General features: G+C 38.0%; 8 protein-coding genes, 1 long non-coding RNA gene and 1 other non-coding gene across 13 annotated transcripts in view; 3 read left to right on the top strand and 7 right to left on the bottom strand.

The window, feature by feature from the left end:
* The window catches only part of LOC131313714 (anthocyanidin reductase ((2S)-flavan-3-ol-forming)), a 3,758-nt gene extending 699 nt beyond the window's left edge, over window positions 1–3,059 (bottom strand). Inside the window, exons 1-5 of the mRNA XM_058342174.1 lie at window positions 2,640–3,059; window positions 1,097–1,263; window positions 518–718; window positions 248–407; window positions 1–152 (exon numbers count right to left, since the gene is read on the bottom strand). The exon at window positions 1–152 is cut by the window's left edge and continues 62 nt beyond it. Of these exons, the coding sequence (XP_058198157.1) occupies window positions 1–152; window positions 248–407; window positions 518–718; window positions 1,097–1,263; window positions 2,640–2,754 (795 nt within the window). The 5' untranslated portion in view covers window positions 2,755–3,059. The remainder of the gene's footprint in view (window positions 153–247; window positions 408–517; window positions 719–1,096; window positions 1,264–2,639) is intronic.
* Window positions 3,060–24,797: 21,738 nt separating this feature from the next.
* LOC131312300 (uncharacterized) lies at window positions 24,798–27,060 on the bottom strand. Its single transcript, XM_058339963.1, has 2 exons — window positions 26,168–27,060; window positions 24,798–25,636 (listed from the first exon to the last, which is right to left on the bottom strand). The coding sequence occupies exons 1-2, from the start codon at window positions 26,793–26,795 to the stop codon at window positions 24,990–24,992; spliced, it is 1,275 nt and encodes a 424-aa protein (XP_058195946.1). The 5' UTR covers window positions 26,796–27,060; the 3' UTR covers window positions 24,798–24,989.
* Window positions 27,061–30,413: 3,353 nt separating this feature from the next.
* LOC131312303 (protein DESIGUAL 2-like) lies at window positions 30,414–31,485 on the top strand. Its single transcript, XM_058339965.1, has 3 exons — window positions 30,414–30,546; window positions 30,628–30,833; window positions 31,067–31,485. The coding sequence occupies exons 1-3, from the start codon at window positions 30,421–30,423 to the stop codon at window positions 31,278–31,280; spliced, it is 546 nt and encodes a 181-aa protein (XP_058195948.1). The 5' UTR covers window positions 30,414–30,420; the 3' UTR covers window positions 31,281–31,485.
* Window positions 30,692–35,928, bottom strand: LOC131312302 (probable transcription factor At4g00390). The gene is made up of 2 exons (XM_058339964.1): window positions 34,592–35,928; window positions 30,692–30,830 (listed from the first exon to the last, which is right to left on the bottom strand). Exon 1 carries the CDS (start codon window positions 35,793–35,795, stop codon window positions 34,608–34,610), a length of 1,188 nt encoding a protein of 395 aa, XP_058195947.1. The 5' UTR covers window positions 35,796–35,928; the 3' UTR covers window positions 30,692–30,830; window positions 34,592–34,607.
* Window positions 35,929–42,065: 6,137 nt separating this feature from the next.
* On the top strand, window positions 42,066–44,521 carry LOC131313736 (transcription factor bHLH115-like). 2 transcript variants are annotated; one of them, XM_058342220.1, is made up of 5 exons: window positions 42,066–42,403; window positions 43,001–43,063; window positions 43,323–43,400; window positions 43,509–43,671; window positions 44,097–44,521. In XM_058342220.1, exons 1-5 carry the CDS (start codon window positions 42,261–42,263, stop codon window positions 44,361–44,363), a joined length of 714 nt encoding a protein of 237 aa, XP_058198203.1. In that variant the 5' UTR covers window positions 42,066–42,260; the 3' UTR covers window positions 44,364–44,521. The 2 variants fall into 2 exon arrangements, with proteins under 2 accessions (XP_058198203.1, XP_058198204.1); XM_058342221.1 differs by lacking the exon at window positions 43,001–43,063 and having other exon boundaries at window positions 42,080–42,403.
* Window positions 43,102–44,090, bottom strand: LOC131313737 (uncharacterized). Its single transcript, XR_009196293.1, has 2 exons — window positions 43,876–44,090; window positions 43,102–43,843 (listed from the first exon to the last, which is right to left on the bottom strand). It is a non-coding gene; the product is annotated as an uncharacterized LOC131313737 (long non-coding RNA).
* A 652-nt stretch (window positions 44,522–45,173) lies between the features above and the next one.
* On the bottom strand, window positions 45,174–55,430 carry LOC131314387 (sulfite exporter TauE/SafE family protein 5-like). The gene is made up of 4 exons (XM_058342981.1): window positions 54,280–55,430; window positions 46,112–46,246; window positions 45,841–45,972; window positions 45,174–45,721 (listed from the first exon to the last, which is right to left on the bottom strand). Exons 1-4 carry the CDS (start codon window positions 55,150–55,152, stop codon window positions 45,413–45,415), a joined length of 1,449 nt encoding a protein of 482 aa, XP_058198964.1. The 5' UTR covers window positions 55,153–55,430; the 3' UTR covers window positions 45,174–45,412.
* Window positions 55,431–57,908: 2,478 nt separating this feature from the next.
* Window positions 57,909–57,980, top strand: TRNAH-GUG (transfer RNA histidin (anticodon GUG)). Its single transcript has one exon. It is a non-coding gene; the product is annotated as a tRNA-His (tRNA).
* A 2,143-nt stretch (window positions 57,981–60,123) lies between these two features.
* LOC131313380 (cysteine-rich receptor-like protein kinase 10) lies at window positions 60,124–64,429 on the bottom strand. Its single transcript, XM_058341669.1, has 6 exons — window positions 62,583–64,429; window positions 61,782–62,068; window positions 61,495–61,705; window positions 61,055–61,292; window positions 60,796–60,946; window positions 60,124–60,688 (listed from the first exon to the last, which is right to left on the bottom strand). The coding sequence occupies exons 1-6, from the start codon at window positions 63,352–63,354 to the stop codon at window positions 60,380–60,382; spliced, it is 1,968 nt and encodes a 655-aa protein (XP_058197652.1). The 5' UTR covers window positions 63,355–64,429; the 3' UTR covers window positions 60,124–60,379.
* Window positions 64,430–69,274: 4,845 nt separating this feature from the next.
* Window positions 69,275–70,171, bottom strand: part of LOC131313378 (cysteine-rich receptor-like protein kinase 10) — a 7,130-nt gene continuing 6,233 nt past the window's right edge. For all 3 annotated transcript variants that reach the window (XM_058341666.1, XM_058341667.1, XM_058341668.1), the window contains one exon: window positions 69,275–69,845. In XM_058341666.1, the coding sequence (XP_058197649.1) occupies window positions 69,519–69,845 (327 nt within the window). In that variant the 3' untranslated portion in view covers window positions 69,275–69,518. The remainder of the gene's footprint in view (window positions 69,846–70,171) is intronic.

Below are 70,171 nucleotides of genomic sequence, written 5' to 3'. Positions count from 1 at the left end.
GGTATTGACAACACAGCAATTATAACGACCAGAAGCCGATTCTTTCTCGGCCACGAATATATGGGCACGACAAACATCTTCGACATGGGTTATGGAGATAGACCCTGAAACCATTTGCATACCTTTCAACGCATTTATAAGGAACTCAGTCCCTGCAGAACATTGAAATCCAATAGCGGCGGTTAAGAGTCTGATATTATGAATTTAACCCTTTAATTAAGACACGTTGAAGTTATTGCCAAATTACCTGTGATCAAGGACATGGCAAGACCAATACTACTAGGAACGTCTACTGTGGGAGAAGGACCAGCCATAAGAGAAGGGATGACAGTAACAAGATCAATGTTGTTCTCTTCAGCAAATTTCCAAGCTGTTTTCTCCGCTAGGGTCTTTGATACAGGATAACCCTGCAACGCCAATAAATTTCATTGTAGATCCTTCGGGAAATGAGATAAATATCTTTCTAGAAAATCTGAAGATTAGAAAAACAAAGGGAAATTTGAGAGTTCGTAGTTACCCAAGTGGGTGGCTTTGCAGAAGACAAAAATTCGACATCGGTCCAGTGACTCTCGTCGACGACTATACCAGTCCCATTGAGCTGATTGATCGATACAGCAGCTGCTGACGATGTCAAAATGACACGCTTGACTGTCCCTGCTTTGGCACAGGCTTTTAAAACATTGAGCACTCCTTGGATTGCTGGCTTTATCATGTCATTCTGGATTCAAAATTCATTACAGATAACTCGTTGAAAAGCAGTGGGTATTTCTGAAATTATAAGATCTTAATAAAGTTCTTTTTTTGCTAGACTAAAAATGAGGTCAAGGAGGTGACCAAGCAAGCCTCCCTAGGCATGACCATATTAACTCTAGACCTGCGGCAGGCCCCTAAAGGGACCAAAGAGCCATAGCTTCTACCACCCCACCAAGGGCTAGTGGAGCATGGTCGTATTTGTAGAAAGGCAAAGTTCGAGTGGGCATCAATCATGCGACTCGAACCTCGGACCTCTTGACCACCTAAACCACTTGGGAGTAAGCCATGAACCACACTAGGCTACCACCCCTGGTGGTTTAATAACATTTTAATCATAAAATACCTCTGGATCTTCTGAAGCAAAGTTGACTGGGGTTGCAACATGGAAGACCAGGTCACAACCTGCTATTGGGGCATCAAAGCTCTCTGCATCAGTAAGGTCTGCTTTGAATATTTTTAAGCTGCCCAGACTCTCAAATGCTACAAGGTGGGAGACCTTTTTGTGATTGTCTGCACCCAGAAGAAAACACATGCATATCAGAGTGGAACACTTCACTGCAGTTTAAGGTTTTCATGAGGGTTACATCGTTGGTTGTTTCCCATGTGCAAGCGGTTTCGTCGTTGGGTTAGAGGCTTCTAGCAACACTTAGATCTAGCCATTGGATCATGTGAGCACCTTGCCTATACTAGTGTTCCGATGCATTTTTGGCCATCAGATAACATGAAATTCCAAGAAATGAGAATATTTTCACGTGATCCAATGGCCTAAAATGCTCCTGAAACACGGTACAGACACTAGAAGCTAATTATATTGTGGCTGCTTTCCCTTCTTTTGTAATCACCATTACAACTAATTAATTGTCCACGCTTTCCAAATGTCATGTTGACGTTGTGTATACTCCTGCCTAAAGGCATACTAGTTTCAGTAGAGATTCTGTTTTTTATCCATCAAACTGTACAATCCTGAGAAATTTTCCCCAAAGAGTGCTTATAAATAAAAGTCCATGGGCAGATTTCAGCTTCTTGTTTTGGGGCCACACCTCAATGAATTTTGTCGATTTTTCCTGGTAATTCGAAAAAGAACAAAATCAACTCCAGTTACCAGAGAATCCTGTTCAACAATTTGTGGCTCTTCCGGAGCGCACTTTAACGATCGAACCGTTCATTTTTTTAGAGCTCGTCGAAAACAACATACTACCATATAACAGTATATCCATTGATATGTTTTCAGAAAACATTTATATAAATTCCGATTGACATGGGTTCCGCAAAGAGAGAATTGACTAGAGAGGAGCTTGATCTTGTTCAAATTATCTACACATTTTTGGGTAAAGGTTTGGACTTTGGAGTTCATAGCATTTACGGGGTAAAAATTGGGTGAGTTTTTTCACGAATGCTATTTTCTAGTGTCAGCTGAGGAGAGAAATGCAAAATGCCAGATATGCAGACGATGTATGCAAATAAAAAGAAACATAAGGGCAGTGCGAAAATCAATTCCCCAAATACAAATGGTACACACAACTTCACAACTTTAAAACATAGCCTCGGACACAACTGTACTCGGGTTGTGTTTTTTTTTATCACGTGTTCGGATCATAAGATGCACATGGATCCACAAGCATAAAAAAACACAAGGGCAGTGCAAAAATCAATTCTCCAATAGAAACGGTACACAGAACTTTAAAACATGAATTCGGACACAAATATACTCGGGTTTTTTTTTTTTTTTTTAAATCAAGCGTTCGGGTCGTAAGATGCACATGGATTCACAAGCATCAAATGGTTTCGAACACGTTTGTATCCGGGGTTGTGTTCCAGAAGTCATCCTCCACTTGAAACGGTCCAACGGAGGAAAGAGAGGAGGAGGAGAGGGAGAGATGACTAACCGGGGTCCCTGACAGTGGTGTTGACGGCGTAGCCTTTCTCAAGCAACATCTTGATGAGCGTCGCCGCCACGTATCCGCTGCCACCGATAACGCAAGCCGTCTTGGAAGCTGCCATTGTTTTTTCGCTCTTCACACTACAGGCAAGAATTGGGATGAAAGAAGAGGGATTTTTCTTGACCCTAACCCACGACCTAAAACATCTGTTTATGAGTACGTGTTTTTATAGAGGAGAACATGCTACTCCTATTGTTAAGTTTCATCTAATCGGTGAATTTGGAGGAAGAAGAAGAAGAAGGTAAGCACGTGATTTCCACTTCTCACCAACGACGACTCGGAGCGTTTTGATTACCTGATTTTTGGGTTCCACTGCTGGCAAAGATATTGCTTTACAAAAATGATACTCCGTACTAAGCTTCACACACACTACTATGCGTAGGCTCTACATATATATATGAGAGATTGTATAAGTTGTTGTATTTGGATTGTTGCATGAGTAGCATTGTTGATTACTACTTTAACATAGAGATGATTTTCACGAGAAATTTTTGGGTGCCCGAGTAGCACATTCGGACCGTCCATTTTGATCTTGTATGGCTCAGACTTGGAGAGAGAGAGAGAGTGTGTGTGTGTGTGTGTGTGTGTGTGTCGTGGGTGAGAGGAGAGAGGGTTTCCATTTGAGCCGTCTGACACACTTTTGAACAGCTCGGATGGGCAGCTTTGGCACCACGTCGGCACGGCCAGGTGGTACCCACGCAGCACCCAAAAATTTCTCGATTTTCACTCTCCTTTTTACTATCCATGCCCTTTTGTTTTTTTATCTTAATCCACGTGAATTTACAATATTAGAAAAATTGCAAGATAGTAAATTTATGTAGATTGTAAAATTGGGAGTGTGAAATTCACTCTCCTTACTTCAATACAAAGTTGCAAAGACAGTTGTGTTACAGGTACATGTACATACATTCATAGTGTACATAAGCATTTTAAGCCCGTCTCGGGTCCTACAAGGTCCTAGAAAAATTATCTAAACCTCTTATTTCATTCAAAACAATTTGTAAACGCCTTTACCTATGTCCGATGCCTTTTGAAGCAAACTAAGCCCCGTTCCAGAACAGGAAATAAGTCTTTATTTTTTAAGAAGATAATTTCAAGTTAAAAAATAATAGGCTTACTAAAATTTAAAAATATGCAATATATATATTGTTTGAAAGATTTCGATGATATTTTTTATACAGTGCAAAAAAAATCAAAAATTTATTTTGTATTTACATTATTTTTGAGTTTGAAAATGTGAAATAAGTATTTTTTTTTTTTAAGAAGATGTTCTAGAACCCACCCTAAGATGTTTTGTAAATGCTTTTACCATGTTTATATTCTGAAGCAAAGTTGGATGTTTGGTAATTGCCTTTTCAAACATTTGAAAAAGTTCATTTTTTACAAGGAACCAAAACGAACAATTTTGAACAAAATGAACGACTCAAGTCATTTTTGTAGGATTCGAGACGCATCCAAAATGCGTTTGTACGCAATATGTGTACATGAATGTACATATATGTTTTGTAAACGTCTTTACTGATATCGGATTGAGTTGATTTTTTACAGAAACCGTAACAAACTATTTTGAACAAAATGAGCGGCTCGAATCATTTTTCTAGAATTCGAGACTATAACGCCCTGATTTTCAAACACATTAATTAAATTATTTTTAATTGATTTAATAATTCATAAAACTGATTTAAGAAGTAAAATTTTATTAAAACAGAGTTTAGTAGCAAAAATCTCAAATACTAAATTCAAAACTATTTAATTGTCTTACAACTCAACAAAAATAAAACAGGGTTTGACAAATATGATAACACTTTTGGAAATTTAAATAACATTACTCTCCAAATTAACAGAGCTTCTAAGGGTAAGACATCCAAGGCTCGACAAACTCCCCTTCCTCAGCTGGGAGGTCCTCACCCTGGTACTGATCATCTTGTAGAGGATTCTGTTCTTCGATCTCTTAATTACCTGGCATGAAACGCCAGTCCAACGGCACTATAATGAGTTTTGAAACTCAGTAGATAAATTCTGATCAAAAAAAAAAAAAAAAAAACTCAGTAGATAAATCTTACACATTAACCCTTACTCTACAAATAATCACATTTATAATAAAATAAGGTAAGAATCGAAGAGCACAAAACTTATTTCATCATATAACCATCAACTTAAGTAAATTTTCAGAATCTCAACTTCTATAATCATTCCAACACCGCAATATTCACCACATTCCAAACTCAAAATTTCACTGGACATACTTTATAGGTCCTGCTAAGCTACCCTCAACATCTCGAGGTCCTAGTAGGCTACTCACACAATTTTAGGTCCATTAGGCTGCCCTCAAGGTCCTGCTAGGTTACCCTCAATACCTGAGGTCCCGCTAGGCTACCCCTGAGGTCCTGCTTGGTCACCCCCACAATTCTAGGTCTATCAGGCTGCCCTCAAAGTCCTACTAGGCTACTCTCAATACCTAAGGTCCCGCCAGGCTACCCCTGAGGTCCTGCTTGATCACTCCCACAATTCTAGGTCTATCAGGCTGCCTTTAAGGTCCTGCTAGGCTACCCTCAATACATGAGGTCCTGCCAAGCTACCCCTGAGATCCTGCTTGGCCACCATAGCTACACCGGGTCTTTCAAGCTGCCCTCAAGGTCCTATTAGGCTATCCCCAATCACACGTGATCCTGTCAGGCTACCCTCGAGGTCCTGCTAAGCCCACAACCTTTCATCTGTTCCCTTTTTCCGTTAACAAGAACAATGTCCACATAATTTCTCTTAGCCCATAAGTCATCCAATATCCCTAATGTCCTTTCTACGTTCTCGGTTAAATCAACAAAGCAATATTTTAAACGACGAGTAAACAGATCATACTATCACCACATATATAGGATAATTGAACCACCGTAGGTCACCTCCAGTGAGCTTAAGTCCAAACTAATCTCACAACAATTTCAATATGTTTCAATACCAGAGTAATTGCAAGTGGATCAATAATAATAAGAGTTGATGAAGAGTCAATGAAACATAACATTACTGATAGTTCAAAAGACAAAAGAATTTCACATATAGCATTCGGATTTGTCCGTGTGACTTTCGGGTTTCATTAAAATTTCGCACATAAGTTGATTTTAGTCAATTTTCATAATTTGTCGTTTTAGAATTATTTCGTAACCCAAAGGGCCAGTTTAGTAACTTAACAAATCTTAGCGATTGTCTTGTAATATTTAACCTTAAGGTAAAATGTGTAGTTTTACTAAGTTAAAATCTTACTAGCCGATATCTCCTAATTGTTTTATTAATCTAAAGTGTCACCTTAAACTATTCACCCAAACACCATCTAGTTTTATTAATCTAAATTACTGAAGTAGTCAATTAAGTATCACTAAAATGACATACATTTTTATTAACTAAAATAATGAATCATTTAAACTTCACACTTTTTTTTACTAATCTGACAATATATTGATATAGTTTTGTTAGTGAAATATAAACTTTACTAGCGAAACAAGTAAAATTAATTATCTAGAACATCCGAATAATAGCTTAATCAAGTAGCTCCAAAAATCTTATATTTGTTTAAACTTCTTTACACTTCTAAATATACTAACCAATTAATTCGTGTCTTACCATACTACTTTTATCATATACTCATGTAGATCAGTATGTAGGAAACTTAAACATTCAAGCACATTACCAAAATATCATGCAATAACAATTGTAAGGCCTAGATTAAATGTACATCATTAAATTTAATCACATCAATATTACCCGAATGTGTGGTAACTAGTAACTAAACAGTTTGTTAATAAGGTGGTCGCTGTAAGGCCACGACTCACGGACGCGAGGTACCAACTGGGTTGAATAGTTTTCGATAGTTTCGGATTCTCTTTACATGGGTTTAATTTGAGCCGCAAATATACTACTCCCTCCGTCCCTTATTTATAGTCCGGTATTCCATTTTGGGCTGTCCCTTAATAAATGTCCATTTTGTAAAGTTAGTTGGTAAAAGTTGGTGAATTGTCTATTTTGTCCCTAAAAGTAAATTCCATTTTAAAAAATAAGTGAGTAAAAGTGTAATGATGATGGGTAAGTAGGAAAAGTGGAGGAAAAAGTTGATGTGAAAGGTATAATGATGATGTCTTTTTAATAAATTGGAATTACGAAGCAGGACACTTAAAAAGGGACGGAGCTCCGTCCCCTTATTATAGTCCAGTATTTCATTTTGGGCTGTCCCTTAATAAGTGTCCATTTGATAAAGTTAGTGGGTAAAAGTTGGTACATTGTCTATTTTGTCCCTAAAAGTAGATTCCATTTTGAAAAGTTAGTGAGTAAAAATTGTAATGATAATGGGTAAGTAGGAAAAGTGGAGGAAAAAATTGATGTGAAAGGTATAATGATGATATTTTTTTAATAAGTTGGAGTTACGAAGTAAGACATTTAAAAAGGGACGGAAGAAGTATTTAATATACGTAGAGTCAAGGGGTAATGAGATATTTACCTTGATCCTTGGAGTTCAAGCTAGGGTGGATAAAAATGGTGTTTTCGGAAGTGGAGCTTGGTGGCGGCAACGGTACGTGCGGTGTTCTTTTTCTTCCTCTTTTCTTCTTTTCCAGTCACTCTTCTCTCCCTCTCGGAAAATTAGAAGAACAACAAACAAACAAAAAGAAAACGAAAAAAAAATAAACAACAACCTATTAATGGAGTACTGCTATTGGTACCGACGGTACCGTAGGGAAAATGTACCGACGGCCACCGGACGGCCGTCTCCAGCCACCGGACGACCGATCCGAGCCGTCCAAAAATTTTAAAAAACAAAACCGAGTGGGCCTACACAAGAATCAATGGCATCCGAGGTGTGTAGGGTATTTGATCCGAGCACCCCTTTTTCGTCTATATATGTATATACGTGTATATACACGAAAAAGGGGTGCTCGGATCAAGTACCCTACACACCTCGGATGCCATTGATTCTCGCGTAGGCCCACTCGGTTTTATTTTTTAAAATTTTTGGACGGCTCGGATCGGCCGTCCGGTGGCCGGAGATGGCCGTCCGGTGGCCGTCGGTACATTTTCCCTATGGTACCGTCGGTACCAATAGGATTTTCGCTATTAATGCTCTCTCTCTCGGCAAAAATAAGAAAAAAGAAAAGAAGAAGAAGATAGTGGAGGATGATGGTAATGATATCTCTCTCTTCTTCTCTCTGCCGAAGGGAAAAAAAAAAAGGGAATAGGGAAGAGAATAATGGGTAGTTAATATAAAGGAGGGGTGGAGTATATTGAGGGAGTGGTGGAGGAAGGTGGGAGAGTTATTGTTTCTCTCTTTCCTCTCTCTAGCCGAATAAATGGGGGATTGGGTGGGGTTGGTTTTTGTTAGATAAAGATAAGAAGAGTTAATTTAGACTTCTAATCTTTGTATCCTTATCATCCTAAAAAAATTCGAAGTTTATCTCTTATAACCCTATTTATCTTGAAGGGGGTTATATATATAAACACACTTATAATAAAATTTAAAATGTTATATAGGAAATTCAAAGTAACGATTAAATAACTGGTTACAATAATTAAATCGATTAGTCTAATTTAATTAGTGAGTCTTAATAAAACATTGCAAATTTTAAAAAAAATTTAGGGCCAAAATTAGGATCGTTACAGAGACTGGTCCAAAATGCGTATGTAAGTAGTGTATCTACATGAATGTATGTACAAATAGACTTACTGACTAAAAAACTCTGGACCGAAAGTTCTACCATGTACCCCGATGTATTTTCTATTGTTAGATGCCTATTTTGGTCTAATAAGTTAAATGGTTTATTTTTTGTTTTTATTAAAAAAATCGTATTTATTAGTTTTTCGTCATTTTTTTTTTTTGTAGATTATTGCTTCGTCATGACGAGATAAATCTAAAAAGTAAAAAATTATTATCGAAACCCAATTTTTTTTAATAACGACAAAAATAACTTAATAAGCCAATTTTATCGTCTTTATTCAAAAAAAAATTGTGTTTCAATTGTAATTTTTACTGTTTAGATTCCTTTCGTTATGACAAAGTAATAATTCACAAAAAAAAATCGACGAAAAACTAACAAATGCAAAAAAAATGAATAAGGAAAAAAAAAGAAGCCATTTGACTTGATTTAATAATTGCAAATGTCCAAAATTAGAGGTAAAGAGAAATATGGTAAAAAAGATTTGAACTCGTCATGGTGGGTACTCGATCAATTCGAGCAGTCACACCCCTATCTGTTGCGAAAATAATTTTTTGCTTTCTTTTCTTCTAACTATATATTGAATTTTTATCTTAAAATTTCACACTGTGTATTTTGCAAAATACACTGAAACAATGATAATTTTAGCTTACAGAAAAAGTGGAATGTGAAAATCTATCTTCATGTCTGATTATCTTATGGGGATTAAATCGGAAGGGAGATGAGTTCATCCGAGTGCAAAAACTTCCATCCAAAGTCCAAACCAAGGCGAAAACGTCACATCGCCCCCTCATCCGCCCAGATGAGTCAGGGGGTGTTCGGACAAATAAGCCAAAATGGCTTATTTTTTGTCCTTATTCAAATTTTTTTCGTATCACTTGGCTTATTGTCATTTTTTTGGGGATTATTGCATCTTCACGACAAGAGGAATCTAAAAAGTAAAAAAATTTGACCGAAATCCAATTTTTTTTGAATAAAGACGAAAGTAAATCAATAAGCCAATTTTTTCGTCTTTATTCAAAAAAAATTGGATTTCGGTCAAATTTTTTTACTTTTTAGATTCCTCTTGTCGTGAGGGTGCAATAATTCTCCAAAAAATGACAATAAGCCAAGTGATATGAAAAAAATTTGAATAAGGACAAAAAATAAGCCACTGTGGCTTATTTGTCCGAACGGGCCCTCAATTGGGCCAAAGTTGCAGCTTTACATTAGAAAAGTCCAAAAGGGTGAAAAAAATAAAATTAGAATTTATTCTTCCTATTATACTTTCACACAAAAATTTGTACTTTCACACAAAAATTTGTTGCAAAATTTATTATTACTATGCACATATTATTTATACACTTTAGCAAAATTCGAATTATAATTCAAAATCTATAATCTACTGTGCAAAATCCACAAACTAAAAAAATAACTTCCAGACACCTGTCCAACTTTGTTTGTTTATTTTCTTATGTTCATCTTATCAATTGGATCGAGAAAAACATATTTTTACTAACTTCAACAAAACCACTTTTCCATTGTTGTAATTTATTTTTGAGAGTACAATATTATTTGTTGATCATATTAAAGGCACGACAATAAAGAATAAGCCAATAAAATAGGGCAGATGAATAATTGCTTTTTGGGTTCCATTAATACATCTTTATTGTCATGAGGGCAACCTGTAGCGATTTTGTATCATAAATGGTAAATCGCTTAATAACTTCTCCTTTCTCCTTTAAATTGTGGCTATCGGTTATTGCTTAAATATTAACTACTGCAACCAGTTTGGAGATTAAAAAAAAAAACGCGGGGGGCACGTGACCCCCCTCCTATGCTTCCTTTGCATCTCCGTCCCTAAACGCAAGCATGTAAAAAGAATGTCAAAGAAGTTTTTTGGCATCTTTAGCTAAATGTTAATGAATCTATAGTCCATCAATAGCAGTGGGTGTATGCTATTTAGTTCAAGGTGCACAGGGTCTAAGGCTCCGTTCCGCAACGCAAAAAAAAAAATTTTATTTTTTAAAAAGGTAATTTCAAGCTAAAAAATTATGGACTTATTGAAATCTAAAAATATGCAATATGGATCTTGTATGAAAGATCTCATCGAGGTCTTTTATACGGTGAAAAAAAAATTGAAATTTTATTTTTCATTTACATTATTTTTTAATTTAAAAATGTGAAATAAACTACTTATTTTTTAAAAAATTTTCTGGAACGGAGCCTAAATAGGTCTATTCTCTAAATTAAAGATACACAACTAACAATGAAAACTATTCAACTCAAGTACTAACACTTTAATGGCTCGTTTAGTAGAGGTTGTTAAAAATTTTGGAGGAAAGAAGTGGATATAATAAGAGGAGAATAAAGAGGGGATATGAAATGACGGAAAAGATATCTGCACCGATCGGTACCATATCGACGGCCACACAGGGCCCACTACGGGTCTTGCATGAAAAATTCGCTCTGTTCAATAATTTTAAAAAAAATCGAGTGGGCACCACGAAGAATCAATTCAATCCAATATTTTTAGGTGCTCGATCCAATCTTTTCATTTTTTATCCAATTTTTCCATTTTTCAAAAATTAGAAGATTGGATCGAACACAAATTGGCAAAAATATGAAGATTGGATCGAACACCTACACATGTTAGATTGAGCTGATTTTTTTGCGATGCCCACTAGATTTTTATTAAAATTATTTAACGGCTTGAATTTTTCGTGTGGTACCCGTAATGGGCCTCACGTGGCCGTTGGTACCCATCCGTATGGGTACCCGTCGGCCCCTTTAGCTTTTCTGATTTTAAAAAGAAAAATGGATTAAAAGTTACTTGGTTTGTTTGATTTTTGTTGGTGGAGAATATAAGGGGTTGGAGAAAAATTAGATGATTGAATCGAGTATTTATATGTATCTAATTGAGCTGATTTTTAATGGTAGCGCTTGAAAAAATATTTTAAATTTAATGACGATTTGGATCGTTCGTATGAGACCTGTAATGGACCTCACACCACAATCTACGTCACACCACAATCTGTGCACATTTGTTGTGTGGTTATTATTTCTGTTCTCTTACACACACAATGATCATTTCTGTGCCCATTTGTTGTGTGGGTATCATTTCAATATAGCCGATGAGCGACGTACTTCAAGAATCTCGTTGGCGATGCTGTTGAAGTCAAGATCTGCGTTCGACATCAGTTTACATCGTGCTCCGGTGGGCTACGATAAATCTCTCTTCGGTGGACGACGTTAACGAGGTTAACGTCGTTCTCTACATCTTCCCGGTCCAATGTCCGTCTCTCTCTCTCTCTCTCTCTTTAATGAATGGTGGTAGGCAGATAAGACAGAGTGTGGGGCCAACCGGCCAAGGGTTGTTTGGTAAACTGGTAGGCGAATAAGATTTGGACAGGATATGGATAGCCCAGGAAAATCAAATCCGGAGTAACATGAACCAAGCGAACAATGGGATAACTGATTTGAAAATTTGGTTTGAAAACTTAACGAGTTTTAAAAATGAATTCCAGTCTAACTTGTTAGAATTCTGATCAAACTACATATTCACTGGCTCGCCTTTAGTAGTTTGAAGATTCATTTCTGCTTCATTTACATCATGCATTGATCTTACGATATTTTAACGACCACAACACGAACTAAATTACTCAAATTCACATCGTTATTCATTTATCAACCCTGCTTGGTTATGGTGTGCCTCTTGATGGAATATAAAGAAAGTTCCTATGCTTCACATCCTCCCATGTTACCCCACCATGCAGGAATGCTAACTGGTGTGTTGATTGACTATAACAATAGACTAACCATCTATTGTTATATATTATTGTCAATAGACTTAGTTATGTTTGTGTTCCTCCAAAAACAGATAATAACAAATATTAATTATTATTAGATTACGGGAGTATTTTATAACATATACTATTATTATTAGGTATTGATCTTCTTCCTTTTTCTTTCTGTAGGGAGTCCTATTGGTTTAATTTTGTGTAGAGGGGAAAAGACGCCCTATTAGTTTGATCAAAAAGCGTTGATTTAAAAAAAAAAAAAATCGATTACAAAAATGTCATAGTTTTATGTCTTCAAGTAAGTGTCCTATTAAACCCAGTTTTTTTAGACACTTTCAACCGCCCTATCAAATTACCAAAAAATAATTAAAAACGTTAAATTTGGGGTCAATGCTGACTATCACAATAGGGAGAATTTAATGGGGCACTTTGGTAGGTGCTCCCTCATTAATAACTTGACAAGCCAGTGTTGAAAAAAGGCCCTTTCAAAAGTGTCTCTAAATCCCCATTTTGTTGTAGTAATTATTAGATTACGGGTGTGTTTTACTAACTAAAATAAATACTTATTTTTCAAATAAATATTTATTTTTTGAATTAAGAGTGATATATTATGAGAGAATAACATGTCGCATAAGATAAAAAATAAGTACTTAAAAAATAAGAATCTTAGCAGAAGCAATAGGCCGTCTAGAACATGAGATGAAGCTTTAAAAAGCTGAATTATTTGTCTTTGTTCAAATGTGGAAAACATTTGAATAAAGAGACCAGAAGAACAATTATCCAACTTTTTTATTAAGTCAAACTGGACCTCTTTTTTTTACGTGAAATGTTGGGCCTGTACTTTAATAAAACTACGGGTACACTATTTGGCGTACATGAAATGCACACCGTATTGGGTGCGATCTTTCTTGGGATTCTATTAAAATAATCGGAGTCGCTTAATTTGTTTAAAATAATTTTTTAAGAATTTGTGTAAAAAATCAGCTGAATCGAATATCGAAAAAGGGCTTGATCAGTTCTTTATTCAATTATCATTTGTGTAAGATGTCTCTTAGATGGGTTTTGCAGAATGCGGTGTGCAAAAGCTATATTCCAAATGGTGTACCCATAGAAGGGCTATTTAAAGAAAATAAATGATTCTCACGCTTTTCTTTTTGCAATTCACAATCCATCATTACTTTAAACAATAAGAAAATAATAGGTGACTTTCACACTCTTACTTCTTCTTCTTTTTTAACTACACTCCCTTTTTTGTTTTTTTATGATTTGAATTTGCAATGTTGTCATTTCACGTGTGATATCGTATACAAATGAAACGTTAATTTTGTAAAACTCACATCACAAAAGGACAAAAAAGGATTATGATTATATATATATATATATATATATATATATATATATATATATATATATATATATATATATATATATATATAAAAGGGGTGTGAAAATCAATTACGTGGCTGGGTCCAAGGCGGCAACTCCGATGACATCTACAGTGACCAGAGTTTTATTTTTCCGTTTTTTATTTTCTGTTTTATCTTGTTTACCTCCTTTAATAGAGTTCTTTGTTCCCTGTGTGGAACTTTCTTTACCCTTTGTGGGTATTGCTTCACCCCTTTGTGGATAGATTTCTTCTGTACTAGTGGATCTCCAGCCGAATCACATGAATAACCCGATAATCGTGGGTTTGTTTCCATCTATGGACTCCAGAAAAATTACGTACAGAAAAATTATTAGCTAGGCACTTGAAATGTGTTTTGGTTTGGATGAATACTCACCTAACAATCCAAGTTAGAGGTGACGGATGGTCTTTAATTATAAGGTATGGTAAGACCCTAGGACAGGAACAAAACAAAGGAAATTTATAGGGTTTCCAAAGGTTATGTGTGTGGTACGTACTAGTATTTGGATACATATGATATGAGAGACAAGGAGGGGGGTTGTTGGGCATATAACTTTATAGATGGTGCATCACGTGCCGTAGCCCTTGCACTTTTAGGTAGAGTTGTCTACTGCATGTGAGTAGTAGGCAGGTGACTCAAATAGTACTCAATAGAGCATTATTAAGATCAAGTATGTACGCCAATGGTTAGCTAAAATAACTCTTTAAAATTCTCATTTGTAAAATGGAAAACAAACGATCGCGGAATTCTCTGGTGCTCTGAACTTTTCGTCATGAACAAAACGGGTGGGAATTTAGATCTGTTTCCGTCATTTTAGTTGAAAACATGTGCATCGATCAAGTAATTGGTCGACGCTTTTGGGTTCAAGTGTTGATGCACAATCAGATCTTGGAAGGTGAGGCGAGAGAAGAAGAGGCTTGCATCAGAGAGAGATATATTTGTTTATTTTTTCCTTTGCTACAGTGCGTAGCTTCTTTTGGAGAGCTCCAATAGCCTTTTGTAAAATTCTTATGCTGATAGCTAGGTTGGTGCAACCACAATTTATAGAAAATTTGACCTATAAGTGTGATATAGAGGAGCTGGTGTACATTAGTACTACAAAAAACTTATAGCTAGACTGGTGAGAAATTTTGTCCACACAGACGATTTTGTGCACAGATTTCAATGTAAAAGTTAGATGATTAGATAGAGCACAAATGATTCGAGTCGTTCATTAAATGTAAAATATTTTTTCAAGGGCACATGCAAAAAATTAACTCAATTCGATAGTTATAAGTGCTCAATCCAATCATCTAACTTTTCATTATCCTGAAATCTGAAAGAAAAGTGAAATGATTGGATAGAGCATATATAGGTATCGAATTGAGTTGATTTTTCTCAAGGACCTTCTAAATTTTTTTTTTACATTTAATGAACGGCTTGAATCGTTTGTGTGGGACTCGTGGTGGGCCCCATAGTGAAATTTGTGCACAAATCATCTGTGTGGATAGCAGCGTTCTGAAAAATAAATTAGTAAAACGTTAACCATGTTATTAATTTGTAATTACTATACCACCTTAAGGCACAAATCTTTTTTCCTCTTATGCTAATGAAAAAGGGTGAGTTAAACTGAACCAGTGCAATGACCATGATCAACTAAAGAACCCACCCAACCTAGAATGTTCAAACTTAAGTCATAGACATCCTAGCCAAGGAGGAAATATTAATCTTTCACCACGTCGGGCGTTCCATCACCAGTCTTCCACTGAAATGCAAGTTAAATAAGAGCTCCCTTCCTCAACCATCTGGTTTCACATATCGACCTCAAGACTAGGAGAAGAGCAATCTTATGTTCGTTGTTCTAAGCACCAAGAATGCACAAATTATTCAAAACAAAAAAAAAGGGGTAAACATAAAAAAAAAAAGTAATCTCAAGTATCGACCTCAAGACTCGTAGGAGATGGGCAACCTTATGAAAAACAAGAAGAAGAAGAGGTAAATTACACTAGTGCAACTTGAATAAAGTATTTCTCAAATAACACTTAAACCTCCTTTATTTGAAAGTATCACTTATGTTCCGTTTCGTTAAAAGAAATAAGTACTTGTATTTTAAATAAGTATTTATTTTTTAAATTAAAAGTGATATATTATGAAAGAATGATGTGTCTCGTAAAACAGAAAATAAATATTTAAAAAATAAGAATCTTAATGAAATGGACCCTTAACCACTCTCGTTAGCTAAAAAAGGTTTTCATTGTGATCCAATTACTATGAACAATGCTACACATATTGACCAAGCCATACCGATGGTGTATCGACAGGCTTGCGGGGCCTATTTCGAATCCCACGCTGATGATTCGTGCTGTTCAATAATTTTAATAAAAAATTGAGTGGGACCTACTAAAATCAGCTCAATCTAATATGTATAGGTGTTCGATCTAATTTTCTATTTTTTATTCAAATTTCAGCTTGAATCATCGGTGGAGGATCTGTAATAGGTCCACGCAAGTTCGTGGATACACCGTGGTGTGGTGTGGTTTTGGTCGGCACGTGTAGTCTTTTCGTTTCTGTCACTTCACTCAACAACGTTAGCAGCAGAATCACACCACACAGGTAACACGGCCCATTTTAGTAAAAAGACTACACACCGTTGACCACCATCCACCGTCAGTCGATCCTTATCCACTCCTTTCCTGCGCTGAATTTTACAGTATTGCCAAGAGAGTGGATCTCTAGGTTGGATATTTAATTACTAGTATATGACCCTTACTCTTATATTTGAACTCTAATAAATGTGAAAAAATTTTAAATAAAGATAAAATTAAAAAAAAAATCCTGAAAGTTGTTATTGGAACAAGGTCTAAAGGAGACAATGTGACTTTCAGCCCATTTAGTTGTATTTTTTGACTTTCATGGAGGAGGTCTGGGGTTCGAGTTTATAGAGAGACGTCGAACTCCCTTTGTTTTTAACTTACTAATTCACCGCTAACCCCCAACTCATGAATTGGCAAAAAAAAAAAACAAAGGAGTTCAATAATGCAGAATCTATCAAGTGTTAGTTTTATTGAAGGACCTTTAAATCCAAAAAATAAAAAAAAACCTTTCGTGTAGTTCTATAATTTTCCTGTACACATTATAGTTGTGAAATTGAATCCTTTCTAGTAGCCTCAAAGAAGCTTTGTTTTATTTTTTTATAATTCAAGTGTTCGATCTAGCTTATGCATAACTCGGCAATGTGGAGTCCTAGCGATAGGCGGTGGCGAGGTTGGAGGTTCTTTGTATGGTTGCTGGTCTCCAACGCTTTTTCTTGCGCCTCTAGCGGATTTTTCCTTATGTTGCCGATGAATATCAATGTGTATCTTCCAATCAGTCGTCCGTGAGGTTTCCTCTTGCAAGGTCTGGAGGTGTTGGTGTGGTGGCAGGCTGGCAGCCGATGAATACCAGTTTTGAGTGTAGGATTGATCAAATCAGGGCTTTCGAGTTTTTCTTGCAGGTTTTTGGAGGTGGTGGGTTGCTCGGGGATGTGGTGGGTGGCGGTAGCAGATGCTTGATTTAGATGGTTAGGGTTAGGTTTGGGCTTTTGGGGTTGGGCTCAGTAAGTGTTTGTATGAGCTTTTCCTTTCTGCCCACTGGGTATTTTAGGACTTTGTCCCATTAATTTTTTTTTTCCATCTAACCTTTGGTTGGATATTTCTTCCCCTCTTCTCCAACTTTATGTATCATTAATCAAGTTTTTTTGAATGAACTTTTTGCCTATCAAAAACAACAAAAAAATCTTGGGCCCAATTTCACCGCCACTTGTAGAGAGCTCAATTAAACCCAGAGCAAAACTTGAAGAAGCTTTAATTTTGGTCTAGCCTATAGCTTTCTTTTATAGAAGCCAAATAGTCACTACTCTATTTAAAGTGTCTACAGCCTTCGAGTATCTTCGAGTAACCAAATGAACCTTATTACTCCCTCCGTCCCTTTTTTATAGGCATGTATTCCATTTTGGGCTGTCCCTTAATAAGTGTCCATTTTGTAAAGTTAGTGGGTAAAAGTTGGTGCATTGTCTATTTTATCCCTAAAAGTAGATTTCTTTTTGAAAAGTAAGTGAGTAAAAGTGTAATGATGATGGGTAAGTAGGGAAAGTGGAGGAAAAAGTTGATGTGAAAGGTATAATGATGATGTTTTTTTAATAAGTTGGAATTACGAAGCAGGACACTTAAAAAGGGACGGAGGGAGTACTTCTTAGTGAAAATGGCTACTCAAACATGCACTTTCTTCTTCTTTTTTTAGATTATACAATGGCTCTTTATAGCTAGGCATTTTGCTTGTGCGCAACCTCACTGGCAACATTTACCCAGTCTCTGGGAAGCACGGGCAAATGGTATGGACTATAGAGAGTCAATTTTACCCAAATTCATTGTACAACGTACAAATTCAGCCGTGAAATCCCCCGCTTCCCCGACAAATGTTTTTTTAGTCGACAAGTTTAGTATATACCCGACTAAATTGTAAGCCGCCCATAATTTCCCCACCACTGCCTGCGAAAATCCTGGATTGGTGCGACATTTTAGCCGACTAAAATTTAGTCGGTAAAATATGTATTTTGGCCAACCAAAAATGGTTAGTTGGCGATTTTCTTATGTTTAGCTGACAATAATAATTTAGCCGGTGTTTGGTTTGTATTTGCCGAATAACTCTTTTTAAGTCGGGAATAATATTCTTTTTAGTTCGGGAATTTTAGTTGGGAATTTGCCGACTAACATGTGGCAAATTGATCACCTTCAAATAAACACACGGTAAATTGGTTACACTGCACACTGAATATATTGGCAAACGTGGTAAATTTAATATGTTCATAATGAGACATTGAAAATTGGTTACATTGCGCACTGAATATATCAACAAACAGTAAATTTATTACATTATCTCACCCATGACAAGTACAATACTTACCATGACAAATTATGAAAATCCAAAACGGACCCGAACAAAATCTATCATAACAAGTTTGGTCAGGATTAGGAACTGGAAATTTTCTTGGGCTTTGTAGGCAAGGTATGGTGTGGCAGCTCATTGGGTCGAATCTAGTCATCTTACAGGACTGCTCACATTGAATTGGGTTGGATGCCCCCACTTCGAGTCTTTCCTACATTTTGTCTTCTAATTGGATTTCTCCTTTGTAGTCTTCTTGGGTATAGTTTGTTGAGATCAAAAAATAAAGTTTCTTATTAAGATCAAAAAATAAAAACCATGGGTTTCCCGAGATTCGAACCCACCTCGATTCCTTCAACCATATTCATAGTAATTTCATCTGCTATTTCACTTTCCTTTTTTCTATCCTCCGAACTTGTTCGCTTTATCGAGTTAACCTCGCCACACATTGCAGCCGGTAGAAAAAAAATTCATCAAATCATCTATTTATCTATTCTATAATATATAATGAGAGAGCACTCTTTGGTGTCACCCAATTTTGAGGCTGTGTGGACTTTTGAATAATCCAATACTATCCTCACCAAAATCACTTAATTCCATTTATCCAACCTGTTAAGGGCAGTTACAACTTGGGCAGAATGGTAAGTTTACTACCAAAATTCCCTCCCCACGGTTCTTCTTCACAAGCTGTAACTGCCAAAAAGTTTTGTCCCTGGCTGCTCCTTCGTCCTCTCCCTCGCTGCTTCTTCCGAAGAATTTCTGCAAATCACCCACCTTTCCACCACCTCATGTTTGTCCACTCTCAATCTTCTCTCCCTTATTTGTGTGCTTGTGTAGTCTTTCATTTCCCCCCATTAGTGGATGAAAGAGTTCTTTCTTTCTTTTTTTTAATCGGTTCGAAAGAGTTCATTTTCCCACCATCTTCTTCCCCATTAGTAAATTTCCCAACTCCTGTTTCTATAATTCACGTGCCCATCATGCATCAAGATAGGTAGTATTACAAAAAGGAAAAACTGATCCTTTCTCAAGTACTATTACAAAAAGGGCTACGTAGGATGAGCGAGGGAGTAAAAGAAGGATATGTGGGGAGAGGGATGTGAGTTTTGTCAAATTTAAATTGTTAACTTAATCCGTAAAATTTCCAAATGGGTCCTCTGTTTGATCTGTGGATTGTGTTTGACGTGTTCGATAAAACGCTTCAATGAGTATGTTGCGTGGCTTTTGGTTTGTTAATTTCATGACAGTGAGGCATAAAAAATTTAAAAAAAAAACTTAATCTGAACCCCCGTTGGTACATCTCCAAGTACTGGTACTACTAATAGACAACACTATAGGCCGGGGCACACGTGATTTGTGAGCAAGTCGGATTTGGACAAAATTTGTGAAAAATTGATCAAACATTAAACGGGAAGCTGTTGTGCAAATTTTGACAAAATTCGACGTGCCCCAACCTCTAGTATAAATGAACGCTCATGTCTAGGAGAAAAGTAGATACAAAACAAAACTCGAGTTTCCTCTATTTCTTCATCTTTATTGACGGGTTTTGTTTAGATTTTTTTACTGTTGATTTGGATGTAGTAATTCCTTGTAGATGCCAAAGGCTTTCTTGAATGGAAATGTTACCCTAATAGCAAAAAAAGGAGTGGTATCCCAGTTGCAGACATTATATACTTTCGTACATTTGATGAGCTTTGAACCTCTCTAAATAAGTCAACTGACTTATTTTTTTGTCTTTATTCAATTTTTTTTGTATTTGTTAGTTTTTCATTAATTTTTTTGAGGATTATTGCATCATCATGACAAGGGAAATCTAAAAAGTAAAAAATTACAATCGAAATCTAATTTTTTTGAATAAAGACAAAAATAAGTCAATAAGCTAATTTTTTCGTCTTTATTCAAAAAAAATTGGATTTTGATCATAATTTTTTACTTTTTAGATTCCGCTCGTCATGATAATGCAATAATCTCCAAAAAATTGACGAGAAACTAACAAATACGAAAAAAATTGAATAAGGACAAAAAAAATAAACCAGTTGACTTATTTAGCTGAACGAGAACTAACACAACTAACATTATTGCTTTTTCCAAGAAAAAAAAAAAAGAGTCGGATTCTACAATGGACAGGTAAAGTACAAATAATGTACTGACGGCGTGTGAGGCCCACTTTTGAGTCCCATACAGATAATCTGAATCATTCATTATTTTGAAAATAGTTTATCGAGTTGCCCTTCAAAAAATCAGATCGACTGATTATGTATACAGTAACGATACACACAGTAGAATTGCACTGTTCACAGATTTTTGTGTGGGGCCTATTACGGATCTCACACAAATGATCCGATTTGTACATTAAATGTAAATTATTTTTTCAAGGACTTTCGCAAAAAATTTGCTCAATCCGATATCTATAGTTGCTCGATCAAATTATATGACTTTTCATTATCCTAGAATCTAAATGAAAACTTAAATTATTGGATTGAGTAGCTATATGTATGGGATTGAGCTAATTTTTTACAGGGACCCTTTAGAATATTTTACATTTAATAAACGGTTTGGATCATTTGTGTGGGATCCGTAGTAAGCCCCACAGCGGATCTGTGTACAAAATTTGTGCATAATTGTTGTGTGATTAGCAACGTTGTTATGTATAACTAGTTGGAAAATTCTAAAATCAGACCAGTGGGCTGACAATAGTGAGTGTGTGAATGTGTATTAAAGGGTATAAAAAGTACACAGAAATACGTATTTTTCTTGTCTTATAGTGTGTTTATCGTCAGCCCATCGGGCTGACAATAGCAATACCGGATTAACTAATTAATCCATCTTTTAACTTTTCATTCAGTGTTTAAGATTCAGAATTCTGAATTAAAACTTAAAAATTGGATCAATCACTTACACATAATCAATTGAGCTGATTTTTTGTAAGGCTACTCAAAAAATTATTTTAGAATTAATGAACAGTTCGAATTATCCGTGTGAAACTCAAAAAATAAAATGGACCTCACATAGTGTTAGTACATTATTGATACTCTTCTTCCACGTCACAATCTGTGCACAAAAAGTCAGTGGCTAGCATTTTCAAATTTTTATGCATTGGGATAATGAAAACCGAACCTACCAAGATGTAGTACAATGCAGTTAAGAACTCCCCTTTCAGATGAGGGGCCATGGAGGGTGACCTCTCTGTGCAGGAGAGGGAGAGGGAGAGGTCCCTGATCTGATGTCATATTTATTTAATGCATCGCAGCAGATCATTGCATTGGGCTCCAAAAACCAGACTGGATCTAAAACAATGTCTGACACTGTGTGTCTCGTGTAGTAATTACTCCTACTCCTACAAATTTGGCATCAGAAATTTGAATGTGTAAAGCAAAAGATCTGATGAATAAACTCTGCAGATGTATAATGTGTGTATAGTGTACTCAATAGAAAGAAAGATTTACCTCTTCCGATCCACTTCAATTCTTGTCTGTGAGGTACACCATCCAACCAAACAACAGCGACTCGACGACCACAAACATGTGATACTACTATTTCCCAAAAAAATTTGTCTCATACTTATAGGAGGAGAGTGACATTTTCCCTAATTGATTATGGAATTTCGTGGGTCGGTCACTGACAACCAAAAATATGATATTTGTTGTCATACGTACTCACCCATTTCATATTGCTGGCCCTGCCCCCTGTGTTTCATTTTGAAAAAATGGGGAAGTGTTACAATATTATACTATCTCTTATTTGGGTGTGCACCCCAATTATTTGCAATACGATAGATACAACACATTACCGGTTACCTGAACAATAGGTAACCCAAATAATTAAAAAAGAAAGTAATCGTATTGTCTTTCTAATTCCCCCCTACGACCAAACCTTGCGTAACCATGCCGAACATATGTCACTTGACCAACAATGGGGGTTTGTAGATCACTTGATCATCAAAGCCAGGCTGTGAGATAGGGGAAAGAAACTACTGAGAGACAGAGGGGAAGAGGAAATCGGGACAGAGAGGGGAAGAGGAAATCGGCTGTGAGATACAGAGAGAGGAAACCGACTTAGGGGAAATTTTAATTTGGGAAAGATTTCCCGCACAAGATTTGGGAAAATTTTGTATGGAGGTTTAAATTTTAAGTAAGTTGGTCATTAACTTTGGGCTGAAATAAAAATTAGGCCCAATTTATTTTTGAGAATTAATTTATGAAAAAAAATATTTATTTTTTAAAAATTTGAAGCTAAAATTATTTTAAGTGGAAATGATTTACTTTCTTTGAAGTACATTGGTCTAGATAATTACTAAGGCAAAAGGATATCATTGTCATAATGTAATAAAAAGTCAAATTAAGGAATGTTTTTACAGGATTTTTTAAGTGTTTAAAATATGTTTGGCCAATTTTTTTTGTTTTAATTATTTTTTAAATATAATCTTGTCTAATATTTTTCACAATACCTTTAATTGCATAGTAAAATTTCACATAATAGTCAAATTAAAAGGGATAACGGAGTCGGTCATCCAAATTAAACAAGTAGGGAATACTAACAAAGAAGTTTAGGTGGATAAGAGAGTGATGGTCACGAGATAAATTTACCAATACTTTTGAAGTTATATGTGATAATATTTAGGATGTGCTATTAATTTTTTGGTCAGCGGACATACTATTGGTGCTTTGTAAATTGGTGTTTGCAACCCAATTACGAAAAACTAATACTCCAATTCGACAAGATAATCCATTGCAAGTGCTACCGAACCAACCAATTACGTAATTAAAACCACAGTGAAATATAGTCTAGCATGTAATCTATTATTTGTGTTATTCGGAACGATTGATTTCGAAACCTATTGCTATGTTGTTTATTTCACAATCGGTTGGAGGGCTTACCGAGAGCCCTCGATTACTAAACCAATTGAGTAATCGATTTCACATTTCACAATCGTACTCAATTGCAAAATCGATTATAATTTCTAATTGAATATGGTATTGAACATTAAGAGAATGAATTACATATTTGATTACTTGATCGATTGCACAATTGATTTTATACTACTAAAAAATTGTGAGTTGTTTGAAACGCACCAAAATATTACGATTTATCATGAAAATGTTATGAACACTATTGTTGAAAAGTCACGAGGTTTTGTTAAAAAAAAGTTACAAAACGTAGCAAAATACTACGATTCGTAATGAAAATGTCACGATTCATAATAAAAATATTACGAACCGTATTGCTGAAAAGGTTATGAGCTTTTTTTAAATTACGAAATGCACCAAAACATTACTCTATGATTCACAATGAAAATGTTATGATTGTTGTATAAGAGTTACGAGATGTATTAAAAGGTTATGATTTTTTAGGAAAAATGTTATGAATTCTACTGATGAAAAGTTACGAAGTTTTTGTATAAAAGTTACGATACACACTAAAATGTTATGAATGACCGGTTCTCCAAATAATTTTTAATGAGCTGACACAATATGGACCATACAATAGGTCATAGCTGCATATGGTATACACCTTCAAGGCGTGAATGAAGAGTTTTCCTTGAAAAATACACTACAAAGTTTATAACCCACCCCTCTACTATTATAAAATTGTCGTAAATGCTTTTGAAAAACGAAAAATTAAGTTGAATTCAAATACATGAATTTCATGTAGGAGGCGGGGGGGGGGGACTGCTCACGCTGCTGTCCCGGATTTTCGGGTCCACTCCGGTCTCGTTCCGATGATCGAAAACGTTCACTTTGTAGAGCTCATCGAGTAGAACAACTATGCAAAAAATCAGCTTAATTAGATATCATTATGTGCCTGATCGGAGCCCATATAACTCTCGGTCCATGGGTTACAGTGGATTTGATCCAGTGTTTTAGATCCATTCTTTTTAAGATAAAAAGGTTTCGATCAGGTACTTAATGATATCCAATTAAGCTGATTTTTTGTTGCATAATTATTTTACTCGACGAGCTCTACAAAGTAAACGTTTTCGATCATCGAAGCGAGACCGGAGTGGACTCAGAAACCCGGGACAGCAGCACGCTGCTGCCCCAAGGGGGCAGCAGCCCCCCCGCCTCCCTATTTTAAAGGGGCCCTATTTTAAATGGTGATGGGAGTAGATTTTGCCTAAAGGTTGAAGTGACAAGTATCAGAGTGAAAATTTCAACTTTTACTTTGAATATCATGTTATTTTCGCCTCAGATAGGGGGGGAAAGATTAGCTCAAAGCTTCAACAAGAAAATACTTTCAAAAAGTTCATGCCCTTTCGAAAAGTGAAGTTTGTCTTTTTTGATTGCTTAATTTGCTTCCACAATATTTCCCTTACAAAATTCACAAAGATAGAGATTTGTCTTCAAAGGGTCAAATATGCTTCATGATAGACTCAAAATATTGTAGGTTACTGCACCATGCCAAAATCAAATGAAGCAAGACAGGACCATGGTTTTTTTTGTTTTTTTTTGTTCAAGTGGAATGCAAAACGAAAAAATTTCACTGGACCTACCTAAAATTAAAGACCTGATTGCATTGCTTTCATTTTCAGGGTTTGAAAATTACCACAAAGCATGGCAAGAGAGCTTTAGGATTAAGCAAAAACAGTTCCTCAATATTTGAGTAGACACCCATTTTGCCGGCCAACGAGTCGAATCCGGATTGACCGGCGAGTTCTTGGATATTCTCCAGAGGCCTGTGGACTCTCCCAGCAATCACTCTGCATACTATCAAGGCCTTCCTCACCAAGGACTTATCATCATCGACATCACCATTGGCTAGTTCAATCCCTTCCAAAGCTCTTCCACTAGTTGAAGTGGTGAAAACACCAATCTCACCTTTGATTTCCTTCTTAGACGAAAACCCGTGTCTTAGAATTCGACAGACGTTGCATTTATCGAATGAACACAGGCTAGACGAGCCGTTTATGCCTAGAGGGCATTCGAGAGCTGTGCCGTGGAATCTCAGGAGCTCGTTTCCATCGGCTAGGCACCGGGGGTGTTTCTTTGGCAATTTGCTGGCTTTCATTTTTACAGTTTCTCTGTATTCTTCGAATCGGGCGATTGTTTTTTGCATATTGTGGACCTTTAATATTCTCTCAATGTTGCCGGGATTGTTGTCGGACTTCAACCAGCCGGTTCGGCAAATTAGCTCTACAATCTTTCGGGACGAGTCTCCTTCAACAAGTTCAGTGACTGCACAACAAAAAACACAACTTTGAGCTCCCTCTTGGAATAACATACAGTAGTCAGTTCCAAAATGAAAAACAAGCCAAAGTTCGTTTCACATAACAAACATATGGAGGCAAACGTTGAGCCTCCACCAGGTGTCTAAAGATATAAGCGATGTGGTCATATCCGGCAATACCCGACAGTATCCACCGATACATCGATGAATAGCAGTATAGATGTCCAAAATCCAGTAACGTGATGCCCAACACGATACGATGTAATGGCCTACATTTAGAACTCTGGCCTCCGCAGACTTTTTGGCTTCCAAAAGCAGTTTCTCAGAAGTGTATTGCATAATTGTTACTAATGAGAATGGCTCAAGAAAATAGAAGGGGATAAACAATAGCCTAAAACCAAGCAGTTTGCAGATGTGAATATTCCTGATTCAGGCGCTCCAATTTACTTTTGTACGCAGGCGCGAGTGGAGCGCGGAAATCAATTTCCTATTCTCTATTAAGAAAACAAATAAAGACAATAGTGAATTTGCTCTTTTACCAGCATGCTTGGAGAGATGATGAGCTTCAACAGCTTCCCACTTGGCGAATTTTTCACCACACTTGTGACAACTACTCAAACTTGAAGAAGAAGTAGAACCAACAAAATCTTTACCAAAACTAGCCCTGGGGTTTGAAGAAGGAACATCATTGATTCTAGAGCCTTCTTCTCTCCTCGAAGAACTCCTCCTAGCCATGTTTCTCGAAATGCTAGATGACGAAGCCCTAGGGTGGTTGTTCTGTGGGCCTGGCGTACCGGGCCTAAGGGTCCCCACAAAGCCACCGCCATTGACACTGGCTTCTTGAAAAGGGAAAGCACCATTGACGCCAGTTATCTTGATTTCGCAGTTGGAATCACTGAAGACCACTTCATGGGTTATTGGGTTCAGAAACTCATTGCTCCCAATGGATCTTGGGCTGCAGTTGCTTGTGGGCTTTTCGATGTACCTCTTGCTCCCATGGATCACATCTCTCAGATTTGAAATGGACCTCGAGCACCCTGACCTCCCTCCTTTCTTGGTGAGTATGTTGCTTAGGTTTCCAGCTTTGTTGGCCTTTGGATCATGCACTTCTGATGGCTCTGATCTGCAATGGAGGGATTTCTTCAGAGCAAACCAAACAGCTGGCATCTTCCCTCTCTGTCTATCTCTGTCTCTCTGTTTGCTTCTTGTGTGCTTGAGAATCAAGACTTTGCTGGGAAAAACCCATCAGTTTCTTTGAGAATGCTTTGCAGCCATTGGAAACAAATACAAGGAAGGAGAGCAATTGCCCCACTGTAAAGCTTTTTCTGTTTAGCCCCGAGTGTTGGTCCGGTTGGTTGGTAGATTTGCTCTCCACACAATTGATCAGGGTTCGATTGTTGGGGCCATAAAAAATAATTTCTTATAAATTTGCTGATCTCGGCGTGGATGACAGCTACCTTTGAGTGGACCAGAAATGAAATTAGTCAAGATGCGTTTAAACTGGTCCAGAACCTCTCCGGAAAAAAAAATAGAAAGGTTTTCTGTTTACGGTCTTGCTATTGTCAGCCCACTGGGCTGACAATAAACAAACTAAAAGACAAGAAAAACACGTATTTCTGTGTACTTTATACACACTTTAAAACACATTCACACTCTCATTATTGTCAGCCCATTGGGCTGATTTTAGAATTTTCCTTCTGTTTATCATGTAGTACAAAAATGGCCGTATCTGCAACTTGTTTCCCTTCTTGGACTAACCGAATTTAAAGCTGGTCCAAAAGTTTGGTTAGTATTGAACCACAAAAATACATTATTTCAAACTTGTATGCACTAAAACCAACACTTTGTCATAAACCACTCGTTAAACCAATATAGGTAGTTCTTGTGCAGGTCCACTCCTTGGTGCAAAATGAGATTGTCAAAATGATCTTTGTCAAATAATGACATTTCTTTTTCCTTTGCAATTACATCTTTCCCAAACTTTAAGGGTGATTGAATTTTGACACCAAAAATGAGAGAAAATCTTTTTCACGGTTCCGCCGTGAATAATTGTTTACGACGCTAGTATTTTGGATGGTCGCGATTGATTGCTGCCGTAAAAAAGTCGTCCACGATTGAGCCATGAATAAGTTTCGAGAATGATCTTGTCAAGATTTGGCAGTATTAAATTTGAAACGAGGGTGGATAGCATTTTGTCATTCCGAATGCCAACTTTTCACCTTGGCATGACATCTGGCAGAAGGCTAGGCTTTAAAAGTCCCAAATACGTTGTTGGGCCGGCAGAATTATGAGCTACAAGAAGACAAAAAAGTAGTAACATTCAAGAGTTCGATATATTCGAATTTCATCAATTCTTCTAATCAAGATAATGAATTCTTGGTCATTGACCTTGGGAGGTAGGACATGTGAAGCGACCAGGAAATTGTTTGGGGCAGTGTCATTACTCATTAGTAAATGGAGATGGCCTTCCTATTGAAGTCCATGGTATAACACATAAAATGAAATAGTAAATGAGGACCAATAAATAGACGTTCAGAGGGGTACCACTTGAACGTGGTTGGAATATTAAATATGTGGAAACTTAAAGACTATTTTTGTCATAATCGGATGTCTGGGCTAACTTGTGTGCACCTCGACTAATTTCAGGGTTTTGAAGTTAACGCCCGGGCCAATCTTTCAGTGACTCCAAGCTTTGGAATGTTTGACCACCGTGAGATTCGAACATGTGAACTCATGGAGGAGAATCACTTTTCTTTTTTATCCCCACTCAGTTAAACCCTTTTGGTTGAAACTTTAAGACTATTGAAAACTTTGGAAATTTGGTTAGAATCAGAGGATTGCAATCGATGACCGAATCAAGCTCATTCCTGGTGCATAAAATATGAACTCAATGATGACGGGTTGTGGTGACCATTTATTATTGCCTTTAAGTACCATAAGAGCAAGTCCACCTGTTAATTATAAACCGCATTGCCAAATTTCGCATTTGTTAGTTTCTTATAAATGTTAAAAAACCAAAAAATTAATAAATAGCCATGTTGTTGCACCCGTTCAGTGTCATTTTGGCGCAATCTCGAATATAGGTTATTAAATTAAACTCATCTAATTTTTCAATTCAAATCGAATAGCGATGAAGTGGGAGAAATGACAATGCCATCCGTGGGTTTAGATTTGCTAAAGAATACGTCAAATTAGGGCTATAGATTAGAAAGACAAATGGCTATGGTGGACTTGATCTAGTGTGTATACGAGATACATTATACCCACTACCTAGTGGTACCCAGAATGGGCGAGGTCGAGACAAACCAGCATTTGGAGAAGGGGAGGGAGGCCCCGCTTCCTCTCGAACTTCACCCCTTAAATGAGCAAGTGGGGATCATTTCACGATTCATAACCAGAGCCGGTCCTGACTTTTCGAAGATTTAAAGAAAAAATTAAAAATGAGATTCTTTTGTTAGACTATTATGAGGGGCAAAAAAGGAGGAAGGGCTCTTGAAATTCAAATTTTTTTAAAAACATAAAGCAACTGCAACACAAAATTTAACTTAGGACCTGCTCTGTCCATAACCCAACTAAGATCCTATGGACTTCTAGCCCAGCTCATTTGAACGGAAAAGAATTTTTGCGCACCACGTCTGGGCGCATGAATAACCGTTTCTTGAATTCTTGCACCAAGTGGGGATACATATCAATTAGAGAACATTGGTGACGTGAGCATAGATACATAAAAGACAACAGAGATGGCGGCGTAGATACATAAAGATAACAGATTTTCGACTCAGAGGATCTGGTGCCGGAAAACTCCTATCTCTGTGCCGAGGGATTTTTTTGACTATTGGAACTCAGACCTTGAAAAAAAACCCACACACAATCCAACGGCCGATAACCCCTCGGCACAGGGGTTTTCGGCAGAGGATCTGGCGCCCACTTGAGAGTGCAACATTCAGTGATGCTCCATTTTTTGTATTAATTGAATAGCTATCGGTTCTGCCCTTAGTCAAACTCAAGACAACAAATAGGTAAAAGGGCCATGGGGCTTATCTCCAGCCCTAACTCTCACTTTTCTCTTAATAAAACTTGCTCATTTTCTCACCCAAATAAGGGAGCTCCATTTAAATTATCCAACCTAACCATGACACTGGTCCTCTTTTACAACGAAAATAAAAAATGATTTATTACTCCTATCATGTACTCAACTCATACTTTCCACTGAAAGTAGACGCGTCAATTAAATGAAAAAGAGCTGTCATTCAAACGAGTAAATTTTTTGAGTAATGATTGGAGATGCGAGATGGGTTTGACACTTTGACATTAGCCCCGGACCTAGAATCAGCGGATGCAATTGTTCCAACTAATATGTATAGACACACACGCACGGGGAAGATACACGAAATATCTCGATAAATGTACAATCTCAAATTTATGATCTAGGAATATTGAACTGCTGTCAGAATAACTCTAACAGTGAGCAGTCCATAGATCCAAGCCACAAGATCAATGCCAAACCCTGCTGGTGATACCCTTCTTTCCTTGTTCCTCGTGGTAAGGAATCCACATTCACAAAAGCAAAGCAGAATAAAGAAAACTTTAACAGAAGAAGCCTTTTTGTTTTCCCGTCCATTAAGCACCACCTAATCTGGTATCAATCTCCATGCAGTTCTCTGTTTTATTCGGATTCTCCACTCCATGCTGCACATACATACCTAATCAAAAATCACGAGAGACGGGGAGAGAGAGAGATTGCTATCCTCAAAAAACCAGCTGATCATTCAGAGCTCCAAATTCTCGAAAAATGGACAAGAATATCACCCCAATCAAAATGGAAAAGAACATCGGCCCGATGGTTTGCCTCTTGATCCTCATCATGGACATCATTGCGGGCATACTTGCCATTGAAGCTGAGATAGCTCAAAACAAGGTATGTTCGGATCTCTGATCCAAGCAACGAAAAATGAAACAATTTTAATTTACTGAGATGTCCATTTTTTCTACTGGGCAGGTGGAGAATCTGAAGATATGGGTTCTTGAGTGTAGAGACCCAAGCTATCAGGCATTCAAGCTAGGGATGGCTGCAGCAGTACTTCTGGCCCTTGCCCACACCATTGCTAACTTACTTGGTGGGTGCGTTTGTATTTGGTCCAAAGAAGAGCTGGAAAAAGCATCTGCTAACAAGCAGCTGGCAGCAGCCTCCCTCATTTTCTCCTGGTAAGCGTATTTGCATATTATTTGTCAACATATCTATATACCCAGTTTAAGTACCCAAAAACTACCCAGAAACCAGAATATGTGAACCAAATGCATGATATAATAAACACTACACCAAGCTTGAACATATACCATACACTAAAACCTAAAAATATTTTCTGTACACTAATTGAGGGTACTGATTATTCATACAATGCATACTATTCCCAACACGGGTTTCTGTGATGCATCAGGATTCTATTAGTAGCTGGATTCTCAATGCTGATCTCAGGAACACTAGCTAACTCAAGTGCCAGAAAATCATGCGGGATAGCAAACCACCATCTTCTCTCGATTGGAGGGGTTTTATGCTTTATTCATGGATTGTTTATAGTGGCCTACTATATTTCAGCAACTGCCACTGTTAAAGAAGAAAAGAAAGCTCCTCAACATCGTGGCAATGCTTGATTTTCTAAGATCCTTTTTTTTTGGGGGGCACTCTATTGTTTACCGTTCAAGACCTATGTTCCACCAAAAATTTGAATCTCATATTTTTCATTGAATATTTTCCAAGTTACAAGAGCTCGAAAGGATGCTAAATGCAAGGGGAACCAATGATGGAAAACAAAGATTTGCAATTCCTATGCTGCAATACCAAAAATCAAATTTCCACTAATAGTCACTTGTCTCACTAAATTTAAGCAATAAATATAAGAACACAAAATCCCAAATGCCACGGCAAACATCAGTCATGCTATCATTCATTTCTCATAATGCATGTGAAAGTATACCACCATAAAAATTTACCAGCACAGTACTAAACCAGGACGCCACAACAATAGTGACATAGATGGAACCCAAGTTAGTTCACAAGAACTGAAATGAAAGATAATAACAGAAAAATCCATTTCCACCCAAAAAGTGGTGATTTCAAGTCTCCACACGCCACTCGTTGAACAGGTTCATCATTTTTCATCTGGTAAGTGACTAATACAAAATTACCGGGAACAAATTGTCCAAAACAACATCCGGACCATGCCACAACAATACACAGCAATACCGAAAACACCATTGATACCAGCATAAAACAAAGAATTAATAATAGCAATGACACTTGAAGTTAAGAATATACATGGCCCTGTGATCACAAACAAGCAGTTAACGTTCTGAGCCCTACTTTAGCCATAGTGCCACACCGTTTGTCAAAAAAGCTCAAGGCTAACCCAAAGAAGGATAAAAGTTAAGCAGTTAAGCGTTGTCAACTCACAGAATCTAAGAAGGTAACAGCACAAAACCAGAGCATCGATTAAAGCACCAAAATAAAGCCTGATCGGTGTGCTGCACCAAACGGTTTGAGTCATACCCTTAGCCACATAATCCTGCAAAATGCCATGCGCTTCCACTCTCAATCCTCGCACTCGCGGATTTCAGTAGGTTGGGATGTGTTCAAAGACGCTTTCACGCTCTCACTCACTCATGCGAACTATGTGACTTGGGTCATACCAAAGACAAGACTGACCAAGTCGAAACTGTAGAATGAATTCAAATTCTTCTTTTTCACAGTTAGCATTCCGTATACAGTGAGCATTATGTATCAAGTTCTCAGACACTCAACTACATTTTGATGGTAAAAGCTTTAGATACCAAACAGAAAGATGCACGTATAAGAACAAGCCCACCCATTGGTTTCAAAATGATTATGCCACAGCCATTTTTTGACTTGCTACAGTGTCAGAGCCACAAAATGGAAATGCTATTGCACCAGTTTAGTTCCATTTTGGCAAAATCTTAAATTCATACCAACAGATGATACTAATATCATTTTCCGATGTAAATCAGTTGGCTTGGGTGATTTAGCAAAGCCAAAGTTGCTACCAAATTTGGCACCAAAGATGCCTTTGCCTGTTTCTGGCACCAAATTATGACTTTCGCAGCCAGTACAGCAACGGTAAGACTTAGTCTAACATTTTCCAATTGAAATGACCAATGCCAAACACATTCTAAAGAAGACCCTAGCTAAGCAAAGTTGCAAACTTATATGCAGCTATAGAACGTAACAGACCACAAACACCCCCATCCCAAAAAATCAAGAGAGAGAGAGAGAGACGCAAAAAATAGTTTTCATATGAATTCTTTAGGACTTTAAAATATCTGCCTGTTCTGACCAGAGTATCTTATTCTCAGGGTAGACCACTTCTCTTTGAAGTTTGAACTGATTCCCATCAAACATCCACAGATTTCACAGATCTGTGAACCATCTGATTCTGAGACAAGCTACTTCATCCGGATGAAATTACACCTAAAGGATTTTCTGTGTACGGAATCAATCAGATGGGAATATCATCTATCGCAAATCTTTTGTCGCCACTCACAGTCTGCCTACCCTCCTAATTCTTTTATAGCTTACACTTCATGCAATTAAATACCTTGCAGCACAAAACAAGTCTATCTCGGATGTCCTTTCTATTTTCGTCCCCAGTTACAGCTGCCAGAGATTCTCAAAAGATGGGTAAATGACTTGCTGTATCTTACTACCAAACATTTTGCCTACATGAAGCACGGATACCCAGATAATTACCCATTACGAGCTATTCAACTACACACAATGCTTCAATAAGTAGTTATCCATTTTCCAAAGTCCAAGCAGAAGCTATAAATTCTTGCCAACTCCCAAGTACTCTAATTCCTGGATATGTACCCAATTATTTCCATCCTTCATACACGGTCATCACAAATTTCAAATCACTTCATAAATTTCCCATCCTGCAGATAAACTATGCCTCACTTCCATTCTAAAGATCACTTTCTTAGCTGCCTTAATACCTTTCAAGTACAAAAAATCTTCCAGTCTGACTATTACAGAAGGCTATGACTAATGACTTTGCCAGTTGGACTATGCCAACAACCAATATTTGACACATCAATATCCCTCTGTTAATGCTTCCAACTCCTATTTGCGACAGCTGCACAGTTTATGTACACCATTGATGTGAGTAACAAATAGAAGATCCCACAATTTTCTACAAACAGTTTCGGCTATCTTGCTGCTCCATTAAATGTGCCACTAAAAATGATTATTCAGTTACCATCTCCCACATTGCCATTTCCTAAACCTTCTTCATAAGATGTCCATAACAGAAATACAGCACAAACAAATGATCATAGGCAGTAAAGGGACACTTCAAACCTCTGTTCTAAAAATCAGTCTTGGCGGCCAACTACCTGGCGCAAGGCGGTGGTCCAACGCCTAGATAAAAATCAATTAGAGCACCGACTAGTAGGCCTCTAGGCACCCCTCTTCAGCCCGATTAGCGCGTAGCGACTTTTAGAACACTGCTTCAAACATAAGGTATGTGTAGGCTTAAATTCCAGAAGATAAGGAATTTTGTGTCACTAAACTAAGTAACCTACGCCTAATTGTTAAAAACCATCAAAGACAACAAATGAAGGGAGTCAACGCCTCACAGTATGGCACAAGTTTGCCAAACAAATCACAGTACCAAATTCCCACATAACAACAAGCAAACAACACCACCAAAGCAAACAAATAACATGAGATACTGAAGCAAATAAACCCGATTCTAGCGATCAATATCAGAAAATCAGAACCAAGCAATCATACTCAAAGGCAAGCTCAGAAACATAAACGCCACACATTCATAATCAGTACTAACTACCAAACTCTTACAGATACAAACACAGCGAATTAAACCCTTAACACCAAACACCCTAGCGTTCACCATCATTCATCAACGAAAACCAACAGCCCATAATTTTACCTGACTAGAAAAAACCCTAATGCCCCGTCGACTTCTTCATTGCCTCCAGCACTAGTTTCCCCTGCTCGCGAACCAATTCCAACCGCTTCAAGTAGAGCTCCACTTCCTCAACCCTGAACTGCCTCCACTTCTCCATCATCTCCAACTTATTGGACCCACTAAGCAACTCCAATCCATCCTTGACAACCACCTCCTCGATGCTTAAATCGAACCCAATCGCCCGCTCTGCCCCAGCATTTGGCTCGACCTCCCTCCTTGCCCCTTCCTCGACTCTCCCAGAGAGCTCCTCATCCACTACGGACAAACTCTTCTCGTTCTTTCTCCCTTTCCCATTAACTTTCTTCGCATTTCCAACTCCGAAACCATCACTATCCTCGCCCCATATCTTCTTGGACAAGTTGTAGGCCCGTTGCTCATGAGGGTTCGAAAAGGACCGGTCTTGGCCGTCTTTCCCCCTCTTCACGTTGTTCTCGAACTTCTTCTTCATCCTCCTGACCTTGGTGGAGAACTGGGACTTGCTGACGTCACCCAAGTGCAGCGATTTCTTGATGAAGTCGTGAAAAACGTTCAAATCGGTCATCGGATCGTATCCTTTCTTCGCCCTGAAGTCGATAAGGCCCTTGAGGATCACGATCTCGTCGTCCTCGCTCCACAGCCGCTGAAACATCTGCTTGCTCGGCGTCGTTTCGTTGCTGTTGTTAATAACAGCAGCCACGTCCTTCTCCTTCTGCTTCTTCTTCGCCCTCTTCGAGTCTTGGGCTCCGTTGCTCTCGCTCTCCGCCGCCGTCCGTTTAACGGCGGCGGCGGCGCTGGACTTGGCCACCGGAGTGGAGGGAGTGGGGTCGGATCTGGGCCTTTTGGTGGACTTGGGTGGGTCGTCCATGGGCTTGGAGGTGATGGGTTTGATGTTCGGGTCGGGTCGGTGAGTGGAGGCGGTGGGCGGGGAATCGGAATCGGATTCATATTCCGAGTCGGAGTCGGAGGAGTTGGGAGTGGGTTGTGGTTTCTTGGGAGCGGAAGAGTTGGGAGTGGGTTGAGGTTTCTTGGGAGTGGAAGTGTTGATGTTGTTGTTGTGTTGTGGTTGGGAATGGGTTTCCTCTTCTGATGATGATCCTGAGTCTTCTTCTTCTTCTTCTTCTTCCTCCTCCTCAGAAGAGGACTCGTGTTGTTGGGCTTCTGATTCGGGGAGACGGTTCGGTGCCATGAGAGAGAGAGAGAGAGAGAGAGAGAGAGAGAGAGGGAAGGTTTCTGAGCTAGGGCTTGCGCGGTCTCGTATGCTAGAGTAGAGACTAGAGAGACGATTGAGGGGGTGGTATGTTGTCTTCCTTTTCGAAAAGAATTTTAAAAAAAATACCCTCTAGTTTCCTTTTATTTTTAACATTTCTTTCACCATTTTTTTTCACTTATTACTCTTATTATTTTTTAAAAAAATTTCAAAACACAAACCAAACAAAGTAAAATAAGCCAAATCACTTGGGTCCCGTTCCAAAAAAAACACCTCCTCACAAAATATTCACCCGTCCGGATTTGTTTGTTCACTTTTTGACTTTTTGATAGCGTTTGACCTCTTAAAGAATTAATTACAATTTTCAATTTGTAATATTTTTAATATGCAATATGGGTCTTGTTTGATAGATTTCAATTAGTTTTATTATACAAAATCTTCAAAATCATAAAAAATATTATAAAATGTAAGATATAAGTATATTTTTGAAAGACACGTATTTTGACAATTGGACAAACAAATTGGGACAGAGGGAGTAATTACTTATTTCACATTTTTAAACTAAAAAATAATGTAAATAAAAAATAATTTTTTAATTCTTTTTTGCACCGTATTAAAAATCTCAATACGATCTATCAAAAATTATCCATATTGATAGGAAAATTATTTACGTGAGCACATGATTTTTAAACTTGAAATTGCCCTCTTAAAAAATAAGTACTTATTTTTCTTTCGGAAACGGGGCCTACTCTATCCATCCCAATTCTTTTATCTCTAGTCCTATCCCAAAGCATAAAAAATTAAGGATCCGGCTATTTGCAACTGTGAATTTATTGTAGGTAGTCTGTGCTAAACTAAACTCATAAATCTTATAGGAGTTACAATTTTCTATAAATAACCTAACAAATATACATGAACTCCCCAAACTACCTTTCCTTATCCCAAAGATAATTTCCCCCTTCTCTCCCTTGGTTCTCTCTCCTCTCCGGCTTGACACACCACCACCTCCCTTACCGCCGCCTTCACCAACACCAACACCAAAAAATTCGGATACACAGTCCTTAAAAAAAAATTCAAACTCGAAAATGTTCAGATACATATTCAAAAAGTTTAGAAAATGTTTTGCAACCATTCCCGGTACTCTTTTCGCTTCTACTTAAGTAACTTAACACACCATCACCCAACACCACACCCACCACCACCTCCTCCATGACCGCCGCCGTCACCAACACCAACAAAAAAAACATCAGATACACAGTCCTTCGAAAAAAAATTTGAAACTCCAAGCTGTTTGGATACACATTCAAAAAAGTTAAGAAAATGTTTACAAATATTCTTGACACCACCTCCTTAAAAAAAAAATCTCGGATTACGTTCTCGAAAAATTTAAACAATTTCGGATTTTAAAACTCCAAAATGTTTAAAAAACTCGGATTCTAATACCTGAAAATCTTAGACATATTCGGATTTTGATATCTGAATAGTTTCAGAAATAAATTCATACTTTAAAATCCGAAAATATATGACACTTTCGAGTTTTAAAATCCGAACACTTTATAACGCATCTTAAAGATGCGTCATGTGTGTGTGTTTTTTTTTGTAAAAAAATCGGATACACAATCCTTCGGAAAAAAAATTTGAAACTCCAAAATGTTTGGATACACATTCAAAAAAGTTAAGAAAATGTTTACAAATATTCTTGACGCCACCTCCTTAAAAAAAAAATCTCGGATTACGTTCTCGAAAAATTTAAACAATTTCGGATTTTAAAACTCGAAAATGTTTAAAAAACTCGGATTCTAATACCTGAAAATCTTAGACATATTCGGATTTTGATATCTGAATAGTTTCAAAAATAAATTCATACTTTAAAATCCGAAAATATATGACACTTTCGAGTTTTAAAATCCGAACACTTTATAACGCATCTTAAAGATGCGTCATGTTTGTGTGTTTTTTTTTGTAAAAAAATCGGATACACAATCCTTCAGAAAAAAAATTTGAAACTCCAAAATGTTTGGATACACATTCAAAAAAGTTAAGAAAATGTTTACAAACAATCCCGACACCACCTCCTTCAAAAACTCTCGGATATACGTTCCAGAAAAATTTAGACAATTTCAGATTTTAAAACTCGAAAATGTTTACAAAACTCGGATTCTAATACCTAAAAATCTTAGACATATTCGAATTTTGATATCTGAATAGTTTCAGAAACAAATTCATACTTTAAAATCCGAAAGTATATGACACTTTCGAGTTTTAAAATCCGAACACTTTATAATGCATCTTGAAGATGCGTCATGTTTGTGTGTGTTTTTTTTTGTAAAAAAATCGGATACACAATCCTTCAAAAAAAAAATTTGAAACTCCAATATGTTTGGATACACATTCAAAAAAGTTAAGAAAATGTTTACAAACATTCCCGACACCACCTCCTTCAAAAAAATCTCGAATATACATTCCAAAAAATTTTAGACAATTTCAGATTTTAAAACTCGAAAATGTTTACAAAACTCGGATTCTAATACCTAAAAATCTTAGACATATTCGGATTTTGATATCTGAATAGTTTCAGAAACAAATTCATACTTTAAAATCCGAAAGTATATGACACTTTCGAGTTTTAAAATTCGAACCATTTATAACGCATCTTGAAGATGCATCATGTTTGTGTGTTTTTTTTTGTAAAAATGCATTTTGTACATGGGCGATTGACATCGCGCATTTTGATAATGCGCGATGGACATTTCATACTCGAAATCCGAAAATATATGTCACGTTTGAGTTTTAAAACCCGAAAAAACTTATGGGTTTCAGATTTTTGAATCCCAAACGATGGGGGAAATTAATCGGAAGTTAATTGGAGGACGCTGATAAAAAAAAATAATAATCGGAGACCGAAAATGGGTTTCTCTGAAATTGATCTCTACAGTCGAGCGTTCGTTCGCAGCAATTGTTTGCAACTGCAACGGGAATGGATTTCTCAGCAAAAAACGACATTGTTCTCTAAATGGATTCCTGCAACGGGAATGGGTTTCCACATTGTTAATATATTTGAACTTAGATCTAAATACAGGAATGAGGATTCAACTATTCAGGTCAAACCTAAACTTGCAAATTCCAGCAAAGAAAAAAAATTGAGGATTCAACAATTCACACAAGACAAGAACTCGCAAACTCCATGTATGTCGCCCCATTTGGATGGGTATAAGGGAAGGGATGAGTTATGTGGGGATGAGAATGTGGAGCCCATTTAGATGAATTTGGGGTGTTATTTATTACTGCACTGAATGAGGCTAAAATAATGCCCCGTTCCCGGCCATTTCAATTACAAAATAATTTTATCGCTTCATTTTATTCATCATCCAAATTAAGTACTATTATTTTATCCTCCTATTTTTAATACCCCATCCAAAACCAACCATTTTTTTATCCACCATCTATAAAAGTCACATCAATACCATCTCATTTCGTCTCAATAAATAATACCTTCAAACCTTATTCCGCATCCAAACGGGCCATTAAAGTTGTTACTATTTTTATCTTGAGTCTCGTTTGGATGTGGGATAAGGTTTGGGATTTGCAAGTTTTAAATCTCTCCTCAAATGTTAAATCTTTCCTCCGATGTTCATTGTTCAGACCTGCCTCTAGGAATGACAACGGGGCAGGGCGGGTTTTTGCATACCCTGGTCCTGATCTGAAAATTATTACCTGACCCCGGCCTGGCCCCGACCCTGACCGAGTTTTTTTGGGAACCCCTGTTCCCGCCCCGATCGGGGATTGGGTTTACCCACCCCGCCCCGTAAAAATTAAAAAAAATTAAAGTATAAGTAAAAAAGTAAAAAAAAAATGCTAAATAAGAATAAAAATTATCTAGAAAATAAAATTTTTGAAATTATTTTTGTGTCTTTTGGTATCACGGTCTTATCTAGACTTCTAATTGCAATCAATATTTTAGATACTTCATTTCATTTCTTTATGTGTATAATTTATTATAAATATTTGAAAAAAACTTTTTAAAATATCCATTACCAATAAATATCAATTTTTATTTTTTTTAAAATTTAATTAGGCTACTTGACATTAAAGAGACATTGTTTATTGGATTAAATAATTAATGCTAAAAAATGAAAGGACATACATATATATATATATATATATATATAAATATGCCGGGATGGGTAATTTCGGGGCGGGATATTTTCGGCCGGAACCCAGACGGGTTTGAAAATTTATTTTTATCCCAACCGATACCCAAAAATAAGGTGAAATACCCGCCCCGTTCAAAGCGGGGCGTGTAGGATTGCCATCTCTACCTGCCTCCCACCGTTCCACGCTTGAAAAAGCTTGACCATCCGTTTGTTTACTTTTGACCCACTTTATTGCCCATAATTTTCACGCGAAGAAGTTGCTGAGCATCAAGTGTAGATAATGTGCCTTGTTTGGATCACAATTTGAAATTTTTTTCTCAATTCAAAAAATACTCATTATTCATACTTCTAATCATTACTCTCATTACCTTCAATCGTTACTTTTATTTTTTTTTCTATCTCTCTTCACTCATTATCTTTATTTCTAATTATCACCATACTTTCTCTCTCATCATTACTCAAAAATCATTTTCAAAATTTTCAAAGTTGTCATCCAAATACAACATAAAGTAACGAAGATGTGAGGAGTTATTTGGTTTGGCAAGAGGAGTTCAGAGTTCTATAAGTAATAGGCCGAGAGATAAATAGAAAAATGAGAATAACAAGTATGCAGAGAAATCTTATCGAAGGGCATGCGAAGAAATCTTATCAAAGGTCATGCGAAGAGATAGACAAGTTGGTTTTGGAAACTCTGTTCATAAAGAAAATGAGCGCAAGTATGATTTTGAATGTACCCTACACTTTTGCAAGATAATTTGATTTAACTGTAGACTTATCGATGCCCAATTGCCAAAATTATCTTTGTACTTAGGGGTGTTTTCACTATCAAAAAACACTAAAAATTTAACGTATTTTACCATCTCGTTTTCAGTAACAAAAAAGTTTAAGCATTTTATCATCTCGTTTCCATTAACAAAAAAGTTGTCAACAATTTTTTTTATTACAGTAATTCTACTCACAAATCCATCAATAACTTATTCACTATCCAAAACACCTAACAACCCATAAATAAAAATCTATAAATTTTTCACTGCCGAAAACACCCCTCAATTTGCTTATTGCCCTCTCCATTCGATCTACAGTGCTCGCGGTCTCGTGCAAGTTACTAATGCTCGTGGTCTCGTGCAAGTTACTTATTCTTTGTGATGTTAATTTGTTTTCTCGAAAATTCAATTTTGTTAGATTCCATTCGTCCGGAAACATAGGCACCAAAAAAAATCCATATTTGAGAAAGGGGAGTGATTTTGCCACTCTTCTTTTTGTTAATGACACTCCTCTTTATGTCTATATTAGATGATTTGTTTTGTGAAAGAAATGAAGTTGCATTAACAAAAAAAAAAAAGTGACAAAATCAATTTCCTTAAAAAAAAGGCAATGATTTTTTTTCAGTTATTCTCGTCAAAATGACCAGAAATGTTTTTTCGTATCAAAACATTGAGTACTGCTATGGGTACCGACGGTACCCATAGGGAAAATGCACCGACGGCCACCGGACGGCCGTCTCCGGTCACCGGACGGCCGATCCGAGCCGTCCAAAAATTTTAAAAAATAAAACCGAGTGGCCCTACGCGAGAATCAATGGCATCCGAGGTGTGTAGGGTACTTGATCCGAGCACCCATTTTTCGTGTATATTTGTATATACGTGTATATACACGAAAAAGGGGTACTCGGATCAAGTACCCTACACACCTCGGATGCCATTGATTCTCGCGTAAGGCCACTCGGTTTTATTTTTTAAAATTTTTGGACGGCTCGGATCGGCCGTCCGGTGACCGGAGACGGCCGTCCGGTGGCCGTCGGTGCATTTTCCCTATGGGTACCGTCGGTACCAATAGGATTTCTGAATAAACAATGCAAACCTTTGTTGGACAAAAAACAATAGAACGCCTGTGCTATCAACTTATTTGCTCTGCCTTAAAGTGGGACCTCCATCAGCAGACGGGTGGATTTATGGTTTCTATGATTAATTGAGATTCACTTTGGGTGGCCTGGACACCTGATTATCAAATTTAACACCTGATTATCAAAATTATCAAATTTAACACCTGATTATCAAATTTAACGCTCCAAGACAAACAGGCCCTTAAATAGTTGGTTGGTGGGATCCCTCAAACGTTAGTGGAAAGTTGGAAACCTCACCCGCCCGCCACTACCACCAATTCCTCACCATCATCCCCTCCACCCTTTTTCCCATTTTCGCAATTTCAAATTCCAACGCTTTATCGCTTCCCCAGATATCCCCAAATTCGTTTCCTCAATTCATTTCTCTGTTCGAATTGGAGAGACACGATGGTGAATCCGGAGGAGAATTCCAATTGGCTAGTCGATTACGGCGTCATAGAAAACATCCCCGTCCCCGGCGGCGACTTGCCCTCGCTCGAACCGGGTTTCGATTGGTGCCCCGACGCCCTCGCCGGCTCGACCGGCCTCAGGTCCGCCGATTTCTCCCCTTTTTCGTCAAATTGCTGTACGTTATGGAATGCTATTTTGATTGGTTGACAGTATTGGTTCTTGCGAATGGATTTGTGATTCTTGAAGTTAATTTCGATTCATTCAAGTTTTTTTCTACTTTCCCAATTGAAAATTGTGATCTGTGATGTTATTTGTACGTGCTTGAGTCTACAAACCGCATGGGTTATGGTTTTACTTCCGCGTGGCAGGGTGGTAAACTGCACAGGGGTTATGGTCTCTGTGGAAACTTTATATCAAACTCAAAGCTAATTGGAATGATGGAGAATACCCAAATGTTATTAAGTGATTACCAATGTCAGACTGTATTTCCTTAACAGTGTCTATTAGCGTAATTATGTCAAACTATAAAGTATCATTGAATGCATGTGTAAGATGCGTGTACCGCAGACACACTCGTGAAATGATGCAAAATTAACAAGTGCAATGCGTGTACGACTTAATGTTAGCCTTCACCAACTCATTGAATTACCGCTGAACTGACTATGAACTACCATTGTGAGCCATTCTCTAGATCAAACCTCTAACCCCATAAGCATGTATTTATGCCATGTTCACAGTGTGGATTTTGCAGACTCATTTGGGAATTTGGACGGTATTAAGGAATGTGGCTCCAGAAAGAGGTCTTGTCAACTTCTTCCCTTCTATTATTCTTCTTCCCTATTATTATTCAGTTAAAGGAAAAGTTTTGCTTGGTCTGAGAACCTTCATTTTCCGCAACTGATTACTCATGATTTCTGATGGGGGTTTATCGTTCTTTTTCTTCCTACTGAACATTCTTGTTTTTACCACTTCTACATTGGATCTCCATTACTTCAGATCTCCTTGCTCCAGCCTTTTTTGGTTTGTTTTACCCTGAGATTACTGAAAATCGGATTGCAGGATGAGGCCCGAATCATGCAGTTCATCTGATTCCAAAGCATGTAGGGAGAAAATGCGAAGGGATAGGCTGAATGAAAGGCATGCACTCTCCATCTCTCTCTTTCTATCTCTTTGCACGAGTCGTGTGCTGTATATGTGTGCTGTGCATGGTTGTCAATAAATTGTTGGACTTTGGCATGTCTCAAGGTTCCTAGAGTTAAGCTTGATCCTGGAGCCGGGAAGGAAACCCAAAGTGGACAAGGCTGTTATATTGAGTGATGCTGTTCAGACATTGACGCAGCTAAGGGATGAGGCCCAGAAACTCAAGGAGTCAAGCGATAGTTTGCAGGAGAAGATTAATGAACTGAAGGTGTGGTTTTTTTATTCAGTACAGATGTTGGAATTTTCTGGAGTAAGTTAGGGGGAATCTGCAATAGCTTTTGTGTGGGGTGATTTTAGATTCTGGCCTCTTGGAGGTTTTGCCAATGTGTTTCCCATAACTTCCGATTCTTCTTGACGGCAAAAAAATATAGCTTTTAGACCTGCTTAATTTTTTATTTTTTTTGGAACCAACCTGCTTAAAAGTTGATTCGGAGAAACATCGACTTAGATGCTTTTGGATTCTGATGATTCTCAGAATCAACTTAAATGCTTTTGTATTATCTAAAATTTTGTTGTACACCTCCTAGACGTTTTAGAAATGTTTACATGCCTAGATGCTATGCATATGTTGTTTACTTGTTCTATGTACGTATCATTATTGTTTGTTTTGTTGACGAGACTCTTCTTTCATAGGCTGAGAAAAACGAACTTCGTGATGAGAAGCAGAAGCTGAAAGTGGAGAAAGAGAAACTTGAGCAGCAATTAAAAGCCATGAGCTCACAACCTGCCTTCTTCCCTTACCCTTCTGGAATTCCTACTCCATTTGGGGCTCCAGGCCAAGTTGTTGGGAGCAAACTGGTGCCCTTCATGGGCTACCCTGGAGTTCCAATGTGGCAGTTCATGCCACCAACTGCGGTCGATACCTCAGAGGATCATACTCTCCGCCCTCCAGTCGCTTAATTTGTGTAGCTTTCTTCGCAATGAGTATTCTTTCGTGAAGCTGTAAGATTAGAGCAGTTAGTGAATGGTGTTGAGAATAGTATCACACCTTATTTTTGTTTTGCTTATCAACCTATGAACTCCTGGTTTTGAAGATCTAGTCATTTGATTTCTTTTTATGATCTGTCAAAGCAATACCATGGCCATGCAAGCACAAAATATGATTGACCATCGGAATTATTATCTTCTGATGTTGACGAGAAATCATTTTATTGCGTCAAAATTAACCCAAGCTGTCAATATTTATTTTGTTAATCTTCTGATGTTGACGACAACAATGATTATATGATTAGTTATGTCATGTATAGTCTTCAATGCATGCGGCCATTATTAGTTTCTATAATTCATTGAACTTTTTACTAATTTGAAGGCAAACGAGAAATACTTTATTAAACACATTTGCTAATATACCAAAGCAAACATACACAAGTGAGAGCAGCGTGGTGAGAAGAGAGGAGAGACCTGAGTATGAGAGAAAGGAAAGTTTCAGTCTGTTTAACTCCATTGGTTCTGCCGTAATCAAAACAGTGCATTTTCTCCGTAGAACGGGTATTTTTTGGCCAAACGACGTACATCTTCGTGTCTGAAGCGTGAGTGTCGATCTGTGGTGTGTTCATAACCAACAAAAGGACACATTATGGTAACGCGTTCATTAGTAATCACAAAGCACCCAACTACCGAGTGAAACCTAACAGCATGCCCACATAAGTCGCCAGTTTGGTGGCAAGGCCAGCAAAAGGGTGCGTTTCAGTCATGCGCCATTACACTGTGTTTCAATAAAATGTTTGAAAATTGTTATTCTTTGTAAATAGATTATGCAAAATGCAATCTTTGAATAAACGAACTCACACATCGGACCCTGTGATTTTTTTTTTCCTTAAAAAACTCTTCATCAGTCTTCTCCCCATGAGTTCTCTCATGTGCCTTGGATTCGCAAGAAATCTTTGGCATAAGGTTTTACACGCCTTGAAACCAAAAATAGATTTACTCTCGGATTTTGTTTTTGTTTTTCAACATGGTGTTTTGAAACCCATGTATCTCCCACTTGTATAGTCTCTCCAAACATGAAGAGCTCCAAAACTGGTTATCAGAACAGCGCTAAGAGCCATCACAGTACTAACTGAGAACACAATGAGGGATGCCCTCCCATGCTTTTCCACTGCACTATGTACTACCTTCAACCCAATAAGCGATGCGACAAAACAAAGGAAAGCGAAGCCTAGAGCTACGTATATGTGCTCCATTCCCAATAGTAAGTACTGAATTGCTGACATTGTAGCTGAGAAGAACACCATGAACGAACAAGTCGCAGCCGTCACCTGTACCATGAAAAGAGCAGTGTCTGTGAAGTCAGAAGTGATTGCCAAGAATGCTAAAATACAAGAAGATGATACTATTCATCTCATAGTGCTTGGTTGGAGATGCTATAATAACTCACTTCTGGTGCTATTCCAACTTGAAGGAGAAGTGGGCTTATGAGCATTCCGCCGCCTATTCCAAATACTCCACCCAACATCCCTGCTAATAGAGCCATCATAGGGAAAATGAGCATGCTTGGTTCTCTCTTTTCCTATCATGAATAAACCAATACAGAAGTTCAATTTAGTCAGGATTTTCTTCTGCTAGACTCCATCCAAATCAGCCACTTGTTGGTTGATAGAAAATAGAAAATATAGATACACGCTTTAGATATACATAAGCAAAGGCACCTGCTGGGGTAAAGGTTGATCACGTAGGCTTTCTCTTCTGTACAAAATCCATGTAGTAAAAGTTAATGCAAGAGGAACTTGGAATGCTGAAAGAATCCAATATCCTACTCCACAAGGCTCCATTGGTATTATACTCTGCATACATTTTCCAAAAGTTACATAATACTCCAAAAGTTATGTATGGAATACATGCACCAAGGATAATCATGTTAATTCAGTTACGGGATAAGCTATACCATGAAATTAGGTGCATAGAGGTGATAAAACAGTACTTTGGGATGACCAAAGACATTTTATATACAGGAAGAGTAGTTGTACAAGGTTTGGTTAGAATGAAATAGCAGAGAAATATCTGTTACTGTAATGGAAAGGGGATAATAATTCCACTTCTTGGGATAACTAATACCACGGTAAGTTACCAAATAAAAAAGAAAAATACCACAGCTGGAGGGTTGATGTTCTTGCTTCCCTTTGGAGCATAAATTATAAGGAGATAAGCCAATCCGATTCAATTATTGACAAGAATAATTGCCAAACAGTAAGTGATAAGGAAAGAGATAGGAGGTCCACATGTTTTATTTCCCTTGTCCCCACTTTGTGAAACAAACAAGCCCTTACTCTATCGACGTAATGAGTTTATGCAAGAATGGCAACCTATAAAATAATCCATTCCAGCCTACAGCTGAGTTCCCAGTTTAGAAATCCTCTGATTAAGTACATATCCTAATTTTATTTCCTTTTCTTTTCCCGCTGGGGATTGATACAGAGAAAGTGACATATCCCATTTGATACAGCAAGCCCGGGTTCACCTATTAAACTTGCGTCTTGAAGGTATTAGAAAACCAAGTGTAGCTGTCAAGCGTATCTGCAATTTCTTCTGCTCCATTCTTTTCACTTCTATATGAAATGCTTCTTCTATAAGGCAGCGTATTTAATGATGATTTTTTGCAACATATGATAGTTGTTTTGATACGAAAAATGAGAACAATAATGAGCGCAATCACACAAGATTAACATAATGCATTTAAGTAAGTTGACTTAAATTCTTCTACTATCGTACTATCATAGGAAGAATAGGTTCAATTGACCCTGTCTCGTAAAAATCTTCACATAAAACAATGAACTCCTTAGTACACTTTACCATGGATAACAAATCGTGTCCAAAATATAATCAATAAAACTGAATCAGGTCTAAGATACCCATAGGGTTGAACCTAGCATTAGTGGGGTCTTGACAATGGTAACGCCACCCCTCACTAGGTGATAGCTTCTTGCAAAAACAGATCTCATGACCTCCGCTAATAGGGGATGGCAATGCCTGTACATTATGTAACACGGATATTTTGCCAGAGGTCATGTATCGGTGTCAGACACTCTTCAGGCACTCGTTGACACCCAAATCTGAATGTCCTATATTGTTCTCACCTATTTTGATATGGAGTTTTGGACTGGGAGATATTAGAACATGCTAGGACATTCTCAACACACTCTAGAGATAAATGATGGTTGATTGAATATAAAGACATGTGTGATTGATAAAACGTTTTTGTGATAAAATACTTTAGCTTGAATGAATTATGCACTGATACATGTGAAAAACAAGATACATGGTCTTTTGACTTTAATTAAAGCTTGCCTTATATTTTTATACTTACACAATTAACTACACACAGATTTTCCTTAGGGTGTCCTCAATGTGTATTGTGTCCTTAAATTATTGGAAATTTAAGTGTTGGTGTCATGCCTCAGCATGTAAACGTTGGTGCTACATAACGTGTACATGATTGAATATAACCCACATGGCAGGAGGTAAAAGAATTTTTGAAAACATGGCAAAAAGAATCAGCTTCCATACATCAAGAACATGGCAATCGCTCAAACCATAAAATATGAGGAATCATTCAGAAGGAAGGTCAGTCCTGTAGTGCTAAACCAGAGTCAAACCAAGCAAACACAAACACACAACACAGAGAAACACAAGGATTTACGTGGTTCCCCAATAATCGGGTACATCCACGGAGGGGCAGCGGATTCACTATATTTACTGGAGGAGGATTACAACAATCACTCAGACTCACACAGTATTGCCTCACAATCTACTCGTGTATCACTCTCTTCTCTCTGATTTCTGATACAACACTCTGAACCAAAGGTCTCCATTTATAGCCAGATGAGACCCTGTTCATTTGCCACGGTAGTCTCCCTTCATTTTCCACAAAGGAGGCTGAAGGATACTGGAGGATATCAGTCAAAGATTTGGGAGGCTCCTTGTCTGCTGAGCAAATGCAGGCATGGGTTGGAGCCACAAAAGTCAACAATCTCCACCTTGGCGACAATCATTGAATCAACACTGCCCTCTGCGCCCTTAGGCGCGCACTGCTCGAGAGATGTTGATCAAGTCCAAGCAATGTTGGAACTTGATCCCTGCAACCACTTTGGTGAGCATATCCGCAGGGTTATCTGCAGTCGGAATCTTCTGAAGAAGAACATCCCCTTCCTCTACAATCTCCCTGATGAAATGAAACCGAACATCGATATGCTTGGTGCGGGAATGGTGAACCTGGTTTTTCGCCAAACAGATGGCACTCTGACTGTCACAAAAAACCTCCACGTTTTCTTGAACAATTCCCAAGTCCTCAATCAAACCATGTACCCAAATAGCTTCCTTGAAAGCCTCTGTCACTGCCATATACTCTGCCTCTGTAGTAGACAAAGCCACCGTTGACTGTAACGTTGACCTCCAACTGATTGGCCCTCCAGCAAGTGTAAACACATACCCTGTAGTCGACCGTCGCTTATCTAGGTCACCAGCATAATCGGAATCCACGTAACCAACCAAATGCTGACCAAGTTTTCTGTTTCTCTTGTACTTCAATCCAACATCCACAGTACCCTGAAAATACCGTAGAATCCATTTCACAGCCTGCCAGTGCTCTTTCCCTGGATTGTGCATGTATCGACTGACCATGCTAACTGCATGTGAAATGTCCGGCCTCGTACAAACCATAGCATACATCAAAGCTCCCACAGCATTGGCATAAGGAACCTGAGCCATTTGCTTCCGTTCGTCTTCCTTCTGCGGCGACATCGATGCACTAAGTTTAAAATGAGCGGCCAAAGGTGTACTGACAGGTTTGGCTTTCCTGTCAATCCCAAATCTCTGCAACACTCGCTTCAGATACTGCGTCTGAGTCAAACAAACTGTGCCTTTCGCCTTGTCCCGCTGAATTTCCATGCCGAGTATTTTCTTTGCCTCCCCGAGATCCTTCATGTCAAACTCCTTACTGAGTTGAGCCTTCAGTCTGTCAATCTCCACCTTGCTTTTACATGCAATCAGCATGTCATCTACATATAAGAGCAAATAGACAAATGATCCATCCGGGAGTTTGCAGAAGTAAACACAATGGTCAAAGTGACTTCTTGTGTACCCCTGCTCCATCATAAACCGATCTAAGCGCTTGTACCACTGTCTCGGCGACTGTTTCAACCCGTATAGCGACTTCTTCAGTTTACAAGCCCAATTCTCCTTTCCTGCAATTCTGTAACCATCTGGTTGAGCCATATAGATCTCCTCATCCAGATCTCCGTGTAGAAAAGCGGTCTTGACATCGAGTTGGGCTAACTCAAGGTCAAACTGTGCTACCAATGCAAGCAAGATCCTGATCGACGAATGTTTGACGACAGGGGAGAACACCTCGTTGTAGTCGATCCCCTCTGTCTGTGCGTAACCCTTGGCTACCAATCTTGCTTTGAACCTGACTTTCTCAGATCCTGTACCTTCCTTCTTCGCATAAACCCACTTGCAGCCAATAGATTTCTTGCCCTTGGGAAGTTGAACCAAATCCCATGTCTGATTCTTGGAGAGTGAACCCATCTCCTCATCCATTGCCTCTTTCCACTTGTTACTATCTGTACACTGCACTGCCTCCCGGTAAGTGGAGGGGACATCATCGTCTGTCACTGGAAGTGCATAAGCTACTGTATCAGCATATCGAGCAGGTTTCCGGATTTCCCGCCTCGGTCTGCTGGTTGCAATGGATTCTGGTTGCTGTGGTATTTCCTGTAATGAAGCCTCCTCTTCAATAATGACATCCTGATCAACGGGTTGATCCTCAGGACGGCTGACTGTCTGAACAGTCTTGGCTGGAACAAGGGGAGTCTCAACCTCCACCTGTTCTGAATGCTCCACCTGCTGCTGGGCATTCGGCTCCACATTCTCCTTGGAAGGAACCTGCTGTAACATAGCAGATTCGTCGAAAGTAACATCCCTACTTAGAATCACCTTCCTGGACTCGGGACACCAGAGCCTGTATCCCTTAACACCTGAAGTGAAACCCAAGAAAACAGCTTTCTTGGCTCGTGGATCTAACTTGGACTCAGTTACATGATAGTAAGCAGAACAACCCCAAACATGTAATGAATCATAATCTGTAACTGGTTTCTCAAACCATACCTCCATCGGAGTTTTCCTTCCGATTGCTGCTGACGGTAAACGGTTGACAAGATGGGAGGCATATTTGAGAGCCTCACCCCAGAACGCCTTGCTAAGCCCGGCATTTGACAACATGCACCGAACTTTCTCCACCAAAGTACGATTCATGCGCTCTGCTACTCCATTCTGCTGCGGCGTCCCCGCAACTGTGAAGTGTCTGACTATCCCCTCCTCCCGACAGACTTGGAGAAAAGGATCTGACTTGTACTCGCCACCGTTATCTGACCTCAGCTTCTTGATTTTCCTTCCTGTCTGCGTCTCCATCATTTTCTTCCACTGAAGGAAGATTGGAAGGACCTCATACTTGTGCCTCATGGTATAAACCCAGACACGTCTGGAGAAATCATCAATAAATGTCACGAACCATCGTTTGCCTCCCAAAGTTACATTTTTGGTCGGCCCCCAAACATCTGAATGAACATAGTCAAGAATCCCCTCTGTGCGGTGAACTCCAGTGCCAAACTTGACTCGAGTTTGTTTGCCCAATATACAATGCTCACAGAAGCCAACTTTCCCTGTCTTGGCCCCTTTCAACAAGCCTTGCCTTACTAAACCCTGTAAGGCCTTCTCGCCAGCATGCCCTAAACGCATGTGCCATAGCTTGGATGCATCGTCTTCGTCTGAGCTAGTAGTAACGGCCACTCTCCCTGTGACTGTGCAACCGTCTAGGAAATACAAGTTTCCTTTTCGGCTACCTTTCAAGACAATGAGCGCCCCTCGAACTATCTTTAGCACTCCACCCATCATCGTAATCTTGTATCCTTTCACATCAAAGGCTCCAAGCGAAATGAGATTCTTCTTCAAGTCCGGAACATACCGAACGTCTGTTAGCACCCTAAACGTCCCATCATGCAACTTCAAACGGATTGAACCTATCCCTTGGACTTTGCAAGCGGTGTTATCGCCTAGCAAAACAACTCCTCCATCGAGATCTTGAAAACTCGAGAACCAGTCCCTGTTGGGACACATGTGGTAGGAACATCCCGAATCTAGTATCCACTCATCTGAATGGTCAGGTGATGATGAAACTAATAGTGCTGACTCTAGATCATCCTCTGTCTCCTCTGCAACATTTGCAGCTGGTTGTTTGTTCGGACAATCTTTCTTCCAGTGCCCCTTTTGACGACAAAGGGCACACTCGTCTTTCCCCAATCTTCTCTCTACAGACTTCCCCCTTGATTTTGAGCGAGACCTCCTTCGCCCTCCACCACCAGTCCTCCTAGTGTCGGTTCTGCCTCTTGTTGTCAAAGCTGATGCGGACGGGTCACGGTGAGCTTGCTGATCCCTCTTCCGTACCTCGTTATTCATCAAAGCATTTGAAACGTCATTAAACTTGATTTCTTCTTTACCGTACAATAAAGTAGTAGTCAAATGATCATAAGTATCAGGCAATGAATTTAACAACAGTAAAGCTTTATCCTCATCTTCTATGGAAACGTCTAGATTTTGCAAATCAGCCAAAATCTTATTGAAATTGTTCAAGTGTTGGTTCATAGTCGTACCTTGCACGTACTGGAACCCGTAGAGCTTCTTCTTGAGATACAACCGATTCTCAATACTCTTCGTCATGTACTTGTTTTCCAATTTCTCCCATAGCTCTTTAGCTAACGTTTCCTTCATCACGAAGTATTTCTGATCCTTCGTAAGACAAAGTCTGATGGTGCCACAAGCTTGGCGATTAAGCTTTATCCAATCCTTGTCTGAAATGTCGTTCGGCCTCTCCTCTAACGTAATATCCAACTCCTGTTGATACAGAACATCCAAAACTTCGCATTGCCACATGCCGAAGTTACTTGTTCCGTCAAATTTCTCCACCTCGAACTTAGCATTGGAAACCGTATTCCTTTGCCCATAACTGCTCGAAGTGACCTTGGGATGCTCGGTATTCTTCTCTGCAGATGAAGAAACTTCCGAGGTCTCCTTAAACTCTTCTTCCGCCATTAGAACTCCTTAAACTCCACCCACGTGAATATCCGGTGCACAAAAACACCAAAAAACGGCGCTTTTTAGCCAACCAACGGACAAAACACCAATGTCAGAGCTGAGTTGCGGAAAACGGAGTGCGGCGTTGGATCCGGAACGTCGAGAATAGTCAGGAACGACTACTCACTTGCGCAAATCAGAGTTGAAATGGCTCCGAAATCGCAAAATAACACCTTCTGGAATATTCCTTGGATCAGAGAATATTCCCTCTGGTTAGGACTGACTGGACCTGCTGACTCAGCAATAAATGCTGACTGGGCGCTAATGACTGGGCCTTTTTGCTGATGTGGCGCACACCTGGCGCTGACGTGGAAAGACACGTGGCTGAATACGTGGCTGATGACTCAGCCTCTCTGATGATGTGGCAGATGACGTGTCTGCTGACTGGGTGACACGTGGCGTGCTGCCTGGCGTAACCTTCTGGCCTTCTGAAGCTTCTGGATCGATGATGTCAAGCTGACATCAGCGTCTCTAGGTGAGCCAGTAGCACTGGATAATTTCCCCTGGCTTTGACTAGTCAAAAAACCAGCACCTGGTTTTCCTCCTTACAGATATTAAAGTAAAAAAAAACTCTGTTTTCTGAAAAAAAAACAGATCCGGCGAGCAGCAGCTTCTTTCACGCTCAACCGTCGAACGGAGCGTGTGACCTCGTTGTTACTCCGTTTCCAATGGGTCTTGGTGCGTTGGAATCGTCTCGCAAGGACGCACAAGACTCAGTGGTCAAACGGATTCTTGGATCAAAAAAAACGTGGCTCTGTGACTCGGACAGAACACGGACTGAGAAGCAGAGTCGGAAACTATGGTGGTTTTTGTGTTCTTGGTTCTACACTACGTGCTCTGATACCAATTGTAGTGCTAAACCAGAGTCAAACCAAGCAAACACAAACACACAACACAGAGAAACACAAGGATTTACGTGGTTCCCCAATAATCGGGTACATCCACGGAGGGGCAGCGGATTCACTATATTTACTGGAGGAGGATTACAACAATCACTCAGACTCACACAGTATTGCCTCACAATCTACTCGTGTATCACTCTCTTCTCTCTGATTTCTGATACAACACTCTGAACCAAAGGTCTCCATTTATAGCCAGATGAGACCCTGTTCATTTGCCACGGTAGTCTCTCTTCATTTTCCACAAAGGAGGCTGAAGGATACTGGAGGATATCAGTCAAAGATTTGGGAGGCTCCTTGTCTGCTGAGCAAATGCAGGCATGGGTTGGAGCCACAAAAGTCAACAAGTCCAAGGTGACTAAATTTTGGACTGGAACTCTATAAAAAAACAAGAAAAGAAAACTAGGTCCAATAGTTTATCTTTAGGAATAGATATGGATGCACAAGATCGTATGTATCCATTACATGGTTGTAATTTTATAATTTCATAGGTAGATCCAAAAATATTCATGCTAATTATTTTGAGACTGTTTTTAATACTATGAATTGATGTGTGACAAGAAAAATTTAATATTTGTCCAAGGTTGAAATTCTGCTTCCATCCCTGAATATTTATTTATTCTTTATTGTTTATCCAATTAGGAAACATCTTGCAGTTTTTTACACAACGAATGTCAAGATGATCAAGTTGTCTAACTCAAAATGAACCACCTGAAATGATGTAAGTTGCTTAAATTGTTGTTCCATGAGGAGAACACAGAATGACATAGCAAAATAGGAGAGCAAGACCATACCTGTCCATATCGGTTGCCACGAAGAAGATACAGAAGAAAGAAAGAAAACCAAACCATAACCAAAACTCCAAGTTTCATCCATGGAATGCCCAAATTGCAGTCCTCCAACCCCTTGCACAAAAGAGGCTCATTGGTGCTGTTAACTCCATCTTTTCCACCACAAATCCCATCTCTCACCAACCCACTTCCTAATTCTCCAAACCCACTTCTCCTCCCCTCTTCTGATTCCATTTTCCAATACACCACCCCGGATTTACATGTCTTAAACGTTGACCAAGCAAGAAAAACTGCAAAAAGTATAGTAATAAGCCATTCTGGGAACACAAGATTGCAAATCACTCCAACGCTCACCCCTAGTAACATACATGGCTCTGATAGAAGTGCTATATCATAGTCTATCAAACTCTTTCCCCCTGACTTTGGACTTTTCACAAACATGTGGCAGATAACATTGGCAATCGACCCTCCCGTGACCATGAAAGCCGAAAAACTCGAGGCTGTTTTGAGGTCTAAACCAGCCACTATGGTAAGTATGGGTATGAACAACCCACCCCCACCAATCCCGCCAGCACACGATATCGCGGCCGCGACGAAACAGAGCACCCCTGCTATCACCGCAGGGCCTGTTAATCTCAGTTGGGTGTTCTGGTGAGTTTGCATCCACCATTGAACAATTGTCAATGGGAGCTGATCAAGTGTTGGTATTTCTGAGATGGGTTGGGTTTGAGTTGCACTGGAATGATTGAAAGTGATGAAAATGATGAGGGGGAGGAGGATAACCCATTCCAGAGAAGTGAAAATCTTCATTTCTTGGACTACTACTTGGTGGTGGTGGCGGCGGAGATGGGTTGTGGAATGGCCTAATGGGTACATATAAGGATGGAGGAGGAAGATGCTGCTGCATGGATGCCATGAGGGGGATAAAAACAAAAAAAAAAAATGGGGACAGAAAATGAGATTTTATTAAAAATGATTTTGTAATTTTGATTGTCCAATCATGAGTGATTCATGTGACCTTAAGTCAGGTGTGCTTTTCTAGTGGACACCACTGACTCAACAAATGAATCAAGTAACTACGTGACTAATAACGAAATTAATCTGCGATCAAACAAAAATGGACATTCATTAATCCCTGTGTGGATAAACCTTGCAGACAATCCCATCAAAGCAATAAGTAATGCGAGCTCAATTCCACACAGATGTTAGGTGTACGAGGAATACTAGGGAAGATTAGTTAATGCGAATAAGAAAAAAATAAAAGAACGAGTGAGCCAAAAAAAAATGGAGAAGCCTATGGTTAGGATTTGTTTGGGCTTTAATATTGGGCTTACCTCCTTTTATTTGAGCTTTTAGGCCCTTTAAGTATTTGAGCTGCGTTCAATATGTGCTTACTGTTTTATCTTGGCTTTTAGTCTTTTTAGGTTTTGGGATATGTTTTATATTATTTTACCTGGGCAATTAGGCCTTTCGGGGTTATCTCTTTGGTTGACATCTTGCCAATTAAGGATTTAGGTGTCGGATGAGCGCTTTTTGTCTTTCTCTTTGCTCCCTTTGGTCTTTGTTTTCTTTCAAAGATTAATAAAAAAAATTGGCTATTTAAAAAAAAAAATTGATTTTCAAAAAATTGAGTAACTCGCACTAAATAAAATATATAAGTTACTAAAAAAATGTGTTACCATTTTGGGGTATATCATAGACCCTAATCGTAACTTAAAAAAAAAACGTACCTAATACCATAAAAAAGGTAACTAATGAGCCAAAAAAATATGTATACAATACATAAAAATCACTCGTAATAGACACAAAAAATATGAGTACCATCCTCCAGAACTGTTTATACCTTATATTTCAAGGAGTGTCCTTTTTGTAACTAACTAAAGTATGCGTTATATACACCAAAATTACGCATAACATACACACACAAAAAACACGTAACATATCTTGATAAAAAAATTTGGTACGTGAGATTTTTCCTGGTAGAGTGGACTCGGATAATGGATCATTCACAAGGTTTTGAGTCTTTTGACACTTACAGAATAAAGACAATGCCAATTGTCTAACTTGGAAAAATGGGCAAAGACCAAAGTATGCGATCGAGCGACTGCCGACTTATGATCGACTGAGAAGGGTTCTTTTAGTTGGGTCATGTTAATGATTTATTGAGTCATTTAAGTTGATTAATTCAATTAAGACTCAACTAAGACCCAATTATTAAATGAGTTAGATGGGTTGAATTCACTCTAGCCCAACTAATAAATGGATTGAGTTGGGTCTATTTTCTAGTGGATGAGTTTGGATTGATTAATGAATTTGGGTTCAATTTGCCATAGCTTGTTAAAAATAAAAGGGTATACTTCACATACTTTTTCATAGATCCAAGGAGATGGTCTAACGTTAAATGGGCGGGTTTGGAGACATATCATGTGTATATGGTGAGATTTACCGGAATCGGATAATCAAAAGATTAACGGATCGGATCTAGATGTGTCTCATCCAACCCGATTACGTATCCAATCTGATAACTTTACTTTTGGTTATTTGGGTTGTATATATACTTAGATGAAATTTCAACTAATTGATTTTTTATGTTCTTTCAAGATTTCAACCTTGGGTGTTGTATATGTTGAAAACATTGATTTTTCAATAAGATCAGATTTGGATTCTGTCCGATCCAATTCGAATTGAATCCAACCTATTGACAGGCTAACTTTAATAAAAGAAATATATCCTTCATCATTGATCATAATCTTTGAGAGGAGCTAGCGATATTATAAAATGGGAGTGGGGGGCCAACCCCCACTAGAAGAATGGCAGTTCAATTCTAATTTTAAATCATACCATGCATATGGCTAAGGAATTGGGCTATATGCACTACTAAGGGACAAGCAATCTTTTTTTAACTCCCGGAATTAATTTGCTATAATTATCATTAATCTAAGACAATAAGCTGGTAAACGTCAGTGAAAGTTAGGAGAGCAAATGGAGCGAAGGTTGTGTGAGTACACGTTTTTTAGATAAAGAGAAAAAGTGACACTAGTAGCTGGCCATTATAAATTTATAATGCCACTTAGGGATGTAGAAACAACTTTTTGCTTGTCATTATTTTTTGGGTATTGCTATAATGTCAAAAACTGTAGTGCCTAAAGGACTTGTACCATGTGCAAGGTACAAGGATCTTATACACTAAAGTTTTGGCATTAACGAAAACAATTTTGGCATTTATCATTCTTTTTTTATTTTGAGTTATACTTAAAAATATAGATTTCTCAAACAATTGTCTATTTGTCAAAATCTTATAATGTTTTTTATGATTCCTAAAATTTCGTTTAATAAAATTGATTAAGATCTATCAAACAAGATCCATATTTGATATAAAAAACATTATAAATTAAAAAAATATAGTCAATTTTTTGAGAGGTTCCAAATAGTAAACACGACTAATAATTTGGGACGGAGGAAGTAACGGATTAGGGTCAGATCCGACCCACTCTATTTGATGAGGAAAAAGGATAATGATCTTTCAATATATTAAAGAGAAATAACAAACGCCTCTTCTATGAAGTAGTGGATGAATCGTGGCAAGGGTTTTACAGGATATAAATTATTAATCAAGCACTTTCAGCAACAAAGTGGCTGTAGTTTAGTGGTAAGAATTCCACGTTGTGGCCGTGGAGACCTGGGCTCGAATCCCAGCAGCCACAGTTAGGCCATGCTTTTTAGACCTCTGATATTATAATACATTTAATCTGTCTTTAGCCCTTCAATAAACTGTTTTGCTGTGGAAATTGTGTAATTAGCCAAAGGTCAATGATGAATTAACTTTCTCACAACACTTATTTTAGGGCGCCGCTATTCGCAGCCCTCTATTTACTCCCGTAGCCCACTAAATTTCGGTAAATGATTGTTGAAAATCATAAATAACATTTCGGTAAATTGCTGTTGAAAACAAGATTATATTTCGGTAACTATATGTCGAAAATATGTTCAACTTTCGGTAAACAACTGCCGAACATGCATTTTCGGTAAACATCCGTTGAAAAAAATATTATATTTCGGTAATTGGACGCTGAAAATATATCTCAATTTCGGTAACTAACTGTCGAGTATAATTGAAAATTTTTAACGGGCTATGGGAGTAAATAGAGGGCTGCGAATAGCAGCGCCCTTCTTTTATTAGGAAAACATAATATACCGTGGCGGAGCTAGAACTTTTGAGGTGCCAAAAATGAAAAGTTCAACTAGGAATCTTACTACACTAGTGCATATAATGGGGTTTGTGCATTGGGGGTGTCAATTTATTTATTTGTTTATTTTTGATCGGCAAAGCAGGGTGGTGCCCGGGCATTTTGCAATAAAAATAGGCAGAGCAGGGTGGTGCCCGGGCACCCCACCATTACATTTAGTTCCGCCCCCGATAACATATAATGGTAGGTTATTAAGAAGTTGATGTATTTCATCATAGATGTATGGATTTGCTTAATTGGTTTTGTTTTTGGTTAATGTTTTTACCATTGCTGTTAGGCTATTCAGTCTGATATGAAGATCGAATCCCTGAAAATCATGGCGGACTTTGTCGCAATCCAAGGGATGATCTGCTTGTAGGCATGCTATATAGCAGCCGATCAAAAAAAACAAAAACCATGGTATATCGATCGCACGAGGATACACAGAAGTTCTTTTAAACATTCTTATGATCCAGAGTAGAAGACATATCTTGCGTTAGAACCTCACATAGACCTGCTAATGAAAATATTTACACTTGTGTAACCCGTTTATTGCAGCGAGTTTGACTTACGTGAGGGGTATTGAGGATGCAGATAATACCGTTATCTTTTTTTTTTTTTTTGGGTAATTAATACCGTTATCCTTCTCTCTAGCTATTAAGTTAAACTTTAAGATGAATCGGTGGCTTTACAACTTTACAATTTGACATGGTGTCATAGCGTCATCAAATCCAGTCTCTCCTCTTTCTTGCGTTTTTTTCTTATAATGAAAATGGCCTTGATACCGCAACCAATCACTTCAATGTTGTCCAATTAATCAAGCTTAAAAGGTCGATCCCAATTAAAGTTGATCATTTCAGCTTTAGAAGGAAGCATAGGAGGTCAACCCAACCCAAAAGTTGATCATTTCAGCATTAGAAGAAAGTACAAAAAGTCACACGAAAACAAATTGACAAAAGATGAATTAGTCCAGTACTTCCCTATCCAAGATCAGTTCATATCAGTATCCAAGAGAATTAAAACTTATCCGCAGATGTCATCAAATTCCATTTTTATCTTGACCAAATTTTTTTTTGCCTAGATTCTCGTAAAAACTAGTTGACCTATGGCTATCTTGACGCACCATGCATACAACAATTATTATTATTACTATTGTTTTGCCTAGATTCGCGTAAAACGAGTTGACCTATGGCTATCTTAATACATCATACATTAAAACAGATAACTGAGACTTTCTGCTTCGGCACGGTATCTGGAAGGATATGTTGCTTAAGTTTCTTGGCACCACAGTTAGTTTTCTGGTATTATAACTGAAACTCCTTGTCTGTGGGTTGCTGTCCAAAAAGCATTCCTCTGTCATTTTGATGTATTTTATACTATCAAGAATCATAGTCATGAAAACAACAGTCTTAGACTTTGCAAATTCGTACAACGAACGAGTGTGAGTTCTGAATTGAAGCCAAAATCTAAATGCCAAAAGCTCTGTTCATCATTTCAAGATGGTACTATCATTGTTTCCTCCTGACTGGTGTTACAACTAGTGTCTAACAAACAGTACATATAAAACTAGTTAAGGCGGAATTCCGTTTGACCAAAAAAAAAAAAAACTAGTTAAGGCAGTATCTGGCAAATGACAAATTCACAGCTCAATTTTCCTATCATAAATGCACAAACTCAACAAAATCTAAGATCGATGTTTACACACGCACACATCCATTTCAACAAATCAGTTAATGGGAATTTCGAGCTAGCCCAAGCGGTTGGGTGCTTGTTCCAAGTTCGCCTAGATCTAGAGTTCAGTCGCTTCCCTCTTCACCTTAGATGGTATGTTCTTGATGTTTTTGCTTGTATACCAAAATGAACAGTTCCGTTAAGTACTAGATGGAGGAACCTGTGGACGGTTCTGGAGATGTAAAGGATCTGGTCCCAACCACACTGGACGAAGATTGATGAGACATGGTATATTTACCAAAAGAGAGTGGAGGTTCCGATGGTTTAGGAAGGTCTGTTGTTTGGCCTTCGAGCATCAGAACAACCTTTGACATCGAGGGTCGAAATTGAGGGTTTTCTTGGACACACAACAAGGCAATGTGAATCCATCTACTGACTTCTTTTATTGGACAATTGCTGATCAAGTTTCTATCGATCAACTCTTGTGCTTTTCCGCCATCCCATAGTTGCCACGCCTGTTTTGCGTAGTATTTCATTATGCGTTCAAAATAGGAAACAGAAAATAGAAAACTTGATCTTATGTTAGTGAAATAATTAGATAAGGAAGAAATAAGGAACGTACGTATGGTAAAAGCATTTTAGTGTGCTCTGGGAGAGTCGAGTCACTGGTTTTTCTTCCGCTAATGGTTTCCAACAGTAATACTCCAAAGCTGTAAACATCTGACTTGATGGAAAAGGATCCCTCCATCGCATACTCTGGTGACATGTATCCACTGCATGGAAACAATATATCGAAAACAATGATGAGTACTCGGGCGAAAGAAAAAAAAAAGGAAAGAGAAACTATGCTAGATATTACTTGGAGTGAAGAAACAGCTTACTATGTGCCCACAATTCTGTTAGTGCTGGTTTCAATTTGGTTGCCATAGAATGTCCTGGCTGTCCCAAAGTCTGATATCTTGGCATTCATCTCATCATCCAACAATATATTACTGGCTTTCAAGTCCCTATGTATGACATTTAGCCAGGAGTCCTCGTGCAGATATAGAAGTCCCCTTGCTATTCCTCTTACTATATTAGCACGCTTAGCCCAATCTAGATCCTTACATTTTGTAGCATCTGAAAGAAATGAAGAGGAAACAGTAAAGAATTGTCTTGTCATGAACTTGGTTCATCATTAGTTTTTAGTAATCTGCCATTGTATATATCTATGTAAAGGAGTTCGGATTGGAGAAATTGAAGCTAACATGGTAAATGCAAGGAGAGAGAGAGAGAGAGAGAGAGAGAGAGAGAGAGAGAGAGAGAGAGAGAGAGCACAAACTGAAGAGAAACGAGTCAAGACTAGTGTTAGCCATGTACTCATAGACAAGAAGCTTTTCATCTCCCTCAACGCAGCAACCTATGAGCCTCACAAGATTCCGGTGTTGAAGCTTTACTATCAACTTAACTTCAGTCTTGAACTCTTCAAGACCTTGCCCGGCATTCCTCAATAGTCTTTTAACTGCTATTTCCTTCCCATCGTGAAGCTTTCCCTGGATACATTTGGTACAAGATTTTTAACAAAAGAAAAGCCACTCCACAACTAAATGATCGAAAACGTGCATTTACCTTATAAACTGGGCCAAAACCACCTTGTCCAAGCTTATTTCCATCTGAGAAACCATTTGTTGCAACGTTGATGGTTTTTAAATCAAAGTAATGCATCTCTCTTCCGTGTTCCTGCTCTTTAGAATCTGTACTTTCGTCCACATGGTGTGTCCTTGTTTGACGTTGATTATGTGATCCTTTTCGTGATCTCCTTCTGTAGCAGTAGAAGCCTAAGAGAGTCAACACAACTGTGGTAGCAGCTGATGCAATGCCGAGTACAATCATAATTGTTTTCTTTCCTCCATTTCCTGCCAAGTAAGTTATCTGATAAGTGGTCTATCCTTCTGTAGCAGTGTGCTGTTCAATCTCAAAATACTATTAAAGAGCTCTAATAATGGTCAATTGTCAAAGTAACCCAGTGCAGATTTAATAAATTCTTTCCTAAATGCAAAGACTAAAAGCAGGGGCAGAGCTTGGATTTCCATTCGAGGGGGCTGAACAAGGAGACAAATTTTCTTCCAAAAAATTTGCTATGTGTCCAAGTTAAATATGGAGAGGAAAGAAAATCTACGATGTGCAATAAGGATGAGACGTTCGATTCTCACACAGCCTTGGTCTCCTGCCCAGGGCCTCAGCCTTTGGTAAAAGGCCCACACAAAAATTCCTAGAGTGCTACAGTTAAATGTAAGGCACCTCTGAACGGCTACTACCCCGTAATTTTTTTTTTGACTTGATTAAAACATCTAAGATTATATGTATGAAGTAGACTGTTACCTGAAACTTCAAAATCCAGAGAAGAAAAAGAAAAAAAAAGTTACTCACCGTTGCTTGGAGGTGGCGGTGGCGCATTTGACTCTGATGAAGGTGGGACCAGTTGTTGCGCAAAGAAAAGGTACTCCTCATACCTCAAATAGCAACTCAGCGCTAATATCCGCCACCCTCTCCTCCCTTGGCAGTACTGCTCGAAGTTACTCATCAGTTGCCCCAAACAGTCGCTACATGCACCACTACTTATATCTCTTCGACACTGCGCTAACCCATATCTAGGCTGAGAACCACCAACACCCGATGCATCAACACCAAACATCATATCTGTAAGTGGAGCCTTTGACACCAAAGTATACATAAAAGCAAACACCGCGTCTGTATAATTGGGTGACGTATTGTTATAGGAATTCAGAAGGATAGCTCTTGGGGTAGTTTGTTCCAAGCCGAAAAAGTTAATGTCATCAAAGATTACCATGCACTGGTCGTACCATATAATTTCCGTTTTATTAGTTGAGCATCTGTTTTGGACATCTTGACTTGCATTTTGGACACAATTCTGGCATAGCTCACCTATGACATCGCCTCTGCATAGGTAGAGGCTGAAGATGCCATTGAAGGTACCGTTGGAGAAGCTGTAAACGGCTGCTTTGGAGACGAGAGAGTCCAAGAGGGTGTTACGGTTGTTTTTGTAGTTTGTGTTTGCTGTGTCATTGGAACTGCCTAAACAGAAGTGGTAACTGTATGTTGCTTGAGTAATAACAGAGCCGATCCTGATCATTATTAGAACTAGCACTAAAGTAGCTCCAAGGTTTTGAAGAAGAACCATTACACTTGATATTTCTTCAATGAAGAAAGAGGGGTGATGATAGTCATTGATAGTTGATCAAGGTATGTTAAGGTTTGGACCAAGTAGAACGACCGGAAGGTGGAGAAAAAATTTCCTACCCTCATCGAGTTCATTAGAGAATAAAATAGATCGAGCCACCCAATTAAATGTCTTTAGTTTTTTTGTTGACAAGCTCAACAGTTACGCGGATAGCTGACTAGCTGTTATCCTAAGTAACCTAAAATACGTAGTAGGAGATAACATATTACTAATGTCACTCTTCATCCCTCCTGTTGAGAGATTTCAAATATCGAAACAAGAAATAGACACGTTAACTGCATCGTAAAGCTTGTTGCCAACAAGTACAGCCTGCGGTCCATTTCAACTATTTATTTCTTTTGTCAGACATGGACTAAGTCCAGCATCTGACCCTTTCTGGGTTAGTACTAAGGAGACGCCTGAAACATAAGACTTGGTTTTGCATTTGCTTCTTATATTGTAAGCACCTTCGTATTGAAACAATGAGTTGTGAATCTAGTCATAACACGACTACATAGCATCCCCATTTGGTGATCAAAAGTAATCCTATTAGGATCTAGAAAACCCAATTCAGATACAACTTGAAATCTGAAGAACTAACAGGGACAATCAATGATAAAAGGAACCCTACAAACAACATTCAAACTCCCGATTGTTAATGAACGCTTAAGTAAATTATGCAAGATGTTTTCACATTCGACTTGGTTGTTTGCATCAGAGCTGACTTACAGAAGTGCATGGCTAACGCAGCAACGAAAGTTTTGTAAGGGGACTGGAGCAGGCCACCACGAGTCCAGGAGTCAAAGATCCTCTTTCTACAGAGATTTGATTCAGAACTATTATACGTCCAAGGTTCCATATTGAAATAATTGAAGAGGTTTTTCTTGATTTTGTCCATGTCAACAATTCGAAATATCTATACTTTTTCAGACAACCAAGTCAAATATGAATACATCTCTCCTACCTTTACAAAAGCACATTGTTTTCTTCTTCAAATCCACCAAGGTTTTAGATATAACATGTCAACATCGTAATCCCCATTTGTAGAGTGAGAGTGGGTTTAGATATACTTGCAGTTTAAACGGGTTTGCATATACTTGCAGTTTGAGTTCAAAAGAAAAAAAATTAATAATAGCAGTTTAGTTCAATTTGATCAAGCATCGGTAGTTGAAGTCTAATTAGTGACAACTGCGGTGATTCACTTTTAGACTGATCTGGATCTATAGCCGTTGAATTCAACTCAGCAACAATTCGCCTCAGTCCATCTTTTCAGGCAACAAAAACTGCTGGAAACGAAGGCAGAGAGACACTGAAAGAGAGACTAATGAGCATTAATTAGAGCATGTCAACAACAGAAGCCATGGTTGTTCTTTTCGGCCGGTTTTCCATGGACACATAATGAACAAATACAGATGAATCTCAAACTGTAGCTTCTATTACTGACTGTCAATGTTGAAACTACTATATCCATAGCTGTATTCTTCCTCCAGCTATTCCATATCTGCCAAAGTTCAAGGACGTGGACACAAAGTATTTAAGAATAGCTTAACTACTTCTCTGACTAGGTACTACCTCTGCCAGGATTTGTTTGCACCATTTTTTTTTTTCACGTTCGTGCCCTTTGACTAACTCAACAAACAAAGTAATCTCGTGGGAAAACAAATCAAGATTTTTCTTTTAACAAATTGACATATTCAATTAGTTTTTGTATTCGAGTTTTGAAAATCAATTAAAACTAATGATTTCACAGATGATTTTTATGGCTGTCATGAATGGTAAAAATGGACAAGAAGTTTGTAAAGAAGGGATAGTAATCTAAGTTGCTGCTACTTAAATAACCATGAAAGTAGCAGGCTAGCCATTCAGGAACTTGACCCAAAAGCCATTTTCATTTTTTGTTTCCTTTTCACAGGGGGCGGGGTAACCTTTCAGGAACTTGCCAGTGCAAATATTAGGCAATCTGTAAATTCCCTCGCTTCTTGCTCAGGCTCCTGAATATTATACTTTCTGAAGCAAAACTCTACTCGGTTTTACTTGCTTTAATAACGTGACTACTCACCCAAAGGAAAAGTTCAAAACGAAAATTCATTCATCTTAATAAGCTCATACTTACATAGCTTAGAAGGTTCTCTCCATTCTCCTAACTAAAGATCTTTTGGCTGATCAAAATTTTATTTCAGCCTCACACCAAAACTAAAGACATACTCAGGAGAAGCGACAAAAGTTTTACATACTCTAGAGCTATATATCTCCTGCACATTATCATCCATCACTATCACTCTCAATGATAGCACATTTGTGTGATAATGATCAATTAGTTCGACTTTTTTTTTTTCCTGGGTAATGAAGGGTGTCCTAGGCCAGCTTGTGCGCATGTCAGCAAACTCCTAAGTCTCAGGCCCTGACCACCAGGCTAACTTTAATGTCCAAGCCCATGGGGTTCAATATGGTGGACTTGTTTGCATGCTGACTATCTTCTATTTGGTGGTGTCAATATACGGAAAATAAATTCAAAAGATGTTGCTAAAAGGAACAACTCAGAAAGAGGACACTTCAAATGGTGTTCGATGTTAAGAAAAGGAACAGCTCAATAAGAGCATCCGCAATGTAATAATCAAAATTAAATAACCAAAAGTTGCCATATCATCTTTTGATTATCCATTTAAGACATTGCTAAGGTTAGCAATGTAGAGGTCCACAATGTAATAATCAAAATTGGATAACCAAAACTTGACACATCACCTTTTTAAACTACAAAATTCTAAAAACTATTTTTTGACAATAATTTGAATACTCTTTTTGAAAAAAAAATAACATTTTTTTTAAGAAAATAGTTTAGTGAAAAAAAATTGAAAATAGTTTTTTTCAAAAAGAAAACAGTTATTAAAAAAACTGTTAGAATCTGTTTTTTTTATATAAAAAAAACATTATTTTTGTGTAAAAACACTTATAATTTTTTTTTTTTTTTGTAAATACTGTTTTTTTAAAAAGTTTCTGAAAAAAAAAACAGTTTTTAAAAATAATTTCCTGGAAACATTGTTAAGAGAGAAGGTTTTTATGAAATGATGGTTGTACTTAAGTGAGAAATGTGGGGACCATTAAATTTGATTATTGGCAAAAAGGTTGCTAGTTTTGATTATTTAAAGGCCAAAATTTGATGAGTTGCTAAGAGGTTGTTAAGTTTGGTTATTACAATGTGAGCACTTTTTGAGCAAATATTGTTAACTTTAGCAACCTTTTGGTTTTGATTATTATATTGTGGATGCTCTAAGGCCATCCACAGTGGTATAATCAAAAGCAAATTATTTTTAAAGTTAACAATATTGGAGTAAAAGATGGCTCACAATGGTATAATCAAACTTAACAACATTCTTAGAAATAATCAAATTTTGGGCTTTGGATAACCAAAACTAGCAACTTTTTTTCAATAATCAAAATTTGTGGATCTCACACCACATAAGTTAACTGGTTCTAAAATTTATGTACACGCGTGTTTCAAATGATATTTTCTTTGCCTACTCTATATCTCATTTTCTTCAGCCACAAACTCTTTCTTTTTCTTTCCCTCCAAAAGTAAAGCTCATATCTTTCAATCATTTATAATTCAACTCATTGTCACCGGATTAAGGTATTTCACTTTTTTTTCCGTTTTTATTTTATTCTTTTTCGTTCCTCTCCTTGTGGTTGAATACATGAAGAACCTTGCATTTTTTTACAAATTCAAGAACACATCTGTTTTTTTTTTTTTTCGAGTACATGATTTTTTTTTCCAAATTCATAATATGAGGGAAGGAAGTCACCAATTTTTTCTCCAAAATTAAGGGAGAAAATCGATATATTTTTGCCAAAAAAAAAACCGTAATGGAGGGAAGTGATCAATGGTGGAAAACATTTGTCGCCACATTAAGGTATTTCACTTTTTTTTTCCCGTTTTTATTTTATTCTTTTTTCGTTCCTCTCCCTGTGGTTGAGTACATAAAGAACCTTACATTTTTTTACAAATTCAAAAACACATTTGGTTTTTTTTTTTTAGTACATGATTTTTTTTCCAAATTCATAATATTAAGGAAGGAAGTCACCAATTTTTTTTCCAAAATTAAAGGAGAAAATCGATATATTTTTGCAAAAAAAAAAGTGTAATGGAGGGAAGTGATCAATGGTGGAAAACACAAGGGGAGAGAGAGTAAAATTGTAGTGTATCCCTTATTTTAGTTATGGACTAGAAGTGACCATTGTGGATCTCAATATTGTTAAGCTTAACAACCTCTTAAATGGATAATCAAAAGCTGATGTGTCAACTTTTGGTTATTCATTTTTGATTATGCCACTGTGGATGGCCTAAGATGACATTTCTAATGGTGTATGGCAAATTTCCCTTTCCCGTTAGAGAGTTCCGAATTGTGGATAAACCTAACAAAGTAGTGAACTCTTAGCACAGGAGTTAGATCTAGACCTTCTCTTTGTAGCACTGTTTCTGATAACAAGTAAGCTTAAATTCTGTGATAGGAAAACCACTTGTTATCCTTCAGAAATATTTGTTATTCCTCTCCTAGTTTTCCATGTTAGTAAATGAGTTAAAACAAAAATAGGAATAAAAAAAGAAGACTTCCAGGCCATTTTTCGTGCTTTGCGACTTTGTCAATCTTAGCCTCAGTTTATTTCCGCAGAGACAAAAGCTGAGAAAGCAATCGTGTAGAGTATTAAGATAGTGAACAAGCTGATTTTGGAACTCATATTTTGTCGAGATCAATCAAATATTTCTCATGATTGGGACATAAACGGACTTATATAATCTGTTATCGGCTTGTCACTTATGGACACTTGAGATGGTTCACATGGCTGTGAAGGAAAAGAGGTCTTCTGCAGAATGCAGAGACAAGGATTTTGAAATATTTCTACTTTGCCATCTGAAAACTATCTTAAAAAACCACATTGAAATTTTAGCCTAGAACTTGAGCTGTTGACGTGGACAGTAAACCTCATTCACAGAACAGCCAAATATTAAAACATAAAAGAAAGTGAAAACTAATACAATTACAATTTCGTCTGTTCAAACATTCGACTTCAGTGTTCATCTGGCAATCTGAAGTACAGGTCAAGGGGCTTGAACACTTGAACGGTTATAATTCAATTAACTGGCTTTCAAATAAAAATTTCCAAGTAGTGAAAAAGTGCATAACAAAGTGCAAATACTCACTAATAGCATACAGTTTCTGTTGTGTTCCGGGGATGTCTGCTTATTAATCCAAGCCTGGCAACGCTGGAAGGACGGAACACAATTGGATTTGATGGATCCAACTTTGGAAGGATCTTGTTCAAAAAGCAAAGTTAATAGATGCATCCATATCGGCTTGTTATGTGTCCAACACGATTTGGATGCCAGGCCTACCATGGCAACTGTAGTTCGAACGCTCAACAGGCACTACCCAACACCTTGGATTCTTTTTGCAGAATGAAAAACAACCTACAAGAAGCAAGTCCTTGTTGGGGTCTGTGAATGGAGCATCAATTACTGAACGAGGACCCATATGATTTGATTTGTTTAGTCCAATATTGAGCTTCTAATCAATAGTTTTGATATTTGTAAAGCATATATGCCTCAGATTTCCATTCTGAAAGAAATGCTGCTGACTGTGTTTTTTTTTGGATAACGGCCGACTGTACATGGAGTAACACAAGGCTGTTCTTGAAAGCTAATTTTAACATCTATTAGACCATCACTCTGTCCATCAAAAAGCAATAAGGTTCCATTTAGTGCAAAGAAAATCATAGATGAAAAAATGGATGGAAGAAATATAGGAAGTTGCAACTCATTTTCAACAACTTTATGTTCCAATTAAAACCAACCAGAAAGCAATAAAAACTGCAGTGGAAATAACCTGATCAAAAAAAGGCAAGAAACTACATAACTCTGTAACAAATCAAGAAGCAGTAAAGCAATACATGCACAAATCAATTTTTACAGAAAAAATCTACCAAAGAACACTGCAATGTTCTTTTTCTATGAGATACAGAGCCAAAACAAGTATTGAGTTGATGTAAACAATCAACAAAGCTTTCCCGATAATTATAAAGGAGGAATAGATACACTTGACAATCTTCAAATTGGCCTTTAACTTCTCATGTTATCTGTGGTCTAGTTCAGCAATTGATTCTTCATTCACAGGCAATGTCATCGGCTTGTCTATAGGCCGGTCCGGCTCAAGGCCTTGGAGTGCGCTTGAGGTTGTTCTGTTCCGAGCAAAGAATGCAGGTTGTTGAGGTAATGACATGGTGGAATAGCTGTTGAGCATCCGAACTACCTTTGCCATGGAGGGCCTCGCATCTGGATTGGGTTGGGCACACAACAAGCCGATATGGATGCATCGATTGACTTCATTTCTTGAATAAGACCCTTCCAAAGCTGGATCCATCAAGTCCAAGGGTGTTCCATCTTTCCAGAGTTTCCAAGCCTATAACAGCACAATCATAATGTGATGATAGGAATATACCACACGTGATATGTTCTGACATCCTTGAGCAAAGAAATTATTGAGAAAGTGCATTGTATGATGTAGGTGTGAAGGCCACCATGCTCAAGAAAGTCAAAATGATCAACAGATTCGACTTTGTTGTATATTTTTGTGGGAATACTTTATGAGTAAGTACCATTGTTAATTTTGACAGAAAATAATGCTATGATCCCCAAGCATGCACTCCTTGTCATTTTGTTCCTTGAAGGTTCATTTTTTTTGTTCGGCTCATAAGGTTTCGAATTGAGTCAACTTGATGCAATTTC

This window comes from Rhododendron vialii, chromosome 13a, assembly GCF_030253575.1.
Source record: "Rhododendron vialii isolate Sample 1 chromosome 13a, ASM3025357v1".
In the NCBI taxonomy this organism is placed as follows: Eukaryota; Viridiplantae; Streptophyta; class Magnoliopsida; order Ericales; family Ericaceae; genus Rhododendron; species Rhododendron vialii.
Note: the sequence above shows the minus strand (reverse complement) of the source record. Positions and strands in the feature narration are given on the sequence as shown.

Excerpts from the sequence above, each read along its gene's own strand:
- LOC131313736 (XM_058342220.1), top strand. The coding sequence starts at position 42,261 with ATGGTGAATCCGGAGGAGAATTCCAATTGGCTAGTCGATTACGGCGTC. Across the intron at positions 43,401-43,508 it reads AGGGATAGGCTGAATGAAAG|GTTCCTAGAGTTAAGCTTGA; the intron begins GCATGCACTCTC and ends GCATGTCTCAAG. Across the intron at positions 43,672-44,096 it reads AGAAGATTAATGAACTGAAG|GCTGAGAAAAACGAACTTCG; the intron begins GTGTGGTTTTTT and ends CTTCTTTCATAG.
- LOC131312303 (XM_058339965.1), top strand. The coding sequence starts at position 30,421 with ATGGACAAGAATATCACCCCAATCAAAATGGAAAAGAACATCGGCCCG. Across the intron at positions 30,547-30,627 it reads CTGAGATAGCTCAAAACAAG|GTGGAGAATCTGAAGATATG; the intron begins GTATGTTCGGAT and ends TCTACTGGGCAG. Across the intron at positions 30,834-31,066 it reads GCCTCCCTCATTTTCTCCTG|GATTCTATTAGTAGCTGGAT; the intron begins GTAAGCGTATTT and ends GTGATGCATCAG.
- LOC131312302 (XM_058339964.1), bottom strand. The coding sequence starts at position 35,795 with ATGGCACCGAACCGTCTCCCCGAATCAGAAGCCCAACAACACGAGTCC.
- LOC131313380 (XM_058341669.1), bottom strand. The coding sequence starts at position 63,354 with ATGGTTCTTCTTCAAAACCTTGGAGCTACTTTAGTGCTAGTTCTAATA. Across the intron at positions 61,706-61,781 it reads GTTTTGGCCCAGTTTATAAG|GGAAAGCTTCACGATGGGAA; the intron begins GTAAATGCACGT and ends AAATGTATCCAG. Across the intron at positions 60,689-60,795 it reads CTAAAATGCTTTTACCATAC|GCGTGGCAACTATGGGATGG; the intron begins GTACGTTCCTTA and ends TACGCAAAACAG.
- LOC131312300 (XM_058339963.1), bottom strand. The coding sequence starts at position 26,795 with ATGCCAGCTGTTTGGTTTGCTCTGAAGAAATCCCTCCATTGCAGATCA. Across the intron at positions 25,637-26,167 it reads TCATCTCTCCAAGCATGCTG|TCACTGAACTTGTTGAAGGA; the intron begins GTAAAAGAGCAA and ends TTTGTTGTGCAG.
- LOC131314387 (XM_058342981.1), bottom strand. The coding sequence starts at position 55,152 with ATGTACCCATTAGGCCATTCCACAACCCATCTCCGCCGCCACCACCAC. Across the intron at positions 45,973-46,111 it reads ATCAACCTTTACCCCAGCAG|GAAAAGAGAGAACCAAGCAT; the intron begins GTGCCTTTGCTT and ends TATTCATGATAG. Across the intron at positions 45,722-45,840 it reads AAGTTGGAATAGCACCAGAA|GTGACGGCTGCGACTTGTTC; the intron begins GTGAGTTATTAT and ends TTCATGGTACAG.